The 72,089-nt window shown below is 43.1% G+C and overlaps 2 protein-coding genes and 1 long non-coding RNA gene across 4 annotated transcripts; 1 reads left to right on the top strand and 2 right to left on the bottom strand.

Annotated features, from left to right (window-relative positions):
- Nucleotides 1-20,071: 20,071 nt before the first annotated feature.
- Nucleotides 20,072-23,774, bottom strand: LOC311147762 (spermatogenesis-associated protein 2-like). The gene is made up of 2 exons (XM_084184535.1): nt 22,911-23,774; nt 20,072-22,724 (listed from the first exon to the last, which is right to left on the bottom strand). Exons 1-2 carry the CDS (start codon nt 23,244-23,246, stop codon nt 21,363-21,365), a joined length of 1,698 nt encoding a protein of 565 aa, XP_084040661.1. The 5' UTR covers nt 23,247-23,774; the 3' UTR covers nt 20,072-21,362.
- Nucleotides 23,775-27,933: 4,159 nt separating this feature from the next.
- LOC311147742 lies at nt 27,934-32,037 on the bottom strand. Its single transcript, XR_014614811.1, has 3 exons — nt 32,002-32,037; nt 30,036-30,344; nt 27,934-28,248 (listed from the first exon to the last, which is right to left on the bottom strand). It is a non-coding gene; the product is annotated as an uncharacterized lncRNA (long non-coding RNA).
- A 4,950-nt stretch (nt 32,038-36,987) lies between these two features.
- Nucleotides 36,988-46,209, top strand: LOC311147907 (E3 ubiquitin-protein ligase RNF114-like). 2 transcript variants are annotated; one of them, XR_014614828.1, is made up of 7 exons: nt 37,048-37,198; nt 37,851-38,001; nt 38,165-38,271; nt 38,582-38,696; nt 44,185-44,292; nt 44,409-45,031; nt 45,119-46,209. XR_014614828.1 is itself a non-coding variant. In XM_084184746.1 (6 exons), the coding sequence occupies exons 1-6, from the start codon at nt 37,062-37,064 to the stop codon at nt 44,472-44,474; spliced, it is 684 nt and encodes a 227-aa protein (XP_084040872.1). In that variant the 5' UTR covers nt 36,988-37,061; the 3' UTR covers nt 44,475-46,209. The 2 variants fall into 2 exon arrangements, 1 of the variants encoding a protein (XP_084040872.1); XM_084184746.1 differs by having other exon boundaries at nt 36,988-37,198; nt 44,409-46,209.
- The last annotated feature ends 25,880 nt before the right edge of the window (nt 46,210-72,089 follow it).

The raw sequence follows: 72,089 nt of genomic DNA, 5'->3' as shown, positions 1-72,089 counted from the left end.
CTTTCTTGAGCAGGGGGACCTTGCGGGCGCTTCAGGATTTCAGTCCTTCACGGCGTAGTGTGTTACCAATTGTTTTCTTGGTGACTATGGTCCCAGCTGCCTTGAGATCATTGACAAGATCCTCCCGTGTAGTTCTGGGCTGATTCCTCACCGTTCTCTTGATCAATGCAACTCCACGAGGTGAGATCTTGCATGGAGCTCCAGGTCGAGGGAGATTGACAGTGCTTTTGTGTTTCTTCCATTTGCGAATAATCGCACCAACTGTTGTCACCTTCTCACCAAGCTACTTGGCGATGGTCTTGTAGCCCATTCCAGCCTTGTGTAGGTCTACAATCTTGTCCCTGACATCCTTGGAGAGCTCTTTGGTCTTGGCCATGGTGGAGAGTTTGGAATCTGATTGATTGATTGCTTCTGTGGACAGGTGTCTTTTATACAGGTAACAAACTGAGATTAGGAGCACTCCCTTTAAGAGTGTGCTCCTAATCTCAGCTCGTTACCTGTATAAAAGACACCTGGGAGCCAGAAATCTCTCATTGAGAGGGGGTCAAATACTTATTCCGCTCATTAAAATGCAAATCAATCATTTTTGACATGCGTTTTTCTGGATTTTTTAGTTGTTATTCTGTCTCTCACTGTTCAAATAAACCTGCCATTAAAATTATAAACTGATCATGTCTTTGTCAGTCGGCAAACGTACAAAATCAGCAGGGGATCAAATACTTTTTTCCCTCACTGTACACTAAATTGACTGTGCCTTTAAACAGCTTGGAAAATTACAGAAAATGATGTCATGGCATTAGAAGCTTCTGATAGGCTAATTGACATAATTTGAGTCAATTGGAGGTGTACCTGTGGATGTATTTCAAGGCCTACCTTCAAACTCAGTGCCTCTTATCTTGACATCATGGGAAAATCAAAAGAAAATCAGCCAAGACCTCAGAAAAATAATTGTAGACCTCCACAAGTCTGGTTCATCCTTGGGAGCAATTTCCAAATGCCTGAAGGTACCACGTTCATCTGTACAAACAATAGTACGCAAGTATAAACACCATGGGACCACGCAGCCGTCATACCGCTCAGGAAGGAGACGCGTTCTGTCTCCTAGAGATGAACTTACTTTGGTGCGAAAAGTGCAAATCAATCCCAGAACAGCAGCAAATGACCTTGTGAAGATGCTGGAGGAAACAGGTACAAAAGTATCTATATCCACAGTAAAACGAGTCCTATATCGACATAACCTGAAAGGCGACACAGCAAGGAATAAACTACTGCTTCAAAACCACCATAAAAAAGCCAAACTACGGTTTGCAACTGCACATGGGGACAAAGATCATACTTTTTGGAGAAATGTCCTCTGGTCTGTTCGGCCATAATGACCATTGTTATGTTTGGAGGAAAAACGGGAATGCTTGCAAGCCGAAGAACACATTTTACATTTTAGTCATTTAGCAGACGCTCTTATCCAGAGCGACTTACAGTTAGTGAGTGCATACATTTTCATACAACACCATCCTAACTGTGAAGCACGGGGGTGGCAGCATCATGCTGTGGGGGTGCTTTGCTACAGGAGGGACTGGTGCACTTCACAAAATAGATGGCATCATGAGGAAGGAAATTATGTGGATATATTGAAGCAACATCTCAAGACATCAGTCAGGAAGTTAAAGCTTGGTCGCAAATGGGTCTTCCAAATGGACAATGACCCCAAGCATACTTCCAAAGTTGTGGCAAAATGGCTTAAGGACAACAAAGTCAAGGTATTGGAGTGGCCATCACAAAGCCCTGACCTCAATCGTATAGAAAATGTTTGGGCAGAACTGAAAAAGCTTGTGCGAGCAAGGAGGCCTACAAACCTGACTCAGTTACACCAGCTCTGTCAGGAGGAATGGGCCAAAATTCACCCAACTTATTGTGGGAAGCTTGTGGTAGGCTACCCAAAACGTTTGACCCAAGTTAAACAATTTAAAGGCAATGCTACTAAATACTAATTGAGTGTATGTAAACTTCTGACCCACTGGGAATGTGATGAACGAAATAAAACCTGAAATAAATAATTCTCTCTACTATTATTCTGACATTTCACATTCTTAAAATAAAGTGGTGATCCTAACTGACCTAAGACGGGGAATTTGTACTAGGATTAAATGTCAGGAATTGTGAAAAACTGAGTTTAAATGTATTTGGCTAAGGTGTATGTAAACTTCCAACTTCAACTGTACCATTTTCTAGCTCTGAGTCTTTACTTTTATCCAATGTAAAAAACACAATTTCAAATGTTGCTACATAAGTCCGAATCGAGGCGGTCGGTCACATATTGTGTTTACATTTAGCCTGCTATGGTGTTCACTTTGATCCAGGTCTAAATTTAGCATGCCATGGGTCTAACTGTTATCCCAGTCTAAATATAGCCCAGAATGTCCTGGTGATGCTGGGTGATGAGGTTTTCCATCATTCCACTGGACGTGACACAGAGGAGCCCACTGTCTCTGAGGGAAACCAACGGCATGAGATGCAGCACGCTGCACAGGCGCACTCACACACGCAGCACCAGCACATACACATATTGCACGGACACATATACTGCACGGACACACAAACTGCACAGGCACACACACATGCTGCAAAGGCACACACTGCTGCAAAGGCAAACACACACACACACACACACACTGCAAATGCAAACACACACTGGTTGCACACACCAACACGCTGAAAAGGCACCCATCCACCCACTGCACACACACACACCCACTCGCTGCACACAAAACACTCTGCACTCAGAGCAGTCACCTAGCTACACGTCTTAGATTAGAGGGGAATGAATTGGTGTGATTAATAGGATGATAGCTCCACCTAGCTCTATGGTAGAGTAATGTTCCATCCCAAATCTACCCCTAATGGTTACATCAATTTATACGCAATTCCTGTATTGTATGCCTGTGTATTGTTATGGCAACCCTGTATCAATGCATATCCATGTCTCACTAACCAACCAGATTTCTGTACTTTATTGTTCACACCAAATCTGATCATATTGTGACAAATTATGTGATGAATCAAATATATTTTTGCCATGCTGACAATACTGTATGTATATTATGTATTCGCTCATAGGCTACTGTAATTTATAAAATATATCACTTTTTAAAGACAAATAGGATGCCTTATATATAGTACTTGTTTTGTCAGAGGTTTAGTCCAACAAGCTGTGGTCTGTAGGTACCTACTACCCTCAGCTGGTCACAAGGACAGATTGCAGTTCCATTTAAGGTGAGCACTGATATCACAGGTAGCACTATGGCCTACTCATCTGAAATTAGAAAAACTAAAAAGTAAATGTATTCCTACTTGCCATAAATTATGGAAAAAATACAATGTGTGTATACATGTGAAGATGATGTTCTGCGCCAGCCCAGCATTGTGAAAACATTTTATTAACTTAATTCACAATCCCCCTTTTTCTCCCACCAAAGCATTCATTTGATGGGGTAATTAGCAACGCCCCCCCTTTGTAATTCTCACAGAAAACACTTTATGTTACCATTTTTTCCCTGGCTGCCACTACTCTTCCTCAACTAAAAACTGTATGTCTTATCTACATTTAAGTCAGTCTAACAAAACGATTGAGGCAAGTTGATCTAATATTTCATCATTTAGAAAAAGTTATATATATATATATATATATATATATATACAGTGGGGAAAAAAAGTATTTAGTCAGCCACCAATTGTGCAAGTTCTCCCACTTAAAAAGATGAGAGGCCTGTAATTTTCATCATAGGTACACGTCAACTATGACAGACAAAATGAGGAAGAAAAATCCAGAAAATCACATTGTAGGATTTTTAATGAATTTATTTGCAAATTATGGTGGAAAATAAGTATTTGGTCACCTACAAACAAGCAAGATTTCTGTCTCTCACAGACGTGTAACTTCTTCTTTAAGAGGCTCCTCTGTCCTCCACTCGTTACCTGTATTAATGGCACCTGTTTGAACTTGTTATCAGTATAAAAGACACCTGTCCACAACCTCAAACAGTCACACTCCAAACTCCACTATGGCCAAGACCAAAGAGCTGTCAAAGGACACCAGAAACAAAATTGTAGACCTGCACCAGGCTGGGAAGACTGAATCTGCAATAGGTAAGCAGCTAGGTTTGAAGAAATCAACTGTGGGAGCAATTATTAGGAAATGGAAGACATACAAGACCACTGATAATCTCCCTCGATCTGGGGCTCCACGCAAGAGCTCACCCCGTGGGGTCAAAATGATCACAAGAACGGTGAGCAAAAATCCCAGAACCACACGGGGGGACCTAGTGAATGACCTGCAGAGAGCTGGGACCAAAGTAACAAAGCCTACCATCAGTAACACACTACGCCGCCAGGGACTCAAATCCTGCAGTGCTAGACGTGTCCCCCTGCTTAAGCCAGTACATGTCCAGGCCCGTCTGAAGTTTGCTAGAGTGCATTTGGATGATCCAGAAGAGGATTGGGAGAATGTCATATGGTCAGATTAAACCAAAATAGAACTTTTTGGTAAAAACTCAACTCGTTGTGTTTGGAGGACAAAGAATGCTGAGTTGCATCCAAAGAACACCATACCTACTGTGAAGCATGGGGGTGGAAACATCATGCTTTGGGGCTGTTTTTCTGCAAAGGGACCAGGACGACTGATCCGTGTAAAGGAAAGAATGAATGGGGCCATGTATCGTAAGATTTTGAGTGAAAACCTCCTTCCATCAGCAAGGGCATTGAAGATGAAACGTGGCTGGGTCTTTCAGCATGACAATGATGCCAAACACACCGCCCGGGCAACGAAGGAGTGGCTTCGTAAGAAGCATTTCAAGGTCCTGGAGTGGCCTAGCCAGTCTCCAGATCTCAACCCCATAGAAAATCTTTGGAGGGAGTTGAAAGTCCGTGTTGCCCAGCGACAGCCCCAAAACATCACTGCTCTAGAGGAGATCTGCATGGAGGAATGGGCCAAAATACTAGCAACAGTGTGTGAAAACCTTGTGAAGACTTACAGAAAACGTTTGACCTGTGTCATTGCCAACAAAGGGTATATAACAAAGTATTGAGAAACTTTTGTTATTGACCAAATACTTATTTTCCACCATAATTTGCAAATAAATTCATTACAAATCCTACAATGTGATTTTCTGGATTTTTTCTTCTAATTTTGTCTGTCATAGTTGACGTGTACCTATGATGAAAATTACAGGCCTCTCTCATCTTTTTAAGTGGGAGAACTTGCACAATTGGTGGCTGACTAAATACTTTTTTTCCCCACTGTATATATATATATATATATATATATATATATATATATATATATATATATATATATATCCACTCAAATTAAGATAGATCTATAAACGTTTTCCACACTACATGACCAAAAGTATGTGGACACCTGCTCGTCGAATTCCAAATCTCATTCCAAAATCATGGACATGAATATGGAGTTGCTCCCCCCTTTGCTGCTATAACAGCCTCCACTCTTCTGGGAAGGCTTTCCACTAGATGTTGGAACATTGCAGCGGGGACTTGCATCCATTCAGCCACAACAGCATTAGTGAGATCGGGCACTGATGTTGGGCAATTAGGCCATGCTCACAGTCGGCGTTCCAATTAATCCCAAAGGTGTTCGATGGGGTTGAGGTCAGGGCTCTGTGCAGGCCAGTCACGTTCTTCCACACCGATCTCGGCAAACCATTTCTGTATGAACCTCGCTTTGTGCATGGGGGCATTATCATCCTGAACATAGCCCGAAACATGAGAAATAGCCCCAGACCATTATTCCTCCTCCACCAAACTTTACAGTTGGCACTATGCATTGGGGCAGGTAGCGTTCTCCTGGCATCCGCCAAACTCAGATTCGTCCGTTGGACTGTCAGATTGTGAAGAGTGATTAGTCACTCCAGAGAACACGTTTCCACTGCTCCAGAGTCCAATGGCGGCAAGCTTTAGGCTTGTGTGTGATCTTAGGCTTGTGTGTGGCTGCTCGGCCATGGAAACCCATTTCATTAAACTCCTGATGAACAGTTCTTGTGCAGATTTTTACACTCTTCAGCACTCCTAGATGTTTCCACTTCACAATAACAACACTTACAGTTGACCGGGGCAGCTTTAGCAGGGCAGAAATTTGACAAACTGTTGGAAAGATGGCATCCTATGACGGTGCCACGTTGAAGGTCACTGAGCTCTTCAGTAAGGTCATTGTACTGCCAATGTTTCTCTATGGAGATTGCATGGCTGTGTGCTCGATTGGTGTTTGTAAATGTCCGACTTCAACTGTATACTGAACAAAAATATAATTCAACTTTTCAAAGATTTTACTGAGTTACAGTTCATATAAGGAAATCAGTCAATTGAAATAAAATCATAAGGCCATAATGTATGGATTTCATTTGACTGGGAATACAGATATGCATCTGTTGGTCACAGATACCTTATAAAAAATGTACGGGTGTGGATCAGAAAACCAGTTAGTATCTGGTGTGACCACCATTTGACTCAAGCAGCGCGGCACATCTCCTTCGCATAGAGTTAATCAGAATGTTGATTATGAACGGTGGAATGTTGTCCCACTCCTCTTCAATGGCTGTGCGAAGTTGCTGGATATTGGCAGGAACTGGAACACGCTGTCGTACACGTCGATCCAGAGCATCCCAAACATGCTTAATGGGTGACATGTCTGGTGAGTATGCTAGCCATGTAAGAACTGGGAAATGTTCTGCTTCCAGGAATTGTGTACAGATTTTGCGACATGGGGCCGTGCATTATAATGTTGAAATATGAGGCGATGGCGGCGGATGAATGGCACGACAATGGGCCTCAGGATCTCTTCACGGTATCTCAGTACATACGGGCGGCAGGTAGCTTAGTGGGTAAGAGCGTTGTGCCAGTAACCGAAAGGTCACTGGTTCTAATCCCCGAGCCGACTAGGTGAAAAATCTGTCGATGTGCCCTTAAGCAAGGCACTTAACCCTAATTGCTCCTGTAAGTCGCTCTGAATAAGAGCATCTGCTACATGACAAAAAAACTATAATACAAATTGCCAGTGATAAAATGCAATTGTGTTCGTTGTCCATAGCTTATGCCTGCCCAAACCATAACCCCACAGCCACAACGTTGACATCAGCAAATCACTCGCCCACACGACGCCATACACGTGGTCTGCGGTAATGAGGCCGGTTGAACGTACTGGCAAATTCTCTAAAACAACATATGGTAGAGAAATAAACATTCAATTCATTCTGGTAGACATTCCTGCAGTCAGCATGCCAATTGCACACTCTCTCAAACTTGAGACATCTGTGGCATTGTGTTGTGTAACAAAACTGCACATTTTAGAGTGGCCTTTTATTGTCCCCAGCACAACGTGCACCTGTGACATGATCATGCTGTTTAATCAGCTTATTGATATGCCACACCTGTCAGGTGGATGGATTATCCTGGCAAAGGCGGGATGTAAACAGGAATGTGAACAAATTTGTGCAAAAATATAAAGAGAAATAAGCTTTTTGAGCGTATGGAAAATTTCTGGGATCTTTTATTTCAGCTCATGAAACATGGGACCAACACTTTACATGTTGCGTTGTTATTTTTGTTCAGGGCATATACCATTAGGGGGGGGGGGGGGCTAGTTATTTTCAATGTTAGCCGCGCTTCTGACGTCACGTGCACGTCGGCCGCTTCCTGTGGAGGTGCCAAGATTGGCACAGGGGTTTAATCTCTCCCTTTTTGTTATTTTGATAATATAAACATGAGCGTTATTATTTTGAGGTGATGAATTATAATGGGTCATTTGCTCTATTCTAATTAATTTAGGAATGTCGTGCCATTGATTATGCAAGTAACAGGCCTACTGTGATTTATTTTAGAGAGATAATGTGGCCTTTCTGGCTAATTGAGTTGGTATGACCCAATTTAGGTAGGATGGTTAAAAAAAGGGGTGTATTCATTAGTGTAAACTGTAGCAAAATGTTTTGCGCCACAACACTTTTCGCAATGAAGGCTGTGAGACACATTTACATTTACATTTTAGTCATTTAGCAGACGCTCTTATCCAGAGCGACTTACAGTTAGTGAATACATATTTTTTTTATACTGGCCCCCCGTGGGAATCGAACCCACAACCCTGGCGTTGCAAACGCCATGCTCTATCAACTGAGCTACATCCCTGCCGGCCATTCCCTCCCCTACCCTGGACGACGCTGGGCCAATTGTGCGCCGCCCAGACACGTTACTTCACAGTGTAGTATGAACAAAAAGTACACAACATAGGGACACAAGTGTTTAACTTTATTTTATTCTTTAAATTATTTTATAAAATCTAATTTCTTCTTTATGTTTTCATATATACACACACACACACACACACACACACACACACACACACACACACACACACACACACACACACAGTGCCTTCAGAAAGTATTCAGACCCCTTGACTTTTTCCACATTTTGTTGTGCTACAGACTGAATTTAAAATAGATTCAATTTCGACATTTTGTCACTGGCCTACATGCACATTTTTTCAAATTAATACAAAATGTAAAGCTGAAATGTCTTGCGTCAATAAGTATTCAACCCCTTTGTTATGGCAAGACTAACTATATTCAGGAGTAAACATTTGCTTAAAAAGTCACATAAGTTGCATGTACTCACTCTGTGTGCAATAATTGTGTGTAACATGATTTCTGAATGACTACCTCATCTCTGTACCCCACACATACAATTATCTGTAAGGTCCCTCAGTTGAGCAGTGATTTTCAAAAACATATTCAACCACAAAGACCATGGAGGTTTTCCAATGCCTTGCAAAGAAGGGCACCGATTGGTAGATGGATACAAATAAGAAAAGCAGACAATAATATCCCTTTGAGCATGGTGAAGTTATTAATTACACTTTGAAGGATGTATCAACACACCCAGTCACTACAAAGATATAGGCTTCCTTCCTAACTCATTTGCCGGAGAGGAAGGAAACCGCACAGGGATTTTACCATGAAGCCAATGGTGACTTTAAAGCAGTTACAGAGTTTAATGGCTGTGATAGGAGACAACTGAGGATGGATCAACAACATTGTAGTTAACTCCACAATATTGACCTAATTGACAGAGTTAACAGAAGGAAGCCTCTACAGAATAAAACATATTCAAAAACATGCATCCTATTTGCAACAAGGCACTAAAGTAATAATGCAAAAAAATTTGGCAAAGTAATTAACTTTTTGTCATGAAAACAAAGTATTATGTTCGGGGCAAATCCAATAAAACATTACTGAGTACAACTCTCTATATTTTCAAGCATAGTGGTGGCTGCATGTTATGTGATTGCCTGTAATCGTTAAGGCCTGGGGAGTTTTTAAGGATAAAAAAGAAACGGAATGGAGCTAAGCACAGGCAAAATCCTAAAGGAAAACCTGGTTCAGTCTGATTTCCAACACTGGGAGATTAATTAATCTGTCAGCAGGACAATAACCTAAAACACAAGGCCAAATCTACACTGGAGATTCTTACCAAGAAGAAAGTTAATGTTCCTGTGTGGCAGAGTTACAGTTTTGACTTAAATCTGCTTGAAAATCTATGGCAAGACCTGAAAATGGTTGTCTAGCAATGATCAAAAACCAATTTGACAGATTTGGAAGAATTTTGAAAATAATAAAAATGGGCAAATGTTGCACATTCCAGGTGTGGTGTGGAAAGCTCTTAAGAGAATTTATCCAGAAAAACTCACAGCTGTAATCACTGCCAAAGGTCATTCTAATATGTATTGACTCAGTGGGTTGAATACTTATGTAATCAAGATACAGTTTAAGTCAGAAGTTTAAATACACTTAGGTTGGGGTCATTAAAACTCATTTTTCAACCACTCCACAAATTTCTTGTTAACAAACTATAGTTTTGGCAAGTCGGTTAGGACATCTACTTTGTGCATGACAAGTAATTTTTGTAACAATTGTTTAAAGACAGATTATTTCACTTATAATTCACTGTATTACAATTCCAGTGGGTTATACGTTTACATACACTAAGTTGACTGTGCCTTTAAACAGCTTGGAAATTCCAGAAAATGATGTCATGGCTTTAGAAGCTTCTGATAGGCTAATTGACATCATTTGAGTCAACTGGAGGTGTACCTGTGGATGTATTTCAAGGCCTACCTTCAAACTCAGTGCCTCTTTGCTTGACATCATGGGAAAATAAAAAGAAAATCAGCCAAGACCTTAGAAAATGTTTTGTAGACGTCCACAAGTCTGGTTCATCCTTGGGAGCAATTTCCAAATGCCTGAAGGTACCACGTTCATCTGTACAAACAATAGTACGCAAGTATAAACACCATGGGACCACGCAGCCATCATACCGCTCAGGAAGGAGACTTGTTCTGTCTCCTAGTGATGAGCGTACTTTGGTGCGAAAAGTGCAAATCAATCCCAGAACAACAGCAAAGGGCCTTGTGAAGATGCTGGAGGAAACAGGTACAAAAGTATCTATATCCACAGTAAAACGAGTCCTATATCGACATAACCTGAAAGGCCGCTCAGCAAGGAAGAAGCCACTGCTCCAAAACAGCCATAAAAAAGCCAGACTACGGTTTGCAACTGCACATGGGGACAAAGATCGTACTTTTTGGAGAAATGTCCTCTGGTCTGATGAAACAAAAATATACAGTGGGGGAAAAAACTATTTAGTCAGCAACCAATTGTGCAAGTTCTCCCACTTAAAAAGATGAGAGAGGCCTGTAATTTTCATCATAGGTACACGTCAACTATGACAGACAAAATGAGAAAAAAAATCCATAAAATCACATTGTAGGATTTTTTATGAATTTATTTGCGAATTATGGTGGAAAATAAGTATTTGGTCAACAACAAAAGTTTCTCAAAACTTTATTATATACCCTTTGTTGACAATGACACAGGTCAAACGTTTTCTGTAGGTCTTAACAAGGTTTTCACACACTGTTGCTGGTATTTTGGCCCATTCCTCCATGCAGATCTCCTCTAGAGCAGTGATGTTTTGGGGCTGTCACTGGGCAACATGGACTTTCAACCCTCCAAAGATTTTCTATGGGGTTGATATCTGGAGACTGGCTCCAGGACCTTGAAATGCTTCTTACGAAGCCACTCCTTCGTTGCCCGGGCGGTGTGTTTGGGATCATTGTCATGCTGAAAGACCCAGCCACGTTTCATATTCAATGCCCTTGCTGATGGAAGGAGGTTTTCACTCAAAATCTCACAATACATGGCCCCATTCATTCTTTCCTTTACACGGATCAGTCGTCCTGGTCCCTTTGCAGAAAAACAGCCCCAAAGCATGATGTTTCCACCCCCATGCTTCACAGTAGGTATGGTGTTCTTTGGATGCAACTCAGCATTCTTTGTCCTCCAAACACGACGAGTTGAGTTTTTACCAAAAAGTTCTATTTTGGTTTCATCTGACCATATGACATTCTCCCAATCCTCTTCTGGATCATCCAAATGAACTCTAGCAAACTTCAGACGGGCCTGGACATGTACTGGCTTAAGCAGGGGGACACGTCTGGCACTGTAGGATTTGAGTCCCTGGCGGCGTAGTGTGTTACTGATGGTAGGCTTTGTTACTTTGGTCCCAGCTCTCTGCAGGTCATTCACTAGGTCCCCCCGTGTGGTTCTGGGATTTTTGCTCACCGTTCTTGTGATCATTTTGACCCCAGAGGGTGAGATCTTGCGTGGAGCCCCAGATCGAGGGAGATTATCAGTGGTCTTGTATGTCTTCCATTTCCTAATAATTGCTCCCACTGTCGATTTCTTCAAACCAAGCTGCTTACCTATTGCAGATTCAGTCTTCCCAGCCTGGTGCAGGTCTACAATTTTGTTTCTGGTGTCCTTTGACAGCTCTCTGGTCTTGGCCATAGTGGAGTTTGGAGTGTGACTGTTTGAGGTTGTGGACAGGTGTCTTTTATACTGATAACAAGTTCAAACAGGTGCCATTAATACAGGTAACGAGTGGAGGACAGAGGAGCCTCTTAAAGAAGAAGTTACAGGTCTGTGAGAGCCAGAAATCTTGCTTGTTTGTAGGTGACCAAATACTTATTTTCCACCATAATTTGCAAATAAATTCATAAAAAATCCTACAATGTGATTTTCTGGAGAAAAAAAATTCCTCAATTTGTCTGTCATAGTTGACGTGTACCTATGATGAAAATTACAGGCCTCTCTCATCTTTTTAAGTGGGAGAACTTGCACAATTGGTGGCTGACAATACTTTTTTCCCCCACTAACTGTTTTGGCCATGATGACCATCGTTATGTTTGGAGGAAAAAGGGGGGCGGCTTGCAAGCCGAAGATCACCATCCCAACCATGAAGAACGGGGGTGGCAGCATCATGCTGTGGGGGTGCTTTGCTGCAGGAGGGACTGGTGCACTTCACAAAATAGATGGCATCATGAGGAAGGAAGATTATGTGGATATATTGAAGCAACATCTCAAGACATCAGTCAGGAAGTTAAAGCTTGGTCGCACATGGGTCTTCCAAATGGACAATGACCCCAAGCATACTTCCAAAGTTGTGGCAAAATGGCTTAAGAACAACAAAATCAAGGTATTAGAGTGACCATCACAAAGCCTTGACCTCAATCCTATAGAAAATGTGTGGGTAGAACTGAAAAGGCGTGTGCGAGCAAGGAGACCTACAAACCTGACTCAGTTCCACCAGCTCTGTCAGGAGGAATGGGCCAAAATTCACCCAAATTATTGTGGGAAGCTTGTGGAAGGCTACCCGAAACGTTTGACCCAAGTTAAACAATTTAAAGGCAATGCTACTAAATACTAATTGAGTGTATGTAAACTTCTGACCCACTGGGAATGTGATGAAAGAAATAAAAGCTGAAATAAATCATTCTCTCTACAATTATTCTGACATTTCACATTCTTAAAGTGGTGATCCTGACTGATGTAACACAAGGACTTTTTACAAGGACTATCTGACAGGAATTGTGAAAAACTGAGTTTAAATGTATTTGGCTAAGGTGTGTGTAAACTTCCGACTTCAACTGTATATTAGTGTTTTATTTGTCATTATTCTTTTTACAAATCTTAGAAATATTCTTCCACTTTGACATTACAGATATTAGAGTATTTTGTGTAGATCGTTGACAAAAAATGACAATTAAATCCCACTAACAACAAAATTTGGAAAAAGTAAATGGGTGTGAATACTTTCTGAAGGCACTGCATATATACAGTACCAGTCAAAGGATTGGACACACCTACTCTTTCAAGGGTTTTCTTTATTTTGACTATTTTCTACATTGTAGAATAAAAGTGAAGACATCAAAACTATGAAATAACACATATGGAATCATGTAGTAACCTAAAAAGTGTTAAACAAATCAAAATATATTTTATATTTGAGTTTCTTCAAATAGCCACCCTTTGCCTTGATGACAGCTTTGCACACTCTTGGCATTCTCTCAACCAGCTTCATGAGGTAGTCACCTGGAATGCATTTCAATTAACAGTTGTGCCTTCTTATAAGTTAATTTGTGGAATTTCTTTCCTTCTTAATGCATTTGAGCCAATAAGTTGTGTTGTGACAAGGTAGTGGTGGTATACAGAAGATAGCCCTATTTGATAAAAGACCAAGTCCATATTATGACAATAACAGCTCAAATAAGCAAAGAGTAACGACAGTCCATCATTACTTTAAGACATGAAGGTCAGTCAATACGGATCATTTCAAGAACTTTAAAAGTTTCTTCAAGTGCAGTCGTAAAAACCATCAAGCGCTATGATGAAACTGACTCTCATGAGGACCACCACAGGAATGGAAGACCCAGAGCTACCTCTACTGCAGAGGATAAGTTCATTAGAGTTACCAGCCTCAGAAATTGCAGCCCAAATAAATGCTTCACAGAGTTCAAGTCACAGACACATCTCAACATTAACTGTTCAGAGGGGACTGCATGAATCAGGCCTTCATGGTTGAATTGCTGCAAAGAAACCACTACTAAAGGACACCAATAATAAGAAGAGACCTGCTTGGGCCAAGAAACATGAGCAATGGATATTAAACCCGTGTAAATTTGTCCTTTGGTCTGGAGTCCAAATTGGAGATTTTTGGTTCCAACCGCCGTGTCTTTGTGAGACGCGGTGTGGATGAACGGATGATCTCCGCATGTGTAGTTCCCACCGTAAAGCATGGAGGAGGTGGTGTTATGGTGTGGTGGTGCTTTGCATGTGACACTGTCTGTGATTTATTTAGAATTCAAGGCACACTTAACCAGCATGGCTACCACAGCATTCTGCAGCGATACGCCATCCCATCTGGTTTGCGCTTAGTGGGACTATCATTTGTTTTTCAACAGGACAATGACCCAACACACTTCCAGGCTGTGTAAGGGCTATTTTACCAAGAAGGAGAGTGATGGAGTGCTGCATCAGATGACCTGGCCTCCACAATCTCCCGACCTCAACCAAATTGAGATGGTTTGGGATGAGTTGGACGGCAGAGTGAAGGAAAAGCAGCCAACGAGTGCTCAGCATATGTGGGAACTCCTTCAAGACTGTTGGAAAAGCATTCCAGGTGAAGCATGTTGAGAGAATGCCAAGAGTGTGCAAAGCTGTCATCAAGGCAAAGGGTGGCTATTTGAAGAATCTCAAATATATTTTGATTTTTTAAACACTTTTTTGGTTACTACATTATTCCATATGTGTTATTTCATAGTTGTTATGTCTTCGCTATTATTCTACAATGTAGAAAATAGTCAAAGTAAAGAAAAACCCTTGTAGGTGTTCTACAAATTTTGACCGGTAGTGTGTGTGTATATATATATATATATATATATATATATATATATATACATATACATATACACACACACATACAGTATCCCACAAAAGTGAGTACACCCCTCACATTTTTGTAAATATTTGAGTATATCTTTTCATGTGACAACACTGAAGAAATGACACTTTGCTACAATGTAAAGTAGTGAGTGTACAGCTTGTATAACAGTGTACATTTGCTGTCCCCTCAAAATAACTCAACACAGCCATTAATGTCTAAATCGCTGGCAACAAAAGTGAGTACACCCCTAAGTGAAAATGTCCAAATTGGGCCCAATTAGCCATTTTCCCTCCCCGGTGTCATGTGACTCGTTAGTGTTACAAGGTCTCAGGTGTGAATGGGGAGCAGGTGTGTTACATTTGGTGTCATCGCTCTCACACTTCTCATACTGGTCACTGGAAGTTCAACATGGCACCTCATGGCAAAGAACTCTCTGAGGATCTGAAAAAAGAATTGTTGCTCTAGATAAAGATGGCCTGGGCTATAAGAAGATTGCCAAGACCCTGAAACTGAGCTGCAGCACGGTGGCCAAGACCATACAGCGGTTTAACAGGACAGATTTCACTCAGAACAGGCCTCGCCATGGAAGACCAAAGAAGTTGAGTGCACGTGCTCAGCGCCATATCCAGAGGTTGTCTTTATATAGAGCAACAATTCTTTTTTTCTGATTCTCAGAGAGTTCTTTGCCATGAGGTGCCATGTTGAACTTCCAGTGACCAGTATGAGGGAGTGTGAGAGCGATGACACCAAATGTAACACACCTACTCCCCATTCACACCTGAGACCTTGTAACACTAACGAGTCACATGACACCGGGGAGGGAAAATGGCTAATTGGGCCCAATTTGGACATTTTCACTTAGGGGTGTACTCACTTTTGTTGCCAGCGGTTTAGACTTATGGCTGTGTGAGTTATTTTGAGGGGACAGCAAATTTACACTGTTATACAAGCTGTACACTCACTACTTTACATTGTAGCAAAGTGTCATTTCTTCAGTGTTGTCACATGAATACTCAAATATTTACAAAAATGTGAGGGGTGTACTCACTTTTATGAGATACTAATATATATATATATATATATATGCACACATACTTTTCACCAACTAACAATTTTGGTTATCTTCCCTCCCCTCCCCCCTGTTTGACCATGTAGTGATAGTGGGGGTTGAACACCTCTACACAGACATTCTGCGATGCTCCTCGTTGTCAACGGGTGGAGGGGGAGGAGAGGGTTGAGGGCAGAATTCGGAGAGGAGGGAGAGGGGGTAAAGATAAGGTTCTGGGCTGGATCTACAGAGCATGCCGAGGTTAGGGTGAGGTGAGGATTTGGAGGGGGTGGAGGGCTATACAGACAACACCACCACTTTTCATACTGCTAAGATAACCACAAAGAGAGAAGAAGGAATAGGGATGAGTGATTTCACATAGGAAGGTTTCATGTGTGAAAAAACATATACAAATGGCGGCGAATCAATTTGCCGGAATCAAAGCTGCTCAATAACATTTTGACATGGGCTTGGTATGACAACTAGTTCTTCATTTGGCATTTTGATCAGTTTTGCACCATAGCTCAATGTTTATATTTCCCTACTGGCCAGAATATAGAGTGGGTAATGCCCAATGACCTCTTCTCTCTGTGTTATTTTTGGTCTGTGAAGACAACGGGTGTTTCTGGCATGCATATTCAGTACAGATTCTGCAGAGATTGTCATTGTGTCCTATTGGTTCCCGAGATGTTAACATGTTTCTAGCCTGGCATTGTAAAGATATGATACTCTGCACAGAAGCTGTGTCTGTGACAGAATCACACTCAGCGGGAGGTGAGAGCCAAATGGAGATCACCTCACCTGGCCTTCTCAGAGCACTGGTGAAAGTGCTCCTGGAAAGAAGACCATTTATAAGTATTGGAACATATCCATTAGGACATCTCTTTAGCCCTTTCGGAAACATCACTAGATAAACGAGGAGAAGAGGTCAAAGGTGAATTGCACTGCTCCTTAAGGCCATTGCGGAAAGACATTTCAACCCAGTTCAGAAAATGCAGTAGCACCCTTCCTTGAGGTAATCACTAATCTTATGCATTCCTCTACATAGCTTTCACCAAGTAATATATCAAGCAATTACAGTACATCAATGAGGAAAGGATTTCAGTTGGCCTTATTAAAACTGACTCCATTGGGGATCCATTGAGCTGAAATGTAGTATACTTTAAATGCCAGGATTTCATACTAATTTCTTATTTTCATCTATTTCATCTAGTAGAATTTGCTGCACACTATTGAGACAGAGAATCATCTTTCAATTTCCATGTGTCTTACAGAAGCTGATAATATAAGGAGACACACTTTACCAAAATTAATGAATGGCGGGAAATAACGCAATTGCACATTAGATGACACATTCTCAGTAGGATGAGCCTAGTATGCTGATATTTGTTTTAACAAAACAGTACATTCTTAATACACTGCTCAAAAAAATAAAGGGAACACTAAAATAACACATCCTAGATCTGAATGAATTAAATAATCTTATTAAATACTTTTTTCCTTTACATAGTTGAATGTGCTGACAACAAAATCACACAGAAATTATCAATGGAAATCAAATTTATCAACTCATGGAGGTCTGGATTTGGAGTCACCCTCAAAATTAAAGTGGAAAACCACACTACAGGCTGATCCAACTTTGATGTAATGTCCTTAAAACAAGTCAAAATGAGGCTCAGTAGTGTGTGTGGCCTCCACGTGCCTGTATGACCTCCCTACAACGCCTGGGCATGCTCCTGATGAGGTGGCGGATGGTCTCCTGAGGGATCTCCTCCCAGACCTGTACTAAAGCATCCGCCAACTCCTGGACAGTCTGTGATGCAACGTGGCGTTGGTGGGTGGAGCGAGACATGATGTCCCAGATGTGCTCAATTGGATTCAGGTCTGAGGAACGGGCGGGCCAGTCCATAGCATCAATGCCTTCCTCTTGCAGGAACTGCTGACACACTCCAGCCACATGAGGTCTAGCATTGTCTTGCATTAGGAGGAACCCGGGGCCAACCGCACCAGCATATGGTCTCACAATGGGTCTGAGGATCTCATCTCGGTACCTAATGGCAGTCAGGCTACCTCTGGCGAGCACATGGAGGGCTGTGCGGCCCCCCAAAGAAATGCCACCCCACACCATGACTGACCCACCGCCAAACCGGTCATGCTGGAGGATGTTGCAGGCAGCAGGACGTTCTCCACGGCGTCTCCAGACTCTGTCACGTGCTCAGTGTGAACCTGCTTTCATCTGTGAAGAGCACAGGGCGCCAGTGGCGAATTTGCCAATCTTGGTGTTTTCTGGCAAATGCCAAACGTCCTGCACGGTGTTGGGCTGTAAGCACAACCCCCACCTGTGGACGTCGGGCCCTCATACCACCCTCATGGAGTCTGTTTCTGACCGTTTGAGCAGACACATGCACATTTGTGGCCTGCTGGAGGTCATTTTGCAGGGCTCTGGCAGTGCTCCTCCTGCTCCTCCTTGCACAAAGGTGGAGGTAGCAGTCCTGCTGCTGGGTTGTTGCCCTCCTACGGCCTCCTCCACATCTCCTGATGTACTGGCCTATCTCCTGGTAGCGCCTCCATGCTCTGGACACTACGCTGACAGACACAGCAAACCTTCTTGCCACAGCTCGCATTGATGTGCCATCCTGGATGAGCTGCACTACCTGAGCCACTTGTGTGGGTTGTAGACTCCGTCTCATGCTACCACTAGAGTGAAAGCACCGCCAGCATTCAAAAGTGACCAAAACATCAGCCAGGAAGCATAGGAACTGAGAAGTGGTCTGTGGTCACCACCTGCAAAACCAGTCCTATATTGGGGGTGTCTTGCTAATTGCCTATAATTTCTACCTGTTGTCTATTCCATTTGCACAACAGCATGTGACATTTATTGTCAATCAGTGTTGCTTCCTAAGTGGACAGTTTGATTTCACAGAAGTGTGATTGACTTGGAGTTACATTGTGTTGTTTAAGTGTTCCCTTTATTTTTTTGAGCAGTGTAGTATGTGGTACGATTAGTACACAGTATGCAGTTTAAGTAAGTATTAGACAAGCCAGACCTCAGACACAGCCAATGTCTTATAGCCAACTTCTCTGACTATCGTTATACGTACGGCATGACAATGATATTCATTGGACATCACTAAAGCAGAGAGCTGAGACCAGGCTAAGTGCCTAAGGCTAGAGAATGATTTGGAGTAGTGCATAGACGCTGACAAAATCACCCTTCTCTTGCTAGAGGTGTTGTTGAAAGAAAAATATAAAAGGCAGCAGTGGCCAGCTGCGTTCATCAGTCAGAAACAAAACACTTCCCTTTTCATCCTGTGTTGTGTATTTTTCTAACCCATAACCTTATCCACAAGTCTCTTTATTAACCTGTTAACGTACAGTCCTGTGTTCTTTGAAAAGACTGTGACTTCATCACTCACCAAATAGAGATTTCAGCAAGGCCAGAACGTTTAACTTTGTGTAAGTGTGAAGTGTCATGACGTTTGCCCACGGGTAGGCCTATGTTTAGCAGAGTTTAAATCACCCCTGCTCTATATGACCTGCAGCTTCCGCTTGCCCATATTAAGTAAATGGACTGAACTGTGGGTCAGGTAATACGGTGGGGTAAAAAATTGACACCCTTTATGAAGATTTGCAAAAATGACTGTATAAAATAATTAAAATACTGAGCTATATTGTATGCTAAAAAAAAATTGTTTAGAGAAATAAAATACAAATCTCAAAATGTTTTATGAGTTGGAGAACACATTGGGAGGGATCTTAGACCATTCCTCCATACAGAATCCGTCCAGATCCTTCGTCTGTGCTTATGGACTGCCCTCTTCAATTCAAACCATACGTTTTCAATGGGATTCAAGTCCAGAGACAGATGGCCATTGCAAAATGTTGATTTTGTCAATTAACCATTCCTTTGTGGAGTTTGATGTGTGCTTGGGGTTATAGTGTTGCTGGAAGATCCACTTGCAGTCAAGATTCTGCTTCCTGGCTGAGGCAACCAGGTTTTGGGCTAAAATGTCCTGGTAAAGTTCATAATGCTGTTGACCTTAACAAGGGCCCCAGGACCAGTGGAAGCAAAATAGCCCCATAACATCAAAGATCCACCACCATATTTTACAGTAGGTATGGGGTTATTTTCTGCTTTTGCATTCTCATTTCAACGCCAAACCCACCACTGGTGTGCGAGGACAAAGAGCTTTATTCTAATGTAATCTGACCAAAGCACCAGTTACAATCCAAGTGCCAATGTCGTTTAGCAAACTCAAAGTTTACAAAGTTTACACATTTGTTAATTGACATGAAAATAGGTATGCACATTTTTTTCAGCATACAATATAGCTCAGTATTTTATACAGTATTTTTTTGGCTTATCTTTATCAAGGGTGTCAATAATTTCAGACCCCACTGGACATGCTGTAAATGGGAGTAGGAACAAGTTGTCAACAAACACTAACCTAAGGTCAGTTGGGAGATTTACCATCTGGGTAAACTGGTCATAGAAAGGAAACTTCTACCTGTAATGTCTAAATGCCAGCGTAGCAAAGAGTGAAGTTCTTAAATAGTTCCGGGACTGTCACTGGCTTCAGACTTAATTTCTTAGGGTCCTCCAGTTCATTGGCTTATTCAAAACAACAGCCACCTCCTAGAAACTGGGAGACAATCAGCGTGGTAGCAATGAGATTGAGGATTTAGGTGTGTTGTGAATATGTAAGTGATATGATAGAGGAACAGACAGAGAAACTGATATGAGAAAACAGGTTATCTACCAGTCAATGAAACATCTCCAATTTCCACAGCAGCATGTAAACCTCAGCCATACACTTTAAATATTTAAGGGTAAATTTACAAGGCATTGTTCTTTAAATAGTGGTCAGTTGTCATAATAGTCTGTCTCAAAATATCCCTTTAAAGCATCAACCCCCCACCCCACCCCACCCCACCAAATGTTCACTCCAGCCTCTTTCACCACCCAACTAACAGTTTCACATTGATCTACAGAATGAACCATTGAAAATATATACTATTGAATTCCAGTGTAAGTTCAGTGTTCTTGTTTTTTCTCAGTGAACACAATCCAGTTCCAGAAGTCTTCTCTACGACACACATCTAACGGAGTCTCCTCGGCTGAGAAGTTACGTCAGCGTTTGTGTTTTGTTTGGACGGCTTTTTCCCGTTTCGTTTGAAGGAGGAATAGATTTAAGGGATTGGGAAGCGCTACGACGTCACATGACTAAGCTAGAGCGGGTGGAGAGGTAAGGAAGAAGAGGAACCAGTTAAAAAAGCATGATCTTTTACAAGGCAGAGAGAGATAGGACTCCCTATGATCATGTGTACTGTATGCATTCCAGACCCATACATCTGATAGAGATCGAAATGCGGGAGGGGAGGGAAGAAAGAGCAGGGGAGAGTGCAAGGGAAGGGTGAGGGGAAAGCGAGAGAGCATCAAGGAGAGATAGTTCACTCCGTTGTTCCTGGCTCATCGGTACACCAGGTGTGATATGGTTCCAGACTTAAAGTTGAGCTGATGGTTGGGGACAAAGCTGTGCTGGGGGTTTTTACGTGTGCACAAGTCTTTAGCGTACAGGCTCATGCACGAGTCACACGACACCTTGGAACAGTTCACACAGGTGTGAGACGCGCCCGGTTTGTTACAGAATCCGCACCGTGACCCCCCCAGACTCGCTCGGTCAGTATTGGCTACGATGGCTGACGCCATGACAACCGACTTGCTGGGAAACAGCTTGGTGGCCATGAGGGGTTTCTCCACCATCTGGGGGTGGGGGTGGGTGTGCTGGTGGGTGAGGGTGAGGGGATGAGGGTGCATGTGGGGGTGAGGAGAGTGGGTGTTGGAGTATACTGACAGCTTCTCCTTGACGGGGAGGTAGCCATCCATGGGGCGGGGTGATTTGGGGGTTGGGTACTCCTGCAGGCCGCAACAGGGGGAGGGGTCGATGTCGCGACAGGCCGGGCACAAGATCATTTCACACCTAGGGCAGGAGGCCAGGCTGGAGGAGCCCAGGCCACAACCCTGACACTTCACCCCCAGAGAAGAGAGTCCGCCATGGGCTTTGAGTGCCCAGCCATCCCTGGCATCCCAGGGCTCCCTGGATGGAGGTCTGGAAGGCGTCTGTCGACCTCCAACCCCAGGCCCACCTCTCTCTGTGTACAGATCAATCTCATCCAATGACGAGAGGTGGTAGGAGGAGTAGGCATCAACCGAGGGCGGTGATTGGATAGGGAAGAAGTCAGCCAAGGGGCTGTAAGAAGGCGGGGCAGCCACAGAAAACATGGATGTGGAGGTGCTGGGCCTGATGATCTCATCCTTCATGTCCTCCTCTGCATCCACAAACAGAGGCTCCTTCCTCAGGCTCAGAGAGGCTTTCAGGACAGGCTTACTGGCTGTGTGCCAATGCCCAGCTCCATCCGTCACATCCACTGACTTGGACGGCCTTCCCCCTCTTCTCAGATGGTGAGGGTGACCTATGTCCACCGGTCGCACAGAGAGCCGGGCCATGTCGGCCCCGAGGCTGTCCCGCCGCCGGAGGACCTCGGCACAGCCGGCTGCGTCGTCCCGGCAGCCCCTCCGTTGCTCCAGGGCCTCCAGCTCAGAGGCCGAGCCCCGGGCCAGAGCCACCACCTCCCCCAGGAGACGACACTCAGCCTGGGCCAGGAAGAGCTCGAAGGCTAGCTGCTGGAGGTGGGCAGGCCCACCAGGGTGGTCACGGACGTGGAACTGGAGCTCGTGGTCGCGGGAGTAGCCCATGGAACGCAGGAGGGAGCGGAGATCGCCGTCGCACAACGCAGCTTGTAGGTGGTAGACGTACGGGCCCGTGAAGGTCTATTAGGGGGAGAGATACAAAGGAGGACAGAGTTATTAAGGAGTGTTCCTGCAAATTCATTGTAATGCATACAATACAATGTTTAACCTCAGGGACCATATTAATATACTACAACAATCCTGCCATCTACACAGTCTGATGACAGGAACAGGTCCAGTCCAATAGCTTTAGATGATGGTACATACCTTGATGCAGCGGAACTCTTTCTTCCAGGGGAAGAGCAGCAAGTTGGTGCAGACCGTCTCCAGGGTGTGGAAGGCTCTCTCCAGGCCACGCAGACTGCAGCCTCTCAGGCAGCGCATGGCATTCTCCACCACCTCATAGAAGCGCACCATGCGGAACCTCTGGCCCGGGTCTGGCTGGTAGGCCCCCAGCAGGGCCGTGGCCGTGGAGAGTAGGGCCTCGCTGCCCCCCTGCGAGGTGCCTCTCCCAGGACCCGCATTCCTCCCTCCGTCTTCCAGCCGCCTCTCCAGGCACGCCACGTACCTCCGGAACAGGTCCTCTTGCAGTTTAGCATCCATTGGCGGTGCAGCAGTGAACTGCTCAGCCGTGACACTCCTCCCTCACTCCCTCTATCATGCCAAGGACCGGGACGACACTCAGCAGCCCCTCTCTGCCGCCATCTCAGTACACACACAAATAGACTCCGCTGAGGATTTTAAGAAACACACAAGAACACGCCTCTGGCCTCAATCAAGAAGCCGTCACCATTCTTCAGACGAGAGGGGGTTGGTAGTAGTATTGAACTTAACTGCTTCCTGGTTTAGGCTAATTGGGGTGGCTAGGCTTTTGCCTGTAGGACCACCCTCTGCATTTGGGCATCTCTGGTTATTTTATTAGCTGGCAGTCCATGTGGGCTCTCCAGGGCAAATGTGCGGAATAAAATATGGCCAGAGGGGGCTGGTGGTTCACAGTTTGGTGGTCCTGAGTTGCGTCCGGAGGTCTAGCCTCTGCCCTGTCATTTAACCAAAAGTAGTGAGTTCAAGGTCACCAGGCAGAGAAGGGCACGATCACGATGATGCTGTGCATTTTTTTTTACAAACTCCAAGCTGCAATGACAAAGAGGGATATGCAGTAGGATATTGAACACACACATGCGCACACCACACACACGCTTCACTGTGCCAATAACGATGACGTATTGAGCTTGGGACACTTCCCCTCTTTATCTGCATTCATCCATCCAGCAAAGAGAATGCAATGCTGACATCATCGGGTGATTCAGAAGCAGCCAAATATGTTCCAAACATGCAAAATGGCCCATTGAAACAAATGGGTTGGAGAGCACAGGGAGGGTGTGCATCGATCTCAGTGTGTGTGTGTGTTTGTGTGAGCAATTGAGGGGAAGGGAATATGTATCCTAGTGAGTGACACACCCACTGTTACTAACACTAAATGTGCAGTGTGTAGCATGGATGGGAGCAAGGATATGTTTTTCCCCTCAGTGCACTAAATAGCTAGCTAACCATTTAGCCAAAAACTGCACTCGCATCCACCTCGCATGAATGATCAATGAAAAAAGTAACAGCTCAAAATGCAGATGGCTACATGGTAAGCTGATTAATGAATTATGATTATGAATATAGCTAGCTCTGAAGCTAGCTATTTTACCTGCCGAATTGTATTAATTTCAAAAGAGCAAAATTTAATTGACAATGTTTTACCATGCAGTCTGACCTAAAATTGAATTTTTATACACCTAAAATCTGCATTTCAGAGCAATATCCTTTTGACATTCACATTTGGGTTTCCGTCAGTGTAAGGTTCGGCTAATTATGGGGCTGCAAATAGGCTGTCCAGTAATCTAGGCAAATTCTAGGGCTATGAAGATCAGAGTATCTCAATATTTTTTCCATGCCAAAAATGAAAACACAAAGCAGACCAAACTCTTTGGTCCTGTAAAAAAAACCTGCTGTATGTAAAATATTGTGTGCAATAGCTTGGAAAATAAATTAATGTGACTCTGGATGACAACATAATGATGTTTGTTTCCAACATTAGGGCCGTTTTCCTAAAGAAGTTAAAAACCGCTTTGTGTTTTGTTTCTTTCCCACGATACTAACTAGTATCACAATACGTTTATCATCCGGGCCCTTGCAAATCCTGCAATTCCCTTCACCCAGATCGCTCGAAAAAAAAATAGCTACATGCAACAATTTCAAAATCGAAAGGCATAACTAAGCAACTGCTATATTTGAATGGAAAAGGGAATCAGCAAATCACTACTACTGCCCTGTTTCGTATTGGCAAATCACTGCTACTGTCCTTTTTCGTATTGGCCATCTACCGTAAACATTGTCCCACAAGCCTACTAAATGTTCTCATCTATCGACAGGTGTATACCCAATTTTGTTGTGGTTTGTCTTTTAGAAGAGTGCAAATTGTCCCAGTTCCATTGATTTCCATACAATCTTGACACGAGTGATTAGTCTGCGTGCGCTATTGATTATAGTAGAACAAGCTAATCAATTTCAGTCTGGAGTACCGCTTGGTAAATGTTAATTAGCAGTTTAAAGTTACTAATTTGGCAAAATATAAGTTATCTGAACACAAGAGTGACACGTAGGAAGTATTTTTGTATTGGTCTTCAACATTTCACATTTCAGAATAACGATTATGAATTTGGACATTTAAAACCGTTGTTTCGACACTGCTATAAATTATATAAAAAATACATGACAACAGGAAGCAGCAACAGTATGATTTTCAACTTGTGTTTTAGGAATATAAAATGATACTTTAACATTTTTTCTACATGAAACCACTGAATAAACCCAAAAACGTGCTATGATTTATTGCTTGATGATATTAGTGAAAGCGTGAAATGTGTTTGACCTGGCTAAACTAACCATGCATGTACAACCATGTGTGGCTATTTGGCAATCTTGAAGGCAAGGGACCGGCTGCGCAAGGGACGAACTTCTAGTATTCCGCTTAGCAAGCTAGCTAACTAGTTATCATCTGAAAATACATAACCAGTTGGGTTAACTTGCTAACTATCTTAGCATGTGCTGTTCCCACCAGCTAATCACGATAAAAAAAATATATGTATTATATATCAAATTGAACAATAGCACCTGTCATCAACGTTAACCACAATGATCAGCTGGGTACGCAGTGAAAGTGGCGTGTACAAGTCTGAGCTAGCAAGCCGTGATACTAATTGACGTTAGCTAACTACTCTCTGGCTATAGCTAGTTGTGTGACAAATTGAACAATAACACACCACACAATGTTAACAATGATCAGCTGGGTACGCAATAAAATTGCCGTTTACAAGCCAGAGCTGGCAAGACGTGATGCTAATGGGCGTTAACCACAAAAGCTAACTAGCTAGTAACTGTGTGTCTGTTAGGTGGCATGGGCCCCCAGCCCAGCCGGACAGAGAACGCCCATCTCTGCGAAGCTAGCGTGCTCGCTTCCCATCGCACGAGAAGCTTGTATTTAATACAATCTCCACATATGTCCAGACAGTAGCGTCTAAGGCGAGCTGTGCACATTCATGTTTCAGGTTCTGCTATTGTAAAACCTGTTTTATCAGAGAGAGACGCCACGAACATTCAGCACCTTACCTTTTCCGTTCTACTGCTGGAAATCCCCATCACCTCACTGCGCAAGCGCGCGATTCGGACCGTTAATCAGTATCAGCTGGCGCACGTACACTCGGGAGAGGGGCTTGGCCATGTTCAACAACTCGCCTGGAAATTCTATAATAGAAAAACGATTCACTCGGAATAAAGGATGTCCAAGCTTGGTTGCTGATTGACAGGCAGCTGTGGTAAGACTCGAGTTTAAAGTGGAGGGAGTACAGGGCTTAGCATGTCTCTCGAGGAGGCTAAAAATACGTTTCGGCTTGGAAAAGTTGAATATTTTCAGAAGGAGTCGGGTAATTGGATAAGGGAGGAGGATTGTAGGGAAACAGAGAGAATGTTGAAAAGACTGAGGGAGGCAGAGGATGGGTTCGAATCTGTTGAAACTAGCAATAACAAGGGAGGGGTTATATATATTCCCACGGGGGTCCAGTATGAAAAATAATGTATGCAGTCACTAACTGGATAAGAGCGTCTGCTAAATGATTAAAATGTAAAATAGAGGGAGATTGGTGTCAAGTTCAAACAGTGTGAGCCGGTTTGATGAGATAACTCGATCCGGTGGAATACGACCATACGAGCGCTTTTTTAAGAGAACGCTCCGTAAGCCACGCCCCAGTGGGCCGAGCTAGGCATGTTGGACTGGGAAACGTTTTAATACTGTCACGACCCTGGGTTTCTAAACGCGGATATCGACTCTACCACCGGAGCATGCTTTTGGGGCACAGTCGACTTCGGGCTAGAAGGTTGAGAGTCGAGACCTGCTCCCTCAATGTTTCATTACAGTACGATTAAAAGCCTAATTTTACAGTGGGTCCGCCGTGGTTCTGTGTAGCCTAGTTATGGTAATATATTTGAGACCAGTGTATTGCAGTACATTTTGTCCTTGACTTAATAAAAATATATTTCAGTAGTAAACAGGGGAACGAGTCCCAGACAGTTCGCAATAGAACATACCAGAGGGGGGCATCGTTTACTAGGCTACCTAAATTATTGGGATCATCTGCTTACCACAACTCTTTGGAAAACATTGAGCTCGTTGACAAAACAGACCATGGAACGCCTTTTCACACGAAGGTCCGCAGTGGGTCTGTGTAAATTATGCGATTATATTGGAGACTGGTTTATAGAAATGAATGTCATCTATTAATTTACTCTTATAGTAGTTCTAAGTAGAAGCCATATCAGCCAGGGAAACTAATTGTTCTCGCTTTATGATAGAACATTCAGATGTCTGCCTGGCCGTGGGACTCTTTACCTGAATTATTAGGATTTTCTTGTGATCACAACAAAACTACATATTTTGCTCAAATAGAGATATAATCAATATTTTTCTTGATGAAATATTAAACAGACTGAACAGTCCTGTACCAATGAGATTAATTAGTTGCATTGCAGTTGTGTGTGGTGGTGTTGCCATTCAGCCTCATCTAGCATTGGTATGGAATAAATTATAACTGACAAAGTACCTCAGCCTTAGGAAATCATTGGGGAAAGAAGTCACATCCAGTTTGAACTAACCTTTATTTGATTTGCTGTAATACAGAGATACAGTATAAAAGCACTCTAACAATGTCTTCATTGTGTTTTAATTGAAAATGAAGTCATAGTCTTCCTTTATTCACCATTTCATTAAGGAAAGGGCAATACCAGTATTAATTGCCAGCAGGCTCAGACAATATCCATAATGACTATGAGAAAGTACTCACACTTCAAGACCCTATTGACAGATGCCTTTTAATAAAGTCATATGGTAAGTAATGAAATACAAGTTTCTGGGTGTGTGGGGAGAGGGTCAGTGACTTGAAGGGGATGAAGAACCAGTGGAGGCAACAACAGGCTGGTAGAAGGGGGCAAGGTGGGATTGGGTCAGGCACGTCCAGTCCAGGTGTCAGGCCAGGTTGTCCTCAGTCGCAGTCAAAGAGCCTCAGGTCTTCCGGAAGGGGAGAAAGAGAAAATATGAGGGTTATTGAGAGCATGGCTAAGTGAATGGTAGTGAATAATTAATAGTGTTGCTGTGGACACTGGATAATCTGACTAATACACACACACCTGTTTGACCTTGCTGTGATACTGTAGGCATACTTATTGTTACTTTCAATTCAAGTAGCATTTAATGTCCTGCATGTGCTAACCATGGCAGCCAGCATTGTAAATAAGGAGATGTGCAGAAAGATAATCAGCCTCTGTGTCTTTGGATCCTTTCCCCTTAATGTATTTTTTATGTCAGCCAGGCCCATCTTTTCAAAGAAACACCATTTATTTCAATCTCTAGTTGAGTAGGGAGGCTATTGCTTCAGTCCTTGTCTATTTTTCGATTCTTGCTACCTGGTAAATAACCAACAACCATGGATAAAAGGAGAATAAGATGAGGAAACAGTCCAAACAGTCCTTAATCTCTAGTTAAGTAAAATAAGTAGTTTTGTTCTGGTCATAAAATAATCCAGAACATTGCAGTAAACAGTAGTGTCCTGTCCTTTCAGGTCGTTGGCTTGGGGTAGGATCAGATAGGGTTAAAGTAGTGGAATAAGGTGGAGGGTTTTAATGAGTGTAGGGTTAATTGGTAGGGTAATGAAAAAAATATATACACTACCAGTCAAAAGTTTAGACACACCTACTCATTCAAGGGTTTTTCTTTATTTTTTTACTATTTTTTACATTGACTGGGCTGTAGTGGAGATGGTAAGAAGCTTCGATATCATGGGGACCTAACTTATAACGTCCTTTCCTGGTACACCCACACAGACACTGCAGTCAAAAATGCCAACCAGCGGCTCCATCCTATGGTGGCTGAAGACGTTTTGCCTGACGTCAAACATTAACAAGTGTCGGATTGAAGTGTCTGATTTTTTTTTTAAACAGAACCATATTACTTTTTTTTGTAATCTTTACTGGCACAGTGGTTTTAAAATAATTTCTAATTGTAGTCACTTTCAATTGATTCATTGACTCCAAGAACCATTGATTGTTTGTAGTTCATAACATTAACACACAACTGACATTAAATGTTGCTTGACCGTAGATTGGGATACGTTTTAATCAGGGATGCAAACTGGTGAGGGCCCAGAAAGTTGACACTTTTTTTTGTACTGAAACATGCAAAAAAAATCCCTGCTATGGGGGGATAAAAAGTAGTTAATGTGAACCTAACACACAGCAAAAACATTTAAGGAAAGCAATCCAATGTTATTTGTTGCCTAGACTTTACTGCAAACGACACTCAAGCCCAGAGAAAAAACTATACATTAATATTGCAGTTAGCCATGACAGCCTTTATAATATAACGCTTGTGACTGCACACATCTAAATATTGCACTTGGGAAAAAAACAACTTAAAGTAGAAATAGAATTACACAAACAGGCATTCTATTTTTTCTCTCTTATAGTGGCCACTATAGTATACATCAATCAAGTGCACAAGGCTATATGTGTGCAAAAATAATGTTCACTGAGTAAAAACTAAAAGAATCCCCCCTCACTCACACACAACTGTATGTCAAGTTCAACACAACAAAAGCAATAGCTTTGGGCTACACTGCACGTTATTACATTGTACACGTTCTGCCTGTGGACATCTATTCTACAACTTGCCAGCAGGAGAGCATGAGAACCTTTGTTGGCATTGATCTCTTTCAGGCAGAGAGTACACCTGGCATAACCCTTTTTATCCACCTTATTGAAAAAGTGAGAAAGAGGGAAAGTGTGTGCTGTTCCTTTCACCTCTATAGTGGCATCCAGTGTGTGGTGTTCCTTTCACCTCTATAGTGGCATCCAGTGTGTGGTGTTCCTTTTACCTCTATAGTGGCATCCAGTGTGTGGTGTTCCTTTCACCTCTATAGTGGCATCCAGTGTGTGGTGTTCCTTTCACCTCTATAGTGGCATCCAGTGTGTGGTGTTCCTTTCACCTCTATAGTGGCATCCAGCTTAAACCAGGCCCAGCTCCAGCTACACTTGATCCCTGAATCCACTTGTTTAACAAGCGATGCCTCATTTTCACCTAATTCTCTCATTCTGAAAATTAACCACATACTGTAGAGGGAAAACATGAGTTAATAGATAGCTAGTTAACTAGCTAACGAACTAACTACTAACAGAGAATTCGATCCAGCTAGCAAGATACTTAACAATGCTAACAATTCTTGTTCCACCACACTTGCTCCCTCACCTCAAACTTTCCAAATGCCAGTTGTTTTTTGGTTACAGCTCATGAAGTATGCTTCATCACCTTCTCACCCCCGTCGTCAGGCTTCACACCTACCTCTTCGTTATCGCTCAGGGGCCACGCTGCTGTAACTGGCAAACTGCCTTTCTACTCTCCGCTGTCTTTCCAGAGCGCACGCTGATGCTGTAACTATGTTGTTATGTAAACGATTGGCTGAGACTTGGATACAGCCAGTATTGCTCCAAACGTGCATCACTCGTTCGCTTACAGCCAGTAGTGATAAAAAATAAATAAATAAAAAGCTTTTCACATCGGATCTACACGAATCACATAGGTTACCTATTTTGGATTCAAAATGGCGAATTTCGCTGAACGGTAACTAGTTTGCATCCCTGTTAAATAACATTGGATATTTTATTGGGCTTAATGTTGCATTCCTTGCCGTGTTGTGCATGCCAACCAGGTGAGAATGACCAGAATTAACTGTGATACTTGATGAATCAGGTCTTCTCTGCTGCTTTATCAGCCTCCCCCTTGCCCACTCCACGCTCCTCTTCATGGTTCCCTTCTACAAGACACAATTGTGTGAAAATAAAGCAGAAGGAATGGGAACCCTATTCCTTTGAAGCAGTAGTATATAGTATTGTTATATGCCTGAAGTTATTTTACCCTAATGGGCTTCGATGGAATGTAAATATTCCAAAAACGAAGTGAACGTGAACATTAAAGTCTACTCTGTTCGAAAGCTGATATGTTGTAGATGTTAGTAAAGGTTTTACAAAGTTGTCACTGGTCAACTTTCCTTTATGTGAGCTTTTCAGTGTCTTCATGCTAATCGCAAGCTAGCGCGGCTAACGCTAGATTTTTAAATGACAGCCAGTCAAGCTCAAGAAGTTGCCTACCTTCAGCTGTTGTTTTGCTTCAATAAAGGCTTTGGGCTAAAAACGTAACTCAAAAACATATCCTGCTTCAGTACTAGCCGATAACTCACATTTAGGTAGCTTGTCTTCCTTTAGTCAATGATAATGCAAAATAGAGACAACATAGTCCAAAACTCGACAACTACCAGGATTTTTAGCAGGATGTTTTGGGAGTATCTCCGTTGTCTAATCTATTTATGTATGCCTGGCCCTGCATTCAACAACAATCTTGCTAGTATGTAATTTACCTTGATAGTATTAACATAGTCCAATGTGTTTCCATGGCTGTTATAGTTGACATGTTTTTTCAGCAGGGCTTTTAATAAAACACAAGACGGCGCCATTCACTGCAGCTAGCAGTATGGCCGGGCAGAGTTTGAGGCTAACTATATGATATAATATGGCCGGTGTTCGAGGCTACCGACGTTAGCTAAATTAGCTAGCCAGTATCTGATTTAGCTTATGCTAAGCACTGCTGATCCTGGTGCTAGATTACTGTTAGCTGAATTTTATAGCCAGTGATGAGGAACAGATCCTTCCACTGTAAACTTGCTGAAAAACTTTATGATTCAGTTACAATAATTTTAAAATACAAAACCGTTACCTTGTGAAGGAAGGAAGGTTCATACTCTGCTTGCAGCGTCTTCTTCTTCTTCTTCAGTGGGGTTTATAGGCGGTTGGCATCCAACGATATGGTGCATTACCGCCACCTACCGTACTGGAGTGTGGGCCAGAGACGGGGATAAACTAAATCCTACCTGCCAACCCCGTTTCTCTTAAAAAAGATAACAAAATATTTGACACTATATCTAATGACGCTCTACTTAATATACTCTTTAAACTAATTTCCTGTATCCCCTTCTCCCTCATACTAAATCTCATCCTCTCTCTTTCCCTCTGATACTGCCCACACTGTAGCAAAACATGCTCCACAGTCTCTATTTCCTGACAATAATCACACTTTCCTGATGGATGCTTTCCTATCACGTTTAATGTCTTATTCAACTGGCTGTGTCCCACCCTTAATCTTGTAAAAATAGCCTCCTCTCTTCTGCCCCTTCCTGCCATCCTCCCAGACTTTCCTCTATACTTGAAATAAATGCCTTCCATTATTTATATTCCACTGCTACTACTACCATCACTGTTTATATCAGTATTTTTGCCTCTGCCTTGCTCATTGACACTTCAACATCCCCACTACTAAGTGCTTGTTTAGCCTGTTCATCTACAGCCTCGTTCCCCTCCACATGGGCTGGAACCAAAGTAAATCTTATCTGAATACCCATCTGTTTAATCCTGCCATGGGTTTGTAGCACCTCATACAGCAGGTCTTATCTGCTACGTGAGCTAAAGTACTGGAGACTCATTAACACTGCACATGAATCAGAGCAAATAACTACTCTGTCTGGCTTAACTTCCTCCACCCACTGCAAGGCCAACAGTATGGCCATCAGCTCCGCCATATATACAGCCAGATGATCTGTAATACGTTTCCTGACTTCCACCCCACATTCCTGCACTACAAATACTGACCCAGTGCGTCCTGTCCTTGGATCTTTTGAACCATCTGTGTAAATGGCCACAAAATCCTGATACACAGTTTCCAGACGTCTGTTAAAGAAATCAGCTGGATCAACACCCTCCCTATCTTTCTGTAGTCTCTCCAAAACTTCTAGATCAACTACTGGAGACAGGAGTAGCCATGGTGGATTTACAGGAATAACTACCGTTGGACTAAACTCCCTTCAATACAGTCCCATCTCCTTCGCCTGGGTATTACCCACCCACCCAAAGCTTGTGTTCGGTCATCGCTCATGTTCCCAGCATGCCTGTAAAATATATTTTGCAGGATGAGACACCCCATGTCCTTGTAGGTTGACCCAGTAATTCATTGCCAGCTGCTGTCTCCTAATCTGCAACGGCATATCCCCCATCTCCACCTGTAATGCAGCCACTGGGGACATTTGAAACGCCCCACTACATATTCTGAGTCCTTCCCCTGTATTCTGAGTCCTTTCCAGTGAGGTCCGGGCTGCCGAACCATATGCTATACTTCCATAGTCTATTACAAAATCAGATCAATGCAACATACATGGTCTTCAATGAGGAATGCCCAGCCCCCCCACTCCTTCCCCGTCAGACAGCGCATCACATTTAGCACCTTCTTTCACTTTCCCACCACTCACTCAATGTGTTCTGCCCAGGTCAGTCTAGTATCAAAGTATACCCCAAGGAACCTGAAGGCCACCACCCTCTCCAAGTTTCTCCCATATAACCTCAAGCATACCTCATCTCCCACCTTCCTCCTGGTAAAGAACACTGTTTGAGTTCTCTACAGAGAACCTGAATCCCCACATGAATGCCCACCGCTCTACCTCATCAATTGCTTCCTGTACCTTCCTGACTATGTATGGCAGATTTCTTCCCCTCTTCCATAAGGCACCATCATCTGCAAATAACGACCTCCCTATATCCGGCTGTACCTGAGAGTAAACATCATTGATCATGATTGAGAACAACAGAGGACTAATCACGCTCCCCTGCGGTGTACCATTATCCACCAAGTATAATACTGATAAAGACTTCCCTACCCTCACCTGGATAGATCTTCCAAACAGGAAATATTTTATCCACTTGTACATTCTTCCTCCTACCCTCATAATATCAAGCTTGATTAACAACCCCTCCTTCCACATCATATCATACACCTTCTCCACATCAAAAAAGACAGCTACAACAGTCTCCTTGTTCACCTGAGCCTCCCTGATCTCTGCTTCTAAGCAGAGCACTGGATCCATAGTTCCCCTACCCTTCCTGAACCCACTCTGATGTGGCGTTACTAGCCATCTGCTCTCTAGGAAGTAAGTTAGCCTCTCCGTAATCATACGTTCCATAATCTTACATACATGTGATGTTAAAGCTATTGGCCAATAGCTTGTTGGCTTCGTTGGATCCTTCCCGGGCTTCCGGATTGGTACCACTACTGCCTCCTTCCAACTGCCTGGTAGTTTCCCCTCCTCCCACACTCTGTTGTACAACACCAATACCTTATCCAGTGCCTCATCACTAAGATGGGCCAACATAACATAGCACACCTCATCTTTCCCAGGTGACGTTAACCCACCCTTACCTATTGCTCTTTTCACCTCTGCCCTGGTAAATGGTGCACTCAACGCATCATTTACATCCTCCCTCCTTTCCAACACTCCAGGATGCTCCTCTCTCATGTTCTCTCTCCCCCTCTGCCCCTCCTCTGACAGATTTGCGGAGCTATGCACTTGGACAAATGCTTTGGCCATCATCTCTGCTTTCTCCTCATCTGTTACTGCCACACCCTCCCCACAGGATAATCCCACTCCCCCTCTTAATCATCCCCCACACTTCTCCCACAGGTGTCGCCCTTCCAATGGTGTCACAGAACCGATGCCAACATGACCTCTTTGCCTGACGGATAGTTCTCCTCACCATGGCCTGGGCCTGCTTATATTGAATCAGATGTTGGAAGTTATGCATCCTTTTCAGTACTCTAAATGCCCTGTTCCTAATCCTCACCATTGCCCCACATTCCTCCGTCCACCATGGGACTGCTTTCCTCCTCCTCCTCCCTGAACTCTTAGGTATAGCCTCAGTAGCTGCTCCCACTAACGCTGTTCTCACCCAGTTATTCATACTATCTACATCCTCTCATATCCACCCGAGCCATCACCTGCTCACTCAGCTCCTGAAACTGAACCCACAGACTCTTTCCCTGTGGCTACATCAATCCTGGTCCCTCGGCCATCATTCAGGCACACCAGATCTTTCTTCTCTATGAAATGTTGCATCATTTGGCCATTTCCACCCCCCCCCCCCCCCCCCAAAAAAAATAAATAAAAGTGTGTCGTGGGCGTTAAAATCCCCACACCACATTACCTTACTAATTTCCTGGCCCTCCACCCTCTCCAGCACTTCCATGTCCAATATCTGACACAGATTATAGTAATTCACTACCACTAGCACCCCTCCTCTCATCCACACCTTCACCACCACATACTCCTGTTCAATACCTTTGCCTATCATCTTGTAGGGAATTCCTTGCTTTATGAAGGTGCTATCTACCCTATCTCCACCCCCTCCATCTTTGTACATTCACTAGAACGCCTGCTCTCAAATTGTCCCTTACCTCTTTAATGCTAACACTCTCAGGCACTCCTGTTATCACCCATTTACTCCACTGCTTCCCTGGTTGATCAGTCCAGCTGCTCGACTCCACCTTACACTTCCCTATTTGCTTCACTCCGATAGTTTTTTCCCTCTGCGCCATGTCCTTACAGAACACCAACAATCTCCCATCTCTTAACATTTTAGCATTAACAATTTCCCCAATCAACTATTTTATCACAGCCATCAACCTTATCGGACTCATCACCCCAACTCCCCCTTCCTCCCTAAACTTAATAATCACTTTATGCTCCTCCTCACCTCCATGTTCCTCTCGTGTTTTATCTTGCCCTCCTTCTGCACTTTCTACCTCCGAACTTCCGCTAGCGTTGGAAGCTAGGTTTCTCTCCTCAAACTTCATTTTCTGCCTCCTCTCTACCTCCATAGACCTCTCCATCCCCTTCATACCCCTACTCCCTTTCTCTCCTGCTTTCTTTTTCTCTTTCTTACTCCCTCCTTTATTTGTACCACTATGTTCCATACTTGCTTCACTTTACTCTCCATCACTATCTCCTACCATCTCTGAACCATTCACAGCACGGCCGTGCCGAACCTCCGCCACACCGTGTAAAGTTTGTTCGTTTTTCAACGATTTCAAAAATCCCTCTCGATTCACAACCGTGTGCCGTGGTTCGTCCGCGTGCCTAGCCGTCAATGTCCGCCAACGTGCTTCACTTTTCATTTCAGAAGATTCGCCCTGCTTGCAGTGGAAAAGGAAGTTCCTTCAAATTGTGAAATGTGGTTGAAAGGAGGAGCTAGGGAAATTGGCTGGTAAAATTAGCATATTAAAGAACGTGTTAAATTAGTGTGTGTAGGTGTATATTTAACAGCTGTAGGCGTTAATTTGAGTGTGCAGGACAGCTTGCAGACGTTTATTTAGCACATGTTGGACTGCCTACAAGCACATTTGCACGCGCTTATTTTACGCGTTAATTTAGCGTGTGAAAGTGTTAACTTAACATGTTAATTTAGCGCCTGCACCAGCTTACTTTACATGCATAGCGTTCAAAAGATCGCGTTTTGACAACGTACTTTTGGAGCCTATCAGCGTTCCATACCATGGAGGTACTTGGGAAGACTCATGAGACCATAGGCCTACTGATAAAATGCTTATGAGGGAGCAAAATTCAGTTGGTGGTACAGTAACCGAAGAAAGTTGGGAATCACTGCTCTACATCATTCATTTATATCTGAACATTGTCTAACGTTGTGTCCAGGTGTGTATTCATAAGTACACACCCGTAGCAAACAGTTTCAGAAACGTTTTTCAACAAAAGTATAGTTTCTATTGGAGAAATCCAGGAAGGTGCCTCCCTGTTTCGTTTGCTTCTGTTTGGTTTCTAGTGAATACTCCCCTGCTGAACCCAGCTCAAGATTACCATGTCTGTCAAACTTCAACAACAAAAAACTAAGGATGCTCCACCCCCCCCTCCACCCTCCCCTCAGACAGCCGAGAGAGTAGAAATGGCGATGCTAGGATCTTTTAGCTCCGCACAGCAGAATAAAAATGTTTCTGGCGGCGACAGGGACGGGACAGAGTTCGTCTGTCCGGTTTGTCTCGAGATTTTCGATAGCCCTGTCACAACACAATGTGGACATACGTAAGTATCTTTACACAAATATATACTTGTTTGTCTGTAAACGTAGCTAGCTAGACATCATCCAAGTTCAAGCTAAACTGCCTGACGTTAACCAGCAAGATACCTGTGTTGTGAGCTGGCTAGCTAAGGGATTGAACATGTAACGTTATGTGATCCGGCAAGCTAACTACTGACAGGAAATCATATTTAACTTGCCATTCATGTTTCCTTTGGCTTTTAATGTTATATGTTGGTAATATATTTGCAAGTTCATAAATATATGCTTTACTTTCAGTTTTGTTTACGTCAAGAAATGGGCTTCAATGAATTGTGGCGTTTGTAGTTAAATTATGTAAGAAATGCATTCTGTAGATTTGTAAAGAACTACAAAACCCAAAGTCCTCAGAGGACAGGTCTTTCGTTTGTATCAGGAATAGAATTGATCAATTAAACAAACCAGTTCTACTCGTACCGTCGTCTAATTTCACAAAGTAAAGTAAGCAATTGTCAGTGATGAACATAGTGGTTCAAAAATCTGTATTGTTGTTTTGTCATACCAGACGTTTCACTTTCGTTTTCCTGCTGTAATACGATGGCTATATGTTTGCTTTCATTTTAGCCTATGAATGAGTTACATCGCTATCTCCTTTCCCTTCTCTCCCGCCACCCTTAGGTTTTGTCAAAGTTGTCTGCAGGAGTGCCTGCGACCCCAGAAGCCAGTGTGTGCCGTTTGTAGGGCAGCACTGGGCCACTGGGCCAAAGCCACTGATCTAGAGGACCTCATACACACCTCAATGGCGGCCTGCAAGGGCTGTGGAGCACAGGTGTGTGTGTGTGTGTATAGCAGTTTGTAAAACAATGTGAATAGTCAAAGGAATTAAGATTAGTGAGTGAATTATCTATTGTACATGTGCTTAAATCTACCTATGTTTTTGAATAAAGTGCACTACCATTAGCATTGATGCCTTGTGTTTTATCGACTCTCAGGTGGGCCTGTCCCAGATGAGAGGCCACACGGCAGCGTGCTCCAAGTACCAGGAGTATATTGAGGAGGGGGTCAGGACCACTGCCCAGACCCAGCCTAACATTATTGGGTGAGACATGGAGGGTGGTGGTACAGCAGCTTTGATATGCTGTGCAATTATCCATATGTGGTTATAGTGTAATATTCTCTGCCTCTCTCCATATGTATTGATGATCAACCCATCTTTATAGGTTCTCAACTTTGTAATGGCTCTCAATATTCTAACGTCTTTATTGACTGGTGGCTTTGACTTTTGCATAAACGCTGTGTTTGGGTTTCATGGGAATGACACAAACCCAGAGGGATCATGGTTATATAATACATACAAAAGAGGCACTACCTAAACATATCATCATTCCACTTCCCCTCTGTCTCCCCAGCCCTGTGCCGAACCGCTTCACTTTCTCCTGCCCCTACTGTAACTGCCAGAACCTGGACCAGGACGGCCTGGTGGAGCACTGCACTTCCCAGCATGCCCGGGACACGCGCCACGTGGTAAGGGGTCTTCAGTGAATCATGACCCACCTCACAATTGGCTTCCCTCAAGCATTCATTCATTGTGTGAAACGTGAGGACAAAGATTGTCTGTTACTGTTAATGCATGCTATGTCTATGACGGCCTGCCTCAGCCATGGGTGTAACATGAGATATGGTTGCAAAGAGAGCGAGGGAGAGAATAAGCATGCGCTTGACAGAAAGTCAAGAGTGAGGGAAAAGGTAAAGGAAAGGATGGAAGAGGAGAAATTAAATGGGGATTTGTAAAATTGGGCGCTCAGGGCCCTGTGAGAGTGTGAAAGAGTCTGTTACGCCGCTCCACTGTTCTCATCCATCTGCCACAGTGTTATGGTCATAGATAGCGGCTTCCAAAAAACATGGAGAAGGGATGTGGTGGAGGTTGGGGGGGCATGAGAATGTCTATGTGTGTGACAGTGTTTACGTTAGCCGGTAATTTACAGCTTTTGGCTGATAAAAATACATAAACTTGCAAATGTGTCAACTGGTACCGGCCCGTATTTGTATATATCAATGTTATATCGGAGGGGGGGGGGGGGGGGGGGTAATGCAACTGATATAGATTTTCCAAATCTGTGCCAACTATGACATTTTTCTTGATGAGTCTCCCTAAAAGAGAATTATACAGAAAGCCCACCAAGGAGGAGTATTTGGGTGAAGTATACATCTTGCTTCTCCTTATCCTCTAATACAGGGGTTTCCAAAAGGTAGCTCTAGCTGGTTCCCTCTGAGCCACCTTGTTATGCATTTTGTCCCATCTTCAGGGTTAATCGTCTTGGGTTGATTTGAACCAGGAATCTGTACAGCCATATACAGTGGATTCGTAAAGTATTCAGACCCCTTGACTTGTTCCACAATTTGTTACGTTACAGTCTTTTTATTTTATTTTATTTCACCTTTATTTAACCAGGTAAGCCAGTTGAGAACAGGTTCTCATTTACAACTGCGACCTGGCCAAGATAAAGCAAAGCAGTGCAATAAAAACAACACAGAGTTACATATGGGGTAAAAAACATAGTCAAAAATACAACAGAAAATATATATACAGTGTGTGCAAATGTAGCAAGTTATGGAGGTAAGGCAATAAATAGGCTATAGTGCAAAATAATTACAATAGTATTAACACTGGAATGCTAGATGTGCAAGAGATTATGTGCAAATATTCTAAAATTGATTAAATCGTTGTTGTTTTTTAATTTGACCTTTTTATTTGACTAGGCAAGTCAGTTAAGAACAAATTCTTATTTTCAATGACGGCCTACACCGGCCAAACCCGGACGACGCTGGGCCAATTGTGTGCCGCCATATGGAACTCCCAATCACGGCCGGTTGTGATACAGCCTGGAATCAAACCAGGGTGTCTGTAGTGACGCCTCAAGCACTGAGTTGCTGTGCCTTAGACCGCTGCGCCACTCGGGAGCCCTCATCAATATACACACTACCCAATAATGACAAAGGAAAATGTATACTTTTTTAAAACGGAAATATCACATTTACGTAAGTATTCAGACCCTTTACTTAGTATTTTGTTGAAGTACCTTTGGCAGCGATTACAGCCTCGAGTCTTCTTGGGTATGACGCTACAAGCTTGGCACACCAGTATTTGGGGCGTTTCTCCCATTCTTCTCTGCAGATCCTCTCAAGGTCTGTCAGGGACGAGGACGAAGGTGTTTAGCTTGTCTGGAAGCGAAACGTCGGTGTCGGCGACGTGGCTGGTTTTCCTTTTGTAGTCCGTGATTGTCTGTAGACCCTGCCACATACTTCTCGTGTCTGAGCCTTTGAATTGCAACTCCACTGTCTCTATACTGATGTTTTGCCAGTTGAATTGCCTTGCGGACTGAGTAGCTACACTGTTTGTATTCTGCCATATTCCCAGTCACCTTGCCATGGTTAAATGCGGTGGTTCGCACTTTTAGTTTTGTGCGAATGCTGCCATCTTTCCACAGTTTCTGGTTAGGGTAGGTTTTAATAGTCACAGTTGGCACAACATCACCTATACACTTCCTGATAAACTCAGTCACCGTTTCAGTGTATTCGTCTAAATTATTTTTGCAAGCTACCCAGAACATATCCCAGTCCACGTGATCAAAACAATCTTGAAGTGTGGATTCCGATTGGTCAGACCAGTGTTGAATAGTCCTTAGCACGGGTACTTCCTGTTTGAGTTTCTGCCTATTGGAAGGGAGGAGCAAAATGGAGTCGTGGTCAGATTTGCCGAAAGGAGGGTGGGGGAGGGCCGTATAACCATCCCGGAAGTTCGAATACCAATGGTCGAGGTTTTTAGCAGCGCGAGTACAACAGTCGATATGTTGATAGAACTTCGGCAGCCTAGTCCTTAAATTTGCTTTGTTAAAATCTCCAGCTACAATAAATGATATGTGGTTTCCAGTTTGCATAAAGTCCAGTGAAGTTCTTTGAGGCTGTAAAATAACAAAATGTGGAAAAAGTCAAGGGGTCTGAATACTTAAAGAAAGCACTGCATCTAATATAGTCTATTAAATCAGTTTAGGCATTGAACAAATGCAAATAAGATAACTAATTAAACATTGCTATAACCTACACAGTACCACATATTATTTTACCAGACACAACATTTCTTTCTTTCTCTGCCACCAAATGTGACCAACCACCTCGATTCGGTGAAATTGTGTTTTTTTACATTGGATGAAAGTAGCGATTCAGAGCTAGAAAATTGTATATCATACACTGCAGTTGAGGAACAATGGGAAAGTAATTCTGCTTTAAAAATTGATAAATTTGTAATCCAAATTTTGAGAAAATGATCCTTGAATGTTTTGGTACACCTACTGGAGAGCTCTTCGGTCTACACCCATTCAGCATCATTCACACCCTCTTAAGCCTTAGCCCCACCAATCTCTTTAAGGATTCACATGTGAGGTCATGTGCTAAACAGAGTAGTTTAGTAAATAACCAAAGATTTCAAGACTAAAAGTAGTAGCCTACAATAAGGAATAACTCCAGGTTAAAATACTCTGCTCCTTGGCCTATATCCTAATCTGACTTTGGTGCAGGTCATGTTGTTCTTCACATTACCGTCTCTGGTAAACACACAGTATATTAAATACAATTTACGTTTATTTGTCAAATGCACAGGATACAGAAGGTGTGAACGGTACAGTGAAATGGTTAATATCAAAAACCAGAAAGTGTCCAGATTATAAAATATTTGTATTATTAGATGACGCTTACCCGACACATTTGTCTAAATTGATGGGTAATGTGAAGGAAATGCTATAACCACCCACCAGCCACATCCAGTTAAGTGGATGGGTCACTGTTGTCTAGACATGAAATACAATAGATAGCCGTATCCCCCCCCCCCAGACACACCTGGCTAACTTGATGGGTCATGTAATTCTCTGGCGAAGTGAAGTCTTTTGTTTAGACATGTAGGTAGGTAGCTACAGTGGGGAAAAAAAGTATTTAGTCAGCCACCAATTGTGCAAGTTCTCCCACTTAAAAAGATGAGAGAGGCCTGTAATTTTCATCATAGGTACACGTCAACTATGACAGACAAATTGAGAAAAAAAAATCCAGAAAATCACATTGTAGGATTTTTAATGAATTTATTTGCAAATTATGGTGGAAAATAAGTATTTGGTCACCTACAAACAAGCAAGATTTCTGGCTCTCACAGACCTGTAACTTCTTCTTTAAGAGGCTCCTCTGTCCTCCACTCGTTACCTGTATTAATGGCACCTGTTTGAACTTGTTATCAGTATAAAAGACACCTGTCCACAACCTCAAACAGTCACACTCCAAACTCCACTATGGCCAAGACCAAAGAGCTGTCAAAGGACACCAGAAACAAAATTGTAGACCTGCACCAGGCTGGGAAGACTGAATCTGCAATAGGTAAGCAGCTTGGTTTGAAGAAATCAACTGTGGGAGCAATTATTAGGAAATTGAAGACATACAAGACCACTGATAATCTCCCTCAATCTGGGGCTCCATGCAAGATCTCACCCCGTGGGGTCAAAATGATCACAAGAACGGTGAGCAAAAATCCCAGAACCACACGGGGGGACCTAGTGAATGACCTGCAGAGAGCTGGGACCAAAGTAACAAAGCCTACCATCAGTAACACACTACGCCGCCAGGGACTAAAACCCTGCAGTGCCAGACGTGTCCCCCTGCTTAAGCCAGTACATGTCCAGGCCCGTCTGAAGTTTGCTAGAGTGCATTTGGATGATCCAGAAGAGGTATGGGAGAATGTCATATGGTCAGATGAAACCAAAATAGAACTTTTTGGTAAAAACTCAACTCGTCGTGTTTGGAGGACAAAGAATGCTGAGTTGCATCCAAAGAACACCATACCTACTGTGAAGCATGGGGGTGGAAACATCATGCTTTGGGGCTGTTTTTCTGCAAAGGGACCAGGACGACTGATCCGTGTAAAGGAAAGAATGAATGGGGCCATGTATCGTGAGATTTTGAGTGAAAACCTCCTTCCATCAGCAAGGGCATTGAAGATGAAACGTGGCTGGGTCTTTCAGCATGACAATGATCCCAAACACACCGCCCGGGCAATGAAGGAGTGGCTTCGTAAGAAGCATTTCAAGGTCCTGGAGTGGCCTAGCCAGTCTCCAGATCTCAACCCCATAGAACATTTTGGAGGGAGTTGAAAGTCCGTGTTGCCCAGCGACAGCCCCAAAACATCACTGCTCTAGAGGAGATCTGCATGGAGGAATGGGCCAAAATACCAGCAACAGTGTGTGAAAACCTTGTGAAGACTTACAGAAAACGTTTGACCTGTGTCATTGCCAACAAAGGGTATATAACAAAGTATTGAGAAACTTTTGTTATTGACCAAATACTTATTTTCCACCATAATTTGCAAATAAATTCATTAAAAATCCTACAATGTGATTTTCTGGAAATTCTTTTCTCATTTTGTCTGTCATAGTTGATGTGTACCTATGATGAAAATTACAGGCCTCTCTCATCTTTTTAAGTGGGAGAACTTGCACAATTGGTGGCTGACTAAATACTTTTTTCCCCCACTGTAAATCAGATTATTTCACATGGGGGAGATGTGGGAAGCTAATAGGCTAGCGGGCTTGCTGTTTTTAGCCAACAAGCTAGTGGAGGAGCCTACAGCCATATAATGTGGTAATGTCAAACAAACCTAGTGCCCCCTTGTGTATGTTGCTATTCGGGGGTCTAGGAACACATGGACTGTGGAGAGTATCATGTTACACAATGTGCGCGTTGCTCCAAAAAATGTCTCCACCCCAAGAACAGGCGTAGTTCTACTCACCTTTAGCTTTCATGGGACCTCATTCAAAAGGGTTTCTATTAGATAAAGCCAGTAAAAATATGGCTGGACATTTGACAGTGTGAGTGTGCATGTCTATTGCTGCTTTGTTATATGATACTTGTGAAGGCAAGCTAAAGGCCCATCTGTGTCCAGAGATTAACAAATAAGTTATATTTTGTTGTCTTGCAGGTGTGTCCTATCTGTGCCTCTATGCCTTGGGGAGACCCTAACTACAGGAGCGCTGACTTCTTCCAGCACCTCAAGATTAGACACACCTTCTCTTATGACACCTTTGTGGTAAGTGGGACTTTAAGACACAATGGCCACAATTCAGTTATTGTACTCTGGACCTCTTTCTTTTTTTTCTTTTTTTCTGTCTTATTTATTAATGCCTTGCTTTTCTTTCTCTCCAGGACTACGCCACAGACGAACACACTATGATCCAGGAGGCTCTACAACGCTCCCTCATGGAGAACTGAGGTGGTGTCTGTCTTGAGGAGGGAGGGAAGGTGGATTTGAGGGAAAATAAAATTGCACTGCACCATCCTTGTACCGGGCTATTGGTGTAACCATGGTAAAAAAATCATATTAAGGGTGGGTAGCAACTTCCTGACTGCATAACCAGGAAGCTTTGAGGTCTACCAAGCAACTTCTCTTATCACTTTACAATTATCATTCAAACATAAATATACCAATACAAGTTAAACAAACACTTAATGTGCTTTCTGGTGTAGAAGTGGAGTGATGTCCCTGTATCTCTCTCCAAAGAAGTGTTGTATTGTTAGATCGTTCATAATTCTGCCGAATCATTATTATTTGATCTGTCCATTGTTACCATTGTCATATAGGCCTACTTCCAAAGTTGTTTGTTTGCTACTGTTGTTGTTATGACTTGATTCTGCAATAAGAGGCTTAGACCACTAGGTGGCTACCCTTTGCCAACAAAATGGGATGATACCATAGAGATAGATAGAGGACTCATCTTTGTATCTGTGCTATTTTTCGCATCTGACGGCATGGGAAGCGCCTTTTGAGGGTTCTGTTTTATAGTTGTCTGTTTTCTTCACGATTGGCTGATCCCTCCTGATGACCCAGTTGGACATGACTCCATCAGGGTCACCAGGAGGGATCAGCCAATGAAGTTGTAACTTCCACCCAGTTGACTATATTAAAATGGTGGAAGCCCTCAATGGCGCTGCCCATGCTAATGTGGCCTTTTGGCCACTAGAGGCCTCTATCATTCTCTATAGATGAGACATTGCTCTTCAATACAAGAAATCGTTGTAGAGTGTAAACTGCCAGTAACTTTTATTCTGGGAGGAATGCGTGGATAAGATGTGTACTCCAAGATGAATTACTTCTGCTGATGAGAATAGATGTGTTCCCTGTAGTGTGCCATTGTTCACTCACAGCTCTTTTTTATCTTAATATCACATCAGTTCTGGGTAACAATTAAGTACCTTACTGTGATTGTTTTCAATTAAAATGGTCCAAAATAAACAGTTATAGCTTCTTAGCAAAGAGGAATTTCAAGCAAGAATTTAGCTAGGACTGTCGGAGTGGGGAGGGGAAAACTAGCTGGGTTTGGCGGATAGGATCGAACTCTTTCTTATTGGTCTATTAACTAATTTACCACCTGGTGATGTCACCAGGCATGCCAAAACAGGCTGCAATTTCAGGCGGTCTTTTCAAACAGCTCTTTCACTGACAGGGTGTAATCATTTTCACAATTTAAAAGTATTATTCCAACCTCATGGTGTGGAAATATATATAAAACATAGGAAAATCAAGTTTTTGACTGCACTGGGCCTTTAAGCTAGTGTTTTTGTCTTGTTCTTTTCCTGTATACTTTTTGATTTTCTCCAAAGTAGAGTCATGGGTCTTGTGTGTGCCTTGGAGACCACACTCGTGAGAGACTATGCTGGTGGAGGCTCCAGTCTGAGGGTAGGACTTCTATGCATGTGTCATAGGAGCCCTATTATTTGAACGTGGCGTCCCTCCGTGTAACCTCCCGAGTGGCGCAGTGGTCTGAGGCACTGCATCTCAGTCACTAGAGACCCTGGTTCGATTCCAGGCTGTATCACAATCCGGCTGTGATTGGGAGTCCCATAGGGCGGCGCACAGTTGGCCCAGCGTCTTCTGGGGTATGCCGTCATTGTAAATAAGAATTTGTTCTTAACTGATTTGCCTAGTTAAATAAAAAGTGCTTCATTTTGTGGTCCTCTGTAGCTCAATTGGTAGAGCATGGCGCTTGTAACGCCAGGGTAGTGGGTTCGATCCCCGGGACCACCCATACGTAAAAATGTATGCACACATGACTGTAAGTCACTTTGGATAAAAGCGTCTGCTAAATGACATATAATATTATAACCTCTCCTGGTTTCTAATGCGCATGCTACACCCTCTTGCTGGTAGATGGCATTCATTTGAGAATCTGTCATTTATATAGCATTGATAAGTTAAGATATTAAATAAGAACCTAATACAACCGGGCAGTATCTATGTTGTTTATAATTAGACAATTGGGATTTGATGCACTGCTATGGGCTCCCAGTAGGCTGTAGTTACCCATGTTTGGCCAGAGGAGGGCAGTAGAGCCACAAAATTTAGAACATGGGAGGGCACTAACTTTTGTTTTCCATTTCTAAATGTTTTCTATCCGGTACTCCTGAACATGACTGTAATATTGATGGTGAACATTTGATTAGGAGATTTAGTAAGATTCAGATGCATCACTAAAGAATGATCTTTATTTGTGAAATTATATATCCTTAAATAATTTGCTCTGGCTTTGTAGAGATACTATATCTTCCACTTTTACAGTGCTTTCATAAAATATACATCAATGTTAGTTTTTTAATACATCAATCAGTTATGAATGGCCAAGGAATAGAGCTGAGCATTTAGTGCTTTTTGAGGTCAGTTTCGGTTCGATTATTTAAACAAATTATCACAGTTTTCGATAAAAAAACAAACATTAAATGCACTATGCATTTATGTGGGTTGAATGCTGTATCAACACAGAATAAAACAATTCATAAAAGTCCCATGATGGTAGTGACTGCCCATTATGGCTTATCATTTATTAACTATTTATTCACATGACTTTAAAATATTTCAGTGGTATATATTACATTTGTTTTATTTGATTACTTTATTTCATTCCTATTCATCATCTCATCTCTATAGAGCTGCTGCCTGTTGTATGACAAAATCAGAATTTTTGGATTTTTTTCAAAGTAAATAAGGCATACTTTTATGACTGCTGAATACCAACTATCAATCACTAAGATAATGTATTTTCAGGTAGAGATGCCTCGCAAAGCAACTGCTCTCTATCCCTCTCGATTACGCATTCTTATGTCTCTTCTCTGTGTCTGCCCCACACTAACCTAAAGTAGCAGGGATTTAAAAAAAACACACAGACTGGACAATGGACTATGGTCATTGTAGTTAATTACCACATGTTCTGTGCTAAAATATGTAGAGTATTGGCCTGTTGGAAACTACAACTCCCAAATACATCACACAGTTCGGGCTTGATCTGATTTATCTCTAGAGATCACAGGAAAATAATAACGAAATGGAATTCAAATAATTGAACATTTCGGTTAATCGTTCAACACTACCAAGGATGTCAATTAGTTGTTTAAAAAACAAACAAATAATACATATCTGTTAATCGCTCCGCACTACCAGGGAAACGAGGATGGAACTTTAAAAAAGTGAGGTCTTTCTAGGTCTGGAATGTGTATGAAGCTACGGAAAATAATATGACTAACATTGAAATTGAATGATTTACGTTTTTGCCTGCTTTTTTAAATCTTAAATTGGAAAGACTGTGCATCATTTTCTTTACAATCAATAAATAGCTAGGTTAATGAGCATGTTTTTGTAAGCATTCATTGTTCATTGTAATTTTTGTGAAGCAACCACCATCTAAGTGAGCATTGCATTGAAATCTACCAAAAAATTTAATAAATAATTATTGTCACATACACCTGATAGGTGCAGTGAATGTGTTGTTACCAGGGGCACAACTTTGGTTTTAGAAGTGAGGGGGACATAACCTGGCGGTGGGCATCTAAAGCTAATTTCTTGCATTTCTACACAATCTAATATGACCCATGGCCCTTCTAGCCGTCTCTATTTAGAACAACAAAATGTAAGCAAAAATGCCCACAGTTATCAAGCTAGGTAAGATATCATTATTAAGTATGTTTAAGTGATTGATAAGACTGAACTAGATCAAAGATAATTAAATAATCAATATTGTTACACCTTAAACCAATTGCCTAACAATTGAACTCTTACTAATAATGTACAAAGACTTAAATTCTGTCTTTATTAAAACATCCTCTATATCACATTTCAGCCAGACCAACCAGCCATCCCAAGCCGCCTGCACCAGTCTAGTCAACAATTCAACTCTCTCCCAACGCAATTTCCTTCCCTGTTTTTTTTTTTTTTGATGTCTCAAGGGAAAGGTTTGGAAAACAAAAGTTTAATTAAAAACACACATACACCTACACATATACATTAACATGCAGAAACAGCACATCCTCCATGTACAGTGCCCTCCGTAATTATTGGGACAGTGAAGCATTTCTACTTCTTTTGGCTCTATACTTCAAAACTTTGTCAGCTTTAATTTGAGGGTATTTTCATCCATATCGGGTGAACCATTTAGAAATTACAGCACTTTTTGTACAAAGTCCCCCATTTTAGGGGAGCTAAAGTATTGGGACAAATTTGTAAGTCGCTCTGGATAAGAGCGTCTGCTAAATGACGAAAATGTAAATGTAAAATTCACTTATGTGTATTAAAATTAAGTATTTGGTCCCATATTTATAGCACTCAATGATCAAGCTTGTGACTCTACAAATTTGTTGGATGCATTTGCTGTTTGTTTTGCTTCACTGTCCCAATAATTACGGAGGGCACTGTAATTCATATCATAGGCCGAATAGTAATGTAGAGCTCTTTTTACTTGCACACAATATAGCTTGATCGCCACTTCCTGCCCCTAGGAGTCCACCGCCCTGCACTGTCCCAACTCAACACACCTCACTCAGCTTTTGGATCTTAGTGAAACATTCATTATTGGTTTTAGGTATGTTAGGCCAGAGTGACGGCAGACCACCTGGACCAGGACTGAGCAGCCCACCAGCTAGGGATTGCCTAAATAGGTACAGTGGGGAAAAAAAGTATTTAATCAGCCACCAATTGTGCAAGTTCTCCCACTTAAAAAGATGAGAGGCCTGTAATTTTCATCATAGGTACACGTCAACTATGACAGACAAAATGAGATTTTTTTTCTCCAGAAAATCACATTGTAGGATTTTTTATGAATTGATTTGCAAATTATGGTGGAAAATAAGTATTTGGTCAATAACAAAAGTTTCTCAATACTTTGTTATATACCCTTTGTTGGCAATGACACAGGTCAAACGTTTTCTGTAAGTCTTCACAAGGTTTTCACACACTGTTGCTGGTATTTTGGCCCATTCCTCCATGCAGATCTCCTCTAGAGCAGTGATGTTTGGGGGCTGTCGCTGGGCAACACGGACTTTCAAATCCCTCCAAAGATTTTCTATGGGGTTGAGATCTGGAGACTGGCTAGGCCACTCCAGGACCTTGAAATGCTTCTTACGAAGCCACTCCTTCGTTGCCCGGGCGGTGTGTTTGGGATCATTGTCATGCTGAAAGACCCAGCCACGTTTCATCTTCAATGCCCTTGCTGATGGAAGGAGGTTTTCACTCAAAATCTCACGATACATGGCCCCATTCATTCTTTCCTTTACACGGATCAGTCGTCCTGGTCCCTTTGCAGAAAAACAGCCCCAAAGCATGATGTTTCCACCCCCATGCTTCACAGTAGGTATGGTGTTCTTTGGATGCAACACAGCATTCTTTGTCCTCCAAACACGACGAGTTGAGTTTTTACCAAAAAGTTCTATTTTGGTTTCATCTGACCATATGACATTCTCCCAATCCTCTTCTGGATCATCCAAATGCACTCTAGCAAACTTCAGACGGGCCTGGACATGTACTGGCTTAAGCAGGGGGACATGTCTGGCACTGCAGGATTTGAGTCCCTGGCGGCGTAGTGTGTTACTGATGGTAGGCTTTGTTTCTTTGGTCCCAGCTCTCTGCAGGTCATTCACTAGGTCCCCCTGTGTGGTTCTGGGATTTTTGCTCACCGTTCTTGTGATCATTTTGACCCCACGGGGTGAGATCTTGCATGGAGCCCCAGATCGAAGGAGATTATCAGTGGTCTTGTATGTCTTCCATTTCCTAATAATTGCTCCCACAGTTGATTTCTTCAAACCAGGCTGCTTACCTATTGCAGATTCAGTCTTCCCAGCCTGGTGCAGGTCTACAATTTTGTTTCTGGTGTCCTTTGACAGCTCTTTGGTCTTGGCCATAGTGGAGTTTGGAGTGTGACTGTTTGAGGTTGTGGACAGGTGTCTTTTATACTGATAACAAGTTCAAACATGTGCCATTAATACAGGTAACGAGTGGAGGACAGAGGAGCCTCTTAAAGAAGAAGTTACAGGTCTGTGAGAGCCAGAAATCTTGCTTGTTTGTAGGTGACCAAATACTTATTTTCCACCATAATTTGCAAATAAATTCATTAAAAATCCTACTATGTGATTTTCAGGATTTTTTTTCCTCAATTTGTCTGTCATAGTTGACGTGTACCTATGATGAAAATTACAGGCCTCTCATCTTTTTAAGTGGGAGAACTTGCACAATTGGTGGCTGACTAAATACTTTTTTCCCCCACTGTATCTCCCCTGACGTGGGCATGTTTTCAATACAGACTCCTTTTATCGTACAGTATTCCATATAAGGCATCCAAACCTTATGAAAGTTGCACAGTATACCCTTAATCTTGTAATAAATCAAATCTAGTGATACATAACTTGACATTTCTGCCATCCATTGTGACATTGTGGAAGGATAACCAACCTTCCAATTAATGGAAATGCATTTCTTTGACACTATAAATGCCTGCTTACACAGTTTCTTCTGAGAAGTCTCCAGTATCAACATTTCCAAGCAAACAAAAACAGGGAGAAGGGAGAATCTGTAGAGTGACTGACTTTTTCCTCTCATATCGTTTTTCGGTGGCTGCACAGCTAGAGACGCAGGTGTCATTTGGTTAGCGAGCAAGAAATGTGAATCGCTTTGCTATGCTGAACTTAAACGACTGTTATCCAGTTAGCATATCTCTTGCGTTCGCAATTTCACTCTGGCTATCTACTCTGATTTCAGAGCACTCTCGTCTGATTGTGCCAAAGTACAGAATAACTGATGAATTTACGAACGCGCTACACCCACTGAATATGACTGGTGTCAGTAAACGTAGGCAAAAAAAGTAATAGTTAGTCATGAACGCTCTAGATAACATGTAAACAGCCTAACCAGCTCTGCTAGGGCGAGTAAAATGGTCAGAGTAAGGTGTTCGCTCATTTGTGTCTGGAAGTAGCTAGTTAGCAAGCTAGCCAACTTTAGCCAGTTAGCTTGGGTGCTTGGTTGGGACAAGCATGCATTGGCAGGCAAGCTGCAGAAGGACGAGCAGGCTACTTACTATTCCCCATCGTTTATCAGTGCAATTTTGATGGCCAATTAGCTGAAAAAGTTTGAGGGTTAATCTAATGTTTCTTTGTTAGATTTTTGCTCATCTTGCTCTGGCTAGCGTTAGTTGTTGATGTGCATATAGGGAAAGATAGCCTTCCGTTGATGGTTGTTTGATCAATCGGACTGTAAAGTTCCCAAATGTAAGGGGACCGTGGTATTTGCAGAAATCCATTCCGGTGTATGCTTTTGCCGCATGCGTTCGAATGACCTGAAGTCGCGTTGTTGCAACTGCCTGTAAACACACAGTCCAGTTCAAAGTGAGTGATGGCAGGCCTGTGTGGCAAATGGCTTGTTTGCATAAAGGCCTACTGTAGCTCTTATTGGCTATGGTGCACCTGTCTGTGTAGACTCCAGTCCTGGACGAGAGATGTTTTTATTAGGTTTTATTTACAGCAGTGTCTATTATTTGTCCAAACGCATGGCCGCTTTTCCACTCTATATTGCTATAGAATTTTCACAAATGCCTAACTACAGTGGGGAGAACAAGTATTTGATACACTGCCGATTTTGCAGGTTTTCCTACTTACAAAGCATGTAGAGGTCTGTAATTTTTATCATAGGTACACTTCAACTGTGAGAGGCGGAATCTAAAACAAAAATCCAGAAAATCACATTGTATGATTTTTAAGTAATTAATTTGCATTTTATTGCATGACATAAGTATTTGATCTCCTACCAACCAGTAAGAATTCCGGCTCTCACAGACCTGTTAGTTTTTCTTTAAGAAGCCCTCCTGTTCTCCACTCATTACCTGTATTAACTGCACCTGTTTGAACTCGTTACCTGTATAAAAGACACCTGTCCACACACTCAATCAAACTGACTCCAACCTCTCCACAATGGCCAAGACCAGGGGCCTGTTGCACAAAAGTAGAATTAAGACATCCGGGATAAATGACTCAGCTGAGCTCAATGAAGCCAAAACATGTGCGTCCAGGCTTAATTGGTTGCACAAAGACCAAGCCAGGATGAGCAGACACGGATTCATTAAACCAGGTGAAACCAATCCTGGATAGGTGCGCGCTCACGGCTCACTCAAATAGACCCCGCCACAGATCACAGATTAACTGATTTACCATGGCAACTAGAGCCGCGTACTTTTCCCCGTCGGAAGCACAAATCCTCATGGAGGCATACGAGGAGGTAAAAGATATAATTAAGAAGAAAGGCAACACCGCCACAGTGATAAAGCAAAGAGAAAAAGCGTGGCAAAGTATTGCAGACCGCCTGAATGCGTAAGTAGTGCACAATTACACACTCACCGCTCCGCTGAAACATCACAATTACAATTCAAATATTTAATTCACATCTCCAAAAATGCAGTTGTACTGTAATTATGAAACGGTTAAATTTTTAATTGAAATGCACTGCAGATATGAGTGAAATTGTGTAAAGTAACTCCATCACACTGTATAAAGCTATGATAAATTTTTTGATATTTTTACTGAAAACAAGACAAAAATACCAAGTAATTTTTTGCAGTGTGACTCCATTAAATGTGTGTGTAGATTAAACATGAACGGGCCAAAACGGACATGGCAGCAGGTCAAAATCAAATACAAGAACATTCTGCAGAATGGTATGGTCCCTGACTAATATTTAACAAAGCACAAGCATATATTGTACCCAGAAGGTGCCTGCTCACACATTGTCTGTACTGTTTTAGCAGTGAAAAAGAATACCCACAGACAAGGCACGGGTGGTGGGTCACCAAAGGCTGACCTTACCCCAGCAGAGGACATGGCCTTGGAGCTAAATAAAGGCAGGCCCGTCTTAGAGGGGATCCCTGGGGGGAAAGAGACGAGCATAGGTTCCTCCCAAGATGCCACCCGCTTCATTCAAGGTATGTCCTTCCATCTCTACATGGGATACAACCACATTCATATTGAATCAATTTGGACTGTCTGACTTTGGTTTACCTATTGCCTTGCAGTGTCTGGCAGCACTGTGTTCCTGTTAGAGCCACCAGCACAAGCACCAGACGATGCTGATCCAGTGAGTACTCCATCAAAGGCATACTGTAGGCCTGGCATGTCTTGTCTACTAGCTTCAATATGAATCCGATTAAATGTGATAGGGTGAAGGCCCCAGTGCAGCAGCAACGGCACATGATGGAGACGATGATGAGGAGGAGACCATCTCTCTGGATTCCAGAAGGCATGAGGTATCATGTTAAGACTGTGAAAGTACTATTTACTCTACAATGGTGAGGAGTCCTCATCAAAATCAAAAAATCTAATTTCTTTTACAGGACCCAGATGCTATACAGTGGGAAAACCAGCCTGGCAACATAGTGCGTATTAATAAAAGGACACCACATCCTGCCAAATTCCAGCTGCGCTAATTGTATTGTGTTCACAGAGCTCACAAGCTATCAGAAAGTTGTATGGCAACCACCTCCGGCGCCAAATAGAACTGGCAGACATAGACATTCAGTACAAGAAGAAAAAGATGGAAAATCTTGCACTGGAGTCCGAAATAAAAAAGAGGACAATTAGGAAACTGGACCTTGAAATAAAAAAACTTGAGAGGGAGGTGAGATATGCCTTCAATGTACACTGTATGCTAACTGTAACACAAATGTATTAATCATTATTTTTCTTTCCTCCCCCAGCTCCAAGAAGATGACACAGCTCAAAATATAAATTAGGTATATTCTCGTAAAGTCAAGTGAGCCATGACATATGAGCTCTTATTGTGAGCACACAGGACGGTGGCATCTTTCTAAGGTTTTTTTTATTTTCCCAGCAATCAGTACAACCAAGTCATCGTTATAAGGCATCGCCCTCTTTTGCCCACCCCCCCAGCACCAGGTGTGGCCACTAGCCTATATGAAGGCCCAAAATTGTGTGTTCCTTTCTGCTCTGACAATGGCATGCCCATTCGTGCGAGATGTGGTGGATGAAGAAGCACTTGTGCTGAGGAGAGCCTTCAGGCGAGAAAGCGTCTTCAGGGACCGGTTGGACCCACTGGCCTTCCCTGATGACCATCTATATGAAAGATACAGGTTTTCTGCAGATGGCATCAGGTATCTATGCAGACTACTGGGTCCCAGGATTAAGCACCGCACTGCACGGAGCCATGCACTGAGTGTGGAGCAAATGGTTTGTGTGGCCTTGCGCTTTTTTGCTAGTGGAGCCTTCCTGTACTCAGTGGGGGATGCAGAACAGCTGAACAAGGCCACAATTTGCCGCACAATAAGGAGTGTGTGTCTGGCTATCAAAGCATTAGCAGATGTCTTCATCTCCTTCCCTGGCCACAGAAGACTCTGTGACATCAAAGAGGAGTTCTATAGGATTGCAGGTAAGAGGATCTACAAATTACAGGACAACTGTTAACACATAGTAGGATACTCATTACTTTGTGTGACAGGTTTCCCCAATGTCATTGGTGCAGTGGACTGCACACACATAAGGATAAAAGCCCCCTCAGGTGCCCATGAGGCCGATTTTGTGAATAGGAAATCCTTTCACAGCATTAATGTTCAGGTGAACATAACTTTTTGATATTGTCCATTGACGAACACTCTGCATTGCCAGTGATGTGCATTGATTGGTGTAATATTCCTCATCTTATGATTTCAGATGGTCTGCAATGCTGACTGTGTGATCAGCAATGTTGTGGCAAAATGGCCTGGCTCAGTCCATGACTCCAGAATCTTTCGGGCCTCTGAAATCTATCAGTGCCTATCACAAGGTAAGCCACACAACCCCTATTTATAACCATCATGGCTGTGTCAAGAATATCACTGTGTTTATGAGGTAGTAATGATGAGATTTTGTGTTGACAGGTGAATTCTCTGGTGTGTTGCTGGGAGACAGGGGGTATGGCTGCCAGCCTTTTCTCCTGACACCTTTCACAGACCCCCAGGAAGCACAGCAGGCCTACAACCATGCCCATGCCAGGACCAGGGCCAGAGTTGAAATGACCTTTGGCCTCCTGAAGGCACGCTTTCACTGCCTTCACAAATTAAGGGTCAGCCCTGTTAGGGCATGTGATATTACTGTGGCTTGTGCTGTCCTCCACAATGTGGCCTGCCTGAGGAAGGAGAGGGCCCCCAGAGTGCCACCAGCCATGGACTGGGACAATCCGGCAATCTTCCCTGATGACGACAGTGGTCTGCTGCTGAGGGACCAATATGTGTTGAATTATTTTAGTTAGTATGTGTGCTTTCAATTTTGGTTAAATATGTCCTGCGGTGGCAGAGGAATTTGGGTTTTTTTGGGTTCGTTTTTTTACGAATTTGGCCTCTTATGATGTTTGTGCGGTATACTGTGTGTAATACAAGGCTGCAGGGAGGCTACTGCATCCATTCATTTGTCTGTTCAGTTGATGTGTATGGATTTGTCCTGCATTTATTTTAGTGTGCAGACATGCAGGGTGTGTTATATACAGACCTTTGAATGTGTATGTATCATTTTGTATAATATGCTTGGATTCTGTGCTTTCCATCTTGTAGAGTCACTGTGACTTCAGTTTCGAAAGGAGCTGATGGTTTACCTGCTTTGTTTTGTCCTTATTCAATAAAGGAACATAATGTTACACATTGTGTTTTTATATTCATATGGAATGTGTATTTGTTTATATGACAGAGTACTAGGGCCACACTGAAGAAAAAGGATAAAGTAATAAATTTATGAGGCTGGTTCTTTCTGCAGAAAAGCTACATATTGTTTTTACAGTTTTGATACTTATGACAATGTGATACTTAATATTCTGGCACATCAGCATGTCTTTGTTTATGAAACCATACTGAAGTACAATTTCACGAAATGCCCCACATCTGTCATTTTAACAACTGTCCTCCTTTAAAACAACTGGTTACAATATTATGACTTGTGTTTTTTCCCCTCTGTGGCCCTAATATTCTATCATTTTATATATAGCCTTATAGTCTATGGGAAACTGTAAATTATCTAATGATAGCAACATCATCTAAAAATCATTTTTTATCCAAAATCATTGAAATTAATGATCACAAACGTTTAAATAATGACAGTGGGTCTAGTTATATGTGATAACAATGTATAGTGAGCAGTGAAATAACTATTGGTTTCCATTTGTGGTGACTGCTGACTGACATTAGGGATGAGATTAAATAGATCCTGGAATTTAGCCTGGTCTGGAGCAGGCTAGCTCCACAGAATAAATCTCCATGGTAATTTATACCATAACATATCCTCCTGCCCCCTATCCATCTTTAGTGCAACCGGATTACGGATCAATTGAGCCAGGATCACCAAGATATCCTGGCTTAATCCATTATCCTAGTTTTGTGCAACAGGCCCCAGAGAGCTGTGTAAGGACATCAGGGATAAAATTGTAGACCTGCACAAGGCTGGGATGGGCTACAGGAAAATAGGCAAGCAGCTTGGTGAGAAGGCAACAACTGTTGGCGCAATTATTAGAAAATGGAAGAAGTTCAAGATGACGGTCAATCACCCTCGGTCTGGGGCTCCATGCAAGATATCACCTCGTGGGGCATCAATGATCATGAGGAAGGTGAGGGATCAGCCCAGAACTACACGGCAGGACCTGGTCAATGACCTGAAGAGAGCTGGGACCACAGTCTCAAAGAAAACCATTAGTAACACACTACGCCGTCATGGATTAAAATCCTGCAGCGCACGCAAGGTCCCCCTGCTCAAGCCAGCGCATGTCCAGGCCCGTCTGAAGTTTGCCAATGACCATCTGGATGATCCAGAGGAGGAATGGGAGAAGGTCATGTGGTCTGATGGGACTAAACTCCACTCGCCGTGTTTGCAGGAAGAAGAAGGCCAGGGCAACTGAGGAGTGGCTCCGTAAGAAGCATCTCAAGGTCCTGGAGTGGCCTAGCCAGTCTCCAGACCTGAACCCAATAGAAAATCTTTGGAGGGAGCTGAAAGTCCGTATTGCCCAGCGACAGCCCCGAAACCTGAAGGATCTGGAGAAGGTCTGTATGGAGGAGTGGGCCAAAATCCCTGCTGCAGTGTGTGCAAACCTGGTCAAGTCCTACAGGAAACGTATGATCTCTGTAATTGCAAACAAAGGTTTCTGTACCAAATATTAAGTTCTGCTTTTCTGATTTATCAAATACTTATGTCATGCAATAAAATGCAAATTAATTACTTAAAAATCATACAATGTGATTTTCTGGATTTTTGTTTTAGATTCCGTCTCTCACAGTTGAAGTGTACCTATGATAAAAATTACAGACCTCTACCTACATGCTTTGTAAACCTGCAAAATCGGCAGTGTATCAAATACTTCTTCTCCCCACTGTATATGTAATTCCCAAACATTCTAAGAATTTATGAAAACATAAAAATGACCATATCTAAGTGCTCGCTGATAAAAAATAAAATAAAAATGTTATTCTTCCTGGGGTTGTATATGAACAGATTTGAATAAGACTTCATGATGCTAAAATGCTGTCAGTTCCACTTTAAATATTAGCTAACGTTACATGTCAGTTACACTAATAGCTCAGCACTGGGAATAAATACAACTTTTTTCTGTTAAGTCAAGCAGCAGTTAAAGTTGAAGTCGGAAGTTTACATACACTTAGGTTGGAGTCATTAAAACTTGTTTTTCAACCACTACACAAATGTCTTGTTAACAAACTATAGTTTTGTCGGTTAGGATATCTACTTTGTGCATGACACAAGTAATTCTTCCAACAATTGTATACAGACAGATTATTTAACTAATAATTCACTGTATCACAATTCCAGTGGGTCAGAAGTTTACATACACTAAGTTGACTGTGCCTTTAAACAGCTTGGAAAATTCCAGAAAATGATGTCATGACTTTAGAAGCTTCTGATAGGCTAATTTACATCATTTGAGTCAATTGGAGGTGTACCTGTGGATGTATTTCAAGGCCTACATTCAAACTCAGTGCCTCTTTGCTTGACATCATGGGAAAATCAAAAGAAAACAGCCAAGACTACGGTTTGCAACTGGAGTGGCCATCACAAAGCCCTGACCTAAATCCTATAGAAAATTTGTGGGCAGAACTGAAAAAGCGTGTGCGAGCAAGGAGGCCTATAAACCTGACTCAGTTACACCAGCTCTGTCAGGAGGAATGGGCCAAAATTCACCCAATTTATTGTGGGAAGCTTGTGGAAGGCTACCCGAAACATTTGACCCAAGTTAAACAATTTAAAGGCAATGCTACCAAATACTAATTGAGTGTATGTAAACTTCTGACCCACTGGGAATGTGATGAAAGAAATAAAAGCTGAAATAAATAATTCTCTACTATTATTCTGACATTTCACATTCTTAAAATAAAGTGGTGATCCTAACTGACCTAAGACAGGGAGTCTTTACTAGAATTAAATGTCAGGAATTGTGAAAAACTGAGTTTAAATGTATTTGGCTAAGGTGTATGTAAACTTCCAACTTCAACTGTACCTTGCTTACATCAGCCAGTTTCTGCACTGCTTGCTTTTACAACTCAGAGAAAAAGCGCAACACACACAAACAGCAGCTGCCTCCGTTAATCTTTCCCTTGCCGGTCCTTCTTCTTCTTTAGGATTTAGTTGGCGGATCGCATCCAACTTTTAGGTGCATACACTGCCACGTACTGTTCTGGTGTGAGGCCATTCACGGCCTACTTATATTAAATTATTGATACGTTAATACAAAATTGGGGAAAAAGTAAAATTGCCCTGCCAACTATTAGCCCTCTCTAAAAAACACACCACCCCATTCCACGGTTTAACCCTATTTACAGTAATCCTACTCCAGACCAATGAGCTGAGAGGATAGAACACTACCACTCAACACTCCCTGCAACTGTTCTGCAATAAATCCTTGCAATCCCAAGTACTTCTCTGCCGCTGCCACCACAACTATTTTCTGTGACTTCCGATCCATTTCTGCAGTACAATTGACAACCATGGCTATCAATGCTAAAATGCCCACCTTACTGAAGCACATACAGTATTCTTCCCATCACTCTATCTTGGTCTCTGCCTACTCACAGGAATCTTTTCAGTATCCCTTACCCTGTACCCACCCTACCACTCTCTTCACAGCTTTGGCATACTGACACTTTCTGTACTACTCTAACCCTGGCAACCTCAACCTGCGCCTCTCTCAACAGACACCTCCGATCTCCAGCCCCATGGGCACCCCCACAGCTAACACACAACTTTCTCCACCGATACTACACATTCCTTTGTCTCATGCCTTCCTGCACACTTCTCACATCTAGGAATCTCCCTCCTACACAATGCTGCAACTTGACACCTAAAACATTGTAGTATTTTTGGAACAAAAGTTCTCATGGGATAACTTACACTTCCTAACTTGACCTTGTCGGGCAAAGATGTCTTCTCCGTTTCCCCACGCTCTCCACCGAATCTGCGTCCCACCAAACGGCAGGCATCACAGACACCGGGAATCTTCCATTTCATCTGATCCTCCTCGATACTTAATGCCACCCGTTATCACTCCTTTCAATGGTGCCCTGCTCTGGAGAGCAAAGCAAGTCACATTTCTTGTCCCTAATCGCGTGATTCGTAGTGCCCGCTCCCTCTGGACTGAAGAAACACAGTGAATCATCACTAGTCCACTCTGAGTTACTCTCACCAACTCAACTTCTTCTCCACCCAACCTGACACCACATATGGATCAGCCAAAATGCAAGGATCCATTCACTCCACAAATCTCACTCCCACTGGGCCAGAATCATCCTTTTCATCCTCGGGACGAGGCCCGAACTTGCACTTGACTCCAACCCTCCTCACCCCACCCCACCCCTTCCCTCTACACTCAGCTCCTTCTCAGCGGTCATCACTGCACCTGCCACCACAATTAATTAACCCTTCACTCTTATCACGTTCACTTTCCTTCTCAAGCTCTTCCAAAAGTTCAGTGCGATCCTCCATTCCATATTCCCTCAAAAAAAAATCCACTTTTCTCATTTTTTCCTTATCTCCCTTCTTCTTTTACCAGATCTTCCAGAAGACTTGTGCAATTCCCCACTCCATATTTATTCATATGTTCCAATTTCTTCCATTTATATTTCTCTTCCATCTTCTATCGTGACCCGCCTTGCCGGTCCTATAAGTGAAGCCAGCCTTTCAGACGATTTGCCTTCACACAGACTGTCCGCACGTTCTGTAGTGTCCGTGCGGTCCTAAATCCAGCCGGCTGAACCCGCCAAACAGCCTACCCGACCGCTCTGATGCCACTTTTGGTATCACAGTGCAATGATAAAACTGGAGGGGACAAAAATGCAATTTCAGAATGTGGGGGCGTCATGTCCCCCCCGTCCCCAGTGAAAGTTGCACCCCTGGTTGTTACTAACCTGTGGAAGTTAGGATAAATCATGCTCAGCTGAAGTAGCACTGGTTCAAAGCCTGAATATGTTTTTTTATAGTAGTACTTTATACCGTGTTTTTTTTCTTCTTTTCTCGAAAAAACCTTTACACGTGTGATAGATTTGGACATGTCTTGTTTCTTTTTTTAATTTTTATAATTTCTCTGGTAACTATTTGAGGATCTTTTTTTATCCCTCTTCCCGTATCCCATTTTTGATTTTCGCTCGCTCTCTCGCTCTCTCTGTCAGATGTGCTGTCTGAAGGTGCTAGATCCTGATAAATTAATTCAATTCAATTCAATTATTTAAACACTAAACCCTGAAATCAGCCTTTCTGATTTATACCTAAGTGTGTGACGTGGGGGCAGAAACAACACTCAGTGCTCTGATGGATGACTAAATGTGTCAGTGTGTGTGTGTTATAGCGAGAGAGGAGTTGGTAATGCAGTACCTTCAGAGATCATTCATACCCCTTGACTTATTCCACATTTTGTTGTGTTACAGCCTGAATTCAAAATGTATATATATTTAACCCATCTACACACAATACCCCATAATGACAAAGTGAAAACATGTTGTTACACATTTTTACAAATGTATTGAAAATTAAATACAGACATATCTCATCTACATAAGTATTCACACCGCTGAGTCAATACATGTTAGAATCACCTTTGGCAGTGATTACAGCTGTGAGTCTTTCTGGGTAAGTCTCTAAGAGCTTTGCACGCATGGATTGTACAATATTTGTGCATTAAAATTCTTCAAGCTCTGTCAAGTTGGTTGATCATTGCTAAACAGACATCAAAATTGTAACGAGGCCACTCAGGAACATTCAATGTCGTCTTGGTAAGCAATTCCAGTGTATATTTGGCCTGTTGGAAAGCAGACTGAACCAGGTTTTCCTCTAGGATTTGACCTGTGCTTAGCTCTATTCCGTATTTTTTTCTTCTTAAAAAACTCCCTAGTCCTTGCCGATGACAAGCATATCCATAACATCATGCAGCCACCACCATGCTTGAAAATATGAAGAGTGGTACTCAGTGATGTGTTGTGTTGGATTTGCCCCAAACATAACACTTTGTATTCAGGACATAAAGTTTGTTTCTTTGCCACGGTTTTTGTAGTTTTACTTTAGTGCCTTATTGCAAACACGATGCATCCTCAGTTTTCTATCACAACAATTAATGTTTTAAAGTCACCATTGGCCTCATGGTGAAATCCATGAGTGGTTTCCTTCCTCTTCAGCAACTGAGTTAGGAAGGACGCCTGTATCTGACTGGGTGTATTGATACACCATTCAAAGTGTAATTAATAACTTCACCATGCTCAAAGGGATATTCAATGTCTGCTTTTTTGTAATGTTACCCATCTACCAATAGGTGCCCTTCTTTGCAAGGCATTGGAAAAGCTCCCTGTTCTTTGTGGTTGAATCTGCGTTTGAAATTCACTGCTCGACTGATGGAAATAAAAATAAAACATTCCACTTTGACATTATGGGGTATTGTGTGTAGGCCAGTGACACCATTTTTCAATTTAAACCATTTTAAATTCAGGCTGTAATTCAACAAAATGTGGAAAAAGTCAAGAGGTGTGAACTTTCTGATGGCACTGTATGTAAGGTACATCAATCTTGGGACCAACCATGATTGTGCCCGACTGTCTTTACTTGGGGAGAGGTGGGAGACAAGATTTGAAGTAAAGTGGTAACTTGTAACGCATCCACAAAGGGAAGAGAGATGATAGTCACATCTGGATAGTTTAAAGGGCAACTGCACTTCCTATTTTGGCCTCGCTTTAGATTTGGTTAATTAAGAAATGGTAGCGGCCAAGAGTTGGTTTCGGGGTGTGGTTTGATGTGGGTGTTCGCTGGTGGGACGTTCGCAGGTGGGAAGAGTTATTTCGGCAGTTAGCATCAGCAGGCGGGTGTGCGAACGCAGCAAAGTTGGTTTGACTTTGGATAGCCTATCTCCGGGGCTAGTTAGTGACCGTCAATAAATTACACAACGTAAAGGAGACAACATGTACACGTTGCACAACTTGTAGTTTTCTTATTAAAAGCTTTCAATATATGTATATTAATTTATAGTTGGATTGAGGTTTTAAGACATTGACATTTGGAGCTATTGGAATTTTAACATTGTCCCACTTACACGGTGTAATTTACCAATGGTCTCTAACTAGCCCCGTAGGGATATCCAAAGTGAAACCAAATTTACCACGGGCATTACAATCGGATCACGTGCAGCTGCACTCTGAATTGATGATTACTTGTGTGCTACCAGCTGTGGGCATGTGGGCTGGATTGAAATAAACCCAACCTTAGTTGTGACATGTCCCCAAGTTGTGACATACTCCGGTACAAAACTCAGTTTTGGACAAGACTGACTTTATGACGAAAATTTAATTTGACAGTAGAAAAAATGCTGTTTTCTAAATGAGTTGGTTTTTAGGAGCAGTTGCGCTTTAAGCGAAAACCTATGATTGCTTAGAACCTAGGCTGATGTATGTGAAGTCAAGGAACACTGAAAATATTGTTGTATCAAGTACTCATATGGACTCTTGTCCTACAGAGGCATAAATATCGATTAAAATAGGTTCTTTAAATGTCACAATGTTACATTGTGGATCCAAATAAAATAGTCAGAATGATGAAACAGCCTTGTAGCACAACATGTATTGACTCTGTCCATAGGGAGAGAATAACCCTCTCATATCTCCTCTTTCCTGTGTGTCCTTCTCCGCATCGCCTTTCTCATGGCTGCAATTAGTTAAGTGATATCAACCGTCTCCCATGTAGGTCTGTGGAATACCTCAGCAGCCAAACTTCTTCATTTCCCTGCCCTCCTTTCTTCTTCTCCTCCCCTTTTTCCCTTTATTTATTTTATCTCGTTTTATCCCTTTTTCTCCCCGATCAGGTTTTTAGCTCCTGGCAAAGTGGAGAGGAGAAGTTGGCTGTGTGAGAACTAACGAGATACACCAGCAGTGCCTCTGGGCAGGAAGGAAGTGAAGCTGAAAACATGTCAGGGAGACTCTTTCTTGTCTGTTTGGTAGCAGTGGAGAGGGAGGCAAAGGAGGGGAATAGGTGTATGGAGAAAGAGAGGGAAACAGGGAAGAGAAGTGAACATATTGAATACAAATTTCATAAAGTTGTGCACATGGTTTGTTTAATGCGAGCTTCGGATTGTGTGTGGTAGTCTAGGGTTGTGTAGAGGCAGTCATTAATGTCAAAATGCCCCGCGGGCACACTGCGAAAGGAGAGGAGAGAGAGAGAGGTTTATTTCAGAATTGTGTCGCAACATCACTTGCCGCCCCAGACACACTTCCACCCACTTTCCTTTTATTTTACCTCTCTCCTCCCTTTTCTCTCGTTCTTTGATTTTCTAAAACGATTTCAACCTGTGATAAGAGACTTGAACAATATAGTGTCCACCTGAGGTGTCACCTCTGTCTGTAGTACTGTGTAGTGTATAAGCCACTTCAAGGGAGTGGTTTGGCAAGCAGGACCAAAGTCAAAGATGGCCTTACGTTTCATCATGTACTCAGTTTCACTGGTCCTTTATGTCATCCTCCACCTGGACCTTGACCTAATATGTGTTTAGAGAGCAAGTCTAAAGCAGCAGCATCACCAGCCTGGATTCTTTATGTCTGGTACTGTGCATACTTGTCAACAGGGCCGGCCCTGGGCATGAGCGACATAAGCGGTCGCTTAGGGCCCCTGGCCGCTAGGAGGCCCCCGGCCCCCATCCCATGGCAAAATTTGTATAATTGCAGGAAGTTGGTTATAAAATTGCAAAATGTTCTCTCTGCCCCTTGGCAAAATGTGTATAATTGCAGGAAATGTACTTGAAAGGGTAATTTCACCCTGGCTCTGCCACGGCATATAGTCATTATTATATTAACGACATTCTGTTTTTATCATAAACATCACAATTATCCAAACCACAAGCTAGAACTAGCACATTTTAATTTCACTGGTAAAATCGGGAAGTTTCAACTCCCTGTGTATTGGTCTGCTCATAGTGAACCACAAAGTCTGGTATTCATAGTGAATGCTGATACCGCCCGCTAGGTAGATGGACCGTGCCCACAAACTAGAATAATGGTGTTGTTTTCTTCGAATGACCAACACACAGTAATCTCAGAACTTCTCTAGGCAAGGTGTTTTTGAAAACGTTTGTTTTTAACTGTCATCATGCCCGTGTGGTGTTCTGTGCCTGGCTGTGCTAATTACAAACAAGCACGAAAATGAGTTATCTTTCACCATTCTACCTACCAAAGATTCACCCCGATTCTGCCAGTGGCTTGCGGGTATCAAGATTGATGCAGTGACCAAATATTATCAGAGGGAATTTCAGGCTGAACTGATGGGGAATCCATGTCAACAACAGCTGAGAAGTGATGCGATACCATAATTTTTTTTTTTTTCACAACAAAACGGAAGATTCTCAATTAGAGGTAACTTAAAGTTAGCTAGCTTGCTAGCCTAGCTGGGTAATTAGCTAGGTATGTCACGGATTCAGCCGAGGCTGCTCCTCCTCCTTGCTCGGGCAGGCTTCGGCGTTCGTCGTCCCCGGAGTACTAGCTGCTGCCGATCGATGTTTCTGTGTTTTGTCTTGTTTGGTCTTTATTGTTTACACCTGTTTCCCATTATGTTTTATTGTGTTCCCTTTATAACCCTCTGTTTCTCATTGTGTATTGTGCGTTATTGTTTTTGGTCTTCGCGGCAGTTGCCTATGTGTGCGGGTCTTGTTATTTCCCTCGCTGTTCGAGGTTGCCAGTGTACTTTGTTTTGTTGCACTGAATCCAGTAAAGTTTCTGCCAGTAGCTCGGTGTCCTGCTCATGACTTCGCCTACCGCATACACGTCGCTCTGACAGAATAACGCACCTTTTAGACATGGAGTCAGCAGGAGCGGCGGTGCCAGCTGGATCAATAGAAGAGCGTGTAGAACAACAAGCGGCTATGATCCAGGCTCTCGGCACCGCCATGGAACAGGTGGTAAAAACTGTGGAGCGATGGGAAAGAAGAAGTTGGTCTACACCTCTTCCGACGATACCACCACCATCAGCTATGCGCATCGCTTCATCTCCGGGGTCCAGTGGAATTCGGCTATGTCTCCCGAGGGCTTATGATGGCACAGTTGCCGGGTGTCAGGGTTTCCTGCTCCAAGTGGAACTCTACCTGGCAACCATCCACCCGGCGCCCTCGGGATACGAGAGCGTGTCCGCCCTCATCTCCTGTCTGTCCGGCAAGGCGCTGGAGTGGGCCAACGCCGAGTGGGGGGGAATAGACGCCGACACAGTCAACTATGCGGAGTTCACCCGCCGCTTCAGGGCAGTATTCGATCATCCACCAGAGGGTAAGGCGGCGGGTGAACGTCTATTCCACCTTCGACAGGGGAGGAGGAGCGCGCAGGAGTTTGCACTGGACTTCCGGACACTGGCTGCCAACGCGGGATGGAATGAGAGGGCCCTCATCGACCACTACAGATGTAGCCTGAGGGAGGACGTGCGTCGGGAATTGGCCTGCAGGGACACAAACCTAACCTTCGATCAACTGGTGGACATGTCGATTCGCCCGGACACCCTGTTGGCCACCCGCGGACGTCCGGACTCGGGGCCGTCCATTCCATCCCCCAGCACTTCCGAGCCCACCCCGATGGAGCTCGGAAGTGCTGGTACTAGGAGAGAAACCAGGAGAGAGGCCGTCCCCTGCACCAACTGTGGCCGCAGAGGACACACTGCTGGTCGGTGCTGGGGAGGGTCTCCTCGGAATTGAGGCAGTAGGCCACGCACTGATGAGTCATTCCAGGTGAGTAGGCGCCCAACTCACCCAGAGCTCCCTGTTGTGCATATGTGGATTAAAGTGGTGTTTCCCAAGGTTTCTCCTCATTCCCAGCATAAGGTGCTAGTCGATTCAGGCGCAGCTGGGAATTTTATCGACCGCCATTTCACCCATAAGTTAGGGATTCCAATAGTTCCAGTGGATGTGCCCTTCCCTATCCATGCCCTAGATAGTCGCCCTTTGGGGTCTGGGTTGATTAGGGAGGTCACGGCGCCGCTCAGGATGAAAACGCAGGAGGGCCATGAGGAGATAATTTGGTTGTATTTGACTCTCCTGCGTTTCCCGTGGTGTTGGGGCTTCCCTGGTTGACGTCTCATGACCCCAACATTTCATGGCAACAGAGGGCTCTCAAGGGATGGTCTGATCAGTGTGTCGGGAGGTGTGTGGGTGTTTCCGTAGGGGCCACGACGGTGGAAAGTCCGAACCAAGTTCCCACCATGCACATTCCACCTGAATATGCCGATTTGGCTTTCACCTTCTGTAATAAGAAGGCGACTCAATTACCACCCCATCGACAGGGGGATTGTGCGATAAACCTCCAGGTAGGCGCTGCGGTTCCACGTAGCCATGTGTATCCTCTGTCTCAGGAGGAGACGGCGGCTATGGAAACATATGTCGCCGAATCGCTGAGACAGGGATACATACAGTGGGGGAAAAAAGTATTTAGTCAGCCACCAATTGTGCAAGTTCTCCCACTTAAAAAGATGAGAGAGGCCTGTAATTTTCATCATAGGTACACGTCAACTATGACAGACAAAATGAGAAAAAAAATCCTGAAAATCACATTGTAGGATTTTAATGAATTTATTTGCAAATTATGGTGGAAAATAAGTATTTGGTCAATAACAAAAGTTTCTCAATACTTTGTTATATACCCTTTGTTGGCAATGACACAGGTCAAATGTTTTCTGTAAGTCTTCACAAGGTTTTCACACACTGTTGCTGGTATTTTGGCCCATTCCTCCATGCAGATCTCCTCTAGAGCAGTGATGTTTTGGGGCTGTCGCTGGGCAACACGGACTTTCAACTCCCTCCAAAGATTTTCTATGGGGTTGAGATCTGGAGACTGGCTAGGTCACTCCAGGACCTTGAAATGATTCTTACGAAGCCACTCCTTCGTTGCCCGGGCGGTGTGTTTGGGATCATTGTCATGCTGAAAGACCCAGCCACGTTTCATCTTCAATGCCCTTGCTGATGGAATGAGGTTTTCACTCAAAATCTCACGATACATGGCCCCATTCATTCTTTCCTTGACACGGATCAGTCGTCCTGGTCCCTTTGCAGAAAAACAGCCCCAAAGCATGATGTTTCCACCCCCATGCTTCACAGTAGGTATGGTGTTCTTTGGATGCAACTCAGCATTCTTTGTCCTCCAAACACGACGAGTTGAGTTTTTACCAAAAAGTTCTATTTTGGTTTCATCTGACCATATGACATTCTCCCAATCCTCTTCTGGATCATCCAAATGCACTCTAGCAAACTTCAGACGGGCCTGGACATGTACTGGCTTAAGCAGGGGGACACGTCTAGCACTGAAGGATTTTGAGTCCCTGGCAGCGTAGTGTGTTACTGATGGTAGGCTTTGTTACTTTGGTCCCAGCTCTCTGCAGGTCATTCACTAGGTCCCCCCGTGTGGTTCTGGGATTTTTGCTCACCGTTCTTGTGATCATTTTGACCCCACGGGGTGAGATCTTGCGTGGAGCCCCAGATCGAGGGAGATTGTCAGTGGTCTTGTATGTCTTCCATTTCGTAATAATTGCTCCCACAGTTGATTTCTTCAAACCAAGCTGCTTACCTATTGCAGATTCAGTCTTCCCAGCCTGGTGCAGGTCTACAATTTTGTTTCTGGTGTCCTTATACAGCTCTTTGGTCTTGGCCATAGTGGAGTTTGGAGTGTGACTGTTTGAGGTTGTGGACAGGTGTCTTTTATACTGATAACAAGTTCAAACAGGTGCCATTAATACAGGTAATGAGTGGAGGACAGAGGAGCCTCTTAAAGAAGAAGTTACAGGTCTGTGAGAGCCAGAAATCTTGCTTGTTTGTAGGTGACCAAATACTTATTTTCCACCATAATTTGCAAATAAATTAATAAAAAATCCTACAATGTGATTTTCTGGATTTTCTTTCCTCATTTTGTCTATCATAGTTTACGTGTACCAATGATGAAAATTACAGGCCTCTCTCATATTTTTAAGTGGGAGAACTTGCACAATTAGTGGCTGACTAAATACTTTTTTTCCCCACTGTACGGCCGTCCACTTCCCCTGCATGCTCAAGTTTTTTATTTTTTAAGAAGAAAGATGGGGGTTTACGCCCGTGTATTGACTACCGTGGTCTCAATCAGATCATCATCAAATATAGCTATCCTCTCCCTCTGATTGCTAGTATGACGGAGTCATTACACGGGCGCGATTCTTCACAAAATTGGATCTCAGGAGCGCGTACAACCTGGTGCGCATTAGGGAGGGAGATGAGTGGAAGACAGCATTCAGTACCACCACGGGTCACTATGAGTACCTCGTCATGCCATACGGGTTAATGAATGCTCCTTCAGTCTTCCAATCGTTTGTGGATGAGATTTTCAGGGACTTACATGGACAGGGTGTAGTGGTGTATATTGATGACATTCTAATATACTCCGCTACCCGCGCAGAGCATGTGTCCCTGGTTCGTCGGGTGCTTGGTAGACTGTTGGAGCATGACCTGTATGCAAAGGCGGAGAAATGTCTGTTCTTCCAGGAGTCCATCTCCTTCCTGGGACACCGGTTGTCCGCGTCAGGGGTGGAAATGGAGATTGACTGTGTTTCAGCCGTGCGCAATTGGCCGACTCCCTCCACGGTGAAGGAGGTGCAGTGGTTCTTGGGTTTTGCCAATTACTACCGGAGGTTTATCCGGGGCTTTGGGCAGGTAGCAGCTCCCATTACCTCTCTGCTGTCTGGTGGCACCGGTGGTATGGGAGGTTGATGCGGAAATCGAGCGGGCGTTACGTACCGATCCTACTCCCCCACAGTGTCCAGAGGTTCGGAAGTACGTGCCGCTCGAGGTTCGTGATCGATTAATATATTGGGCTCACATGTCACCTTCCTCTGGCCATCCTGGTATTGGACGGACAGTGCACTGCCTTAGTGGAAAGTACTGGTGGCCCACTTTGGCTAAGGACGTGAGGGTTTATGTTTCCTCCTGCTCGGTGTGCGCTCAGTGTAAGGCGCCTAGACACCTACCAAGAGGGAAATTACAACACCTACCCGTTCCACAATGACCGTGGTCTCACCTCTCTGTGGATTTCGTCACGGAATTTCCCCCTCCCAGGGGAATACGACGATCTTGGTCGTTGTGGATCAGTTTTCAAAGGCCTGCCGTCTCATTCCTATGCCAGGTCTCCCTACAGCCCTACAAACTGCTGACGCCCTGTTTACACACGTCTTCCGGCATTACGGGGTACCTGAGGATATAGTGTCTGATCGGGGTCCCCAGTTCACCTCTAGAGTCTGGAGGGCGTTTATGGAACGTCTGGGGGTCTCGATTAGCCTTACCTCAGGGTTTCACCCCGAGAGTAACGGGCAGGTGGAGAGAGTGAACCAGGATGTGGGTAGGTTTCTGAGGTCCTATTGCCAGGACCGGCAGGGGGAGTGGTCGGAATATGTCACGGATTCAGCCGAGGCTGCTCCTCCTCCTTGCTCGGGCAGGCTTCGCCGTTCGTCGTCCCCGGAGTACTAGCTGCTGCCGATCGATGTTTCGGTGTTTGTCTTGTTTGGTCTTTATTGTTTACACCTGTTTCCCATTATGTTTTATTGTGTTCCCTTTATAACCCTCTGTTTCTCATTGTGTATTGTGCGTTATTGTTTTTGGTCTTCGCGGCAGTTGCCTATGTGTGCGGGTCTTGTTATTTCCCTCGCTGTTCGAGGTTGCCAGTGTACTTTGTTTTGTTGCACTGAATCCAGTAAAGTTTCTGCCAGTAGCTCGGTGTCCTGCTCTTGACTTCGCCTACCGCATACACGTCGCTCTGACAAGGTAACTAACTTTTCAGTCCTGTATTGAACTCTGAAAGCCATCAGCTAAATCACATTGCTATCTTTTGGTATACACACTGTCAATCAATTTAACCTATGCCATGGTAGTCACTGCCAGACTAGTAGCTACCTTCAGCAGAGTAAACATGTTTGTTTGTTTGTTTGTTCTATCTTTGACTGACATTAGCTTACGTAAGCTAGCTAATGTTACCAAATTTGTTAGCCATCTATTCCACCCTTGTCTCAGTTACTAAAAATAGAATTGTTGATATAGCTAACTCACTCTCTGTTTGTGTGTTGGTAGCAATGATGAATGTGTATAAATCGTCTATGGTTGGTTAGTTGGTTCTCAGCCAGTCTAAGCTGGCTAGCAATCTTGCTGCCAATTTAGTGACGCTAGTTAGCTATCATCAAGCTGACAATATTGAAATGTCCATGTTAGGTATGCTTAGCTAGCCAGTCTAATAGAGATCAATACAATTAGTGGGATGGTTAAATTGTGTATTGTTGTGTGTTTTGTTGTAGGTGGTACAGAATCTGATTCCACCAACGCGTGCTCCCAACCCCTAGCTCTGCACAAAGTGAAGGTATGTTGGCCAAAATATTTACAAGCTGATGGCTAAGATAGCTCAATTTACAGTAAGCATGGTATAAACTTGAATTGGGTAGTGTTTGTATGGTTTGTTTGTGTTATGGGGTTACAGTTGGTTAGCGGTAGCCTGAGGACCACAGAGTACTTTTCAGAACATGTCATCATATTAGTCTTACCCCTCTTCTCTTTTATCTTTCCTTTTTTAAAACTCAGGTTATCTGGAGTCATTCCACAGTGCCCTGCTGAAAATTACCCCAAAGCGGGGGCATTTTGGGTACACAAGCATGAGGGAGCGGACACACCTTGAGGTTATGGAGCACAACAAGATTGTGGGACAGAAACCAGCAAGGGACACTGAAAGGTATAAAATCAAGACTACAACAGTAATGACAAAACCACTGCATTATTCTCTCTGCAGATTCTCAAAACACAATACAAAGACATGTCTACAAATTTCCCCTGCAAAGGGCTACAAATGACAAGAATGATCAAAGTCAATTGGCTGGGGGAGGGTTACAGACAGTACTTTGAGATGCGGAAGGGTTTTTTGGTTGTGCTTAGAAAGTAAATGTATTGTTGTGTATGAGCGTGATTGAGGTTCCATTTCTCCTCAATCTCCCATACACAACAATTTATACAGTGTAAGAACTGCCTTCCTAAGACCTTTCACACCTTTAGCCTCCCAG

This window comes from Coregonus lavaretus (assembly GCF_964263955.1).
Source record: "Coregonus lavaretus genome assembly, chromosome: 20".
NCBI lineage: Eukaryota > Metazoa > Chordata > Actinopteri > Salmoniformes > Salmonidae > Coregonus > Coregonus lavaretus.
This window is presented reverse-complemented; position numbering and strand designations above follow the sequence as displayed.

Excerpts from the sequence above, each read along its gene's own strand:
- LOC311147762 (XM_084184535.1), bottom strand. The coding sequence starts at position 23,246 with ATGGATGCTAAACTGCAAGAGGACCTGTTCCGGAGGTACGTGGCGTGC. Across the intron at positions 22,725-22,910 it reads AAGAGTTCCGCTGCATCAAG|ACCTTCACGGGCCCGTACGT; the intron begins GTATGTACCATC and ends TCCCCCTAATAG.
- LOC311147907 (XM_084184746.1), top strand. The coding sequence starts at position 37,062 with ATGGCGATGCTAGGATCTTTTAGCTCCGCACAGCAGAATAAAAATGTT. Across the intron at positions 37,199-37,850 it reads ACAACACAATGTGGACATAC|GTTTTGTCAAAGTTGTCTGC; the intron begins GTAAGTATCTTT and ends CGCCACCCTTAG. Across the intron at positions 44,293-44,408 it reads TCTCTTATGACACCTTTGTG|GACTACGCCACAGACGAACA; the intron begins GTAAGTGGGACT and ends CTTTCTCTCCAG.